The sequence below is a fragment of the Crinia signifera genome, chromosome 2 (assembly GCF_055691185.1).
Source record: "Crinia signifera chromosome 2, ASM5569118v1, whole genome shotgun sequence".
Lineage (NCBI taxonomy): Eukaryota > Metazoa > Chordata > Amphibia > Anura > Myobatrachidae > Crinia > Crinia signifera.
In genome coordinates, this window is record NC_139218.1 from 11934063 (window position 1) to 12006151 (window position 72089).

A 72089-nucleotide genomic window follows, 5' to 3' on the forward strand; every position below is an offset into this window, starting at 1 on the left:
CAAACACAAAGTGACATCACAAAGGTAATGCTATAAGTTGTATAAATCTGTCACAGTATAGTGTTTAGGCTCGGTTTAAAGGGGGTAAATGGGGCAGTTGCTATGGTCGCCTCACACTGCACCAAAAATTACCCATTCCACAGGGCAATTACCAACAACCATGCCAGGTACAACTACACCCAAAGTCATTGGGAGGTTCTGAACATCAGCTGCACATGCCAGCATGACATCACCAACCCTGGTAATTGCTATATCAGTGCCGGCAGCATCACTGTGCCTCGTGTAGGTCCCAACATACTTGGGGGGTCTATGTACTAAGCCTTGGAGAGAGATAAAGTGGACATGGATAAAGTACCAACCAATCAGATCCTAACATTCATTTTTCAAACACAAACTGTAACATGGCAGTTAGGAGCTGGTTGGCTGCCAGCTTATCTCTGTCCACTTTTATCTCCGTTCAAGACTTCAGGATCTATTGACTAAGCCTTGGAGAATGGTAAAGTGGACGGAGATAAAGTCAATCGGCTCCTAAATGTCATGCCCCGGACTATGTTTTAAAATGTAGTACTGTACACAGAACCCCTTGTCATCGTAGTTGATCCAATGGTCAATAATGTCATCACTATTTTTTACATTGTTGGTCTGCAAATGTCATTGAGTGTTGTCATTATCACAGCCAGACGCACCATCTCCGGCCATGAAGACCAGAGAACCAATGATCATTGACCCAGACCACAAGAGGATAAAGTACAGTAGAGGTAGGTAGACTCTGCCGCCAGACATTACCCTCATTTTCGGCACTGGATCACTGCGTAATTCCCCGCTCTCCTTGTGTTTACAAAATAGCTAAACAATTGTTTACGTGGCAGAATCCACTTCCTTTGTCTTTTGTGATTGGACTTTCATGTTATTTTACGCTTATTTTATTATGGATAATCCTAGCGCCTAAAGTAACGACCCATCAGCATGCCTCGCCTAGACTTCTGCCCATTTGTTTTTCTAGTGCAGCACACATTTGCTATCAGGCAACAGATGCCTTTCCCCATCCATGCGTCAACACAGCCCCTCTATCATACGTACATTGGGCAGCCTGCTGGGAGGATGCGAGTAATAAACCTATTCTGTTATTGAGACTAATTGATCATTTTCATTCATATTAGTTTGTCATCTCCAGAACAGAACCCTCGGAGGGCACACGCTGTACCTCTTCCTAGCCGCCAAACCCATTGTTACATTTGGAATATATTGTTTCCCTCTAATTTCGGAGTCTCTGAAATCAATCATCTTCAGCGTCATCATCGTCAATAACCGTGCGGACGGTAAGCGAGCAAATTGTCCAACTTTTTTTATTATATTTTTTTCCTCCTCCTTTTGAAGCTAATGATATTATTATTTTGTTCCATTTTCCGCCGAGCTTTCTTGTTCTAGTGTCATTTGGAACATGCGAGTTCTCCTGACATTAATAAAATGAGCTACTTTGCTTTGTTTTGATCCCCTGGGCATATATCTTAATAAATAATAAAACAGCGAGAATAGAGGCTTACTTGACACATACATTACAATGGAATTAATTATGTTATCTGCCGAAATACAATTTTCTGTCCTAGTAAAGACTCCAGATAGAAGACTAAAACCCTTATTCTCATGATTGAGCCGAAAGACACGCAAGTGTTTATATTCTGCTCCTGGGAGGAAGATAGGAAGTGGCCTTTTATATTTTGTCTGAGGAAGGATAGGAAGTAGGAATACACGGAATGATGGTTTACTTTAATGGTCAGGATCATCGGGAATTTGTAATAAAAGAACCTTGCCCTGTGCAAGCAATGCATTCGGGTCCCTATGCCCCATTCATGGGAAGAAATGAAAAACAAATATAGAATTACCCGTCCTGTGGTCCTGTGTCATCTCCCAGATGCTTCCATACAGTGAGTAACTTTCAGCACTCTGATTGGTGGACAGCTCCAGCTAATCAGCATGCTGACAGATATACACTGTCTGGCTGCAGGCTGCTCTGCTTGGGTGTCATTCATAATCAGAGCAGCTGGGCCATACTTGTTGACATTCTGGTCGGCCAGGATGGCACAGAGGGGGACGTGGTGCTGCAGGAGGGGGCGTGGCAGGGTTGGATGATGCAAAATAGGGGCAGGATGGAGGGCGGGAATGCCCAATTGCATCTCTGTGGCTCCACCACTACTACGTTATGCCAGGATTACTGGCATTAGGGTACAGGGTTATGATGATGGCAGATGTCCCTCAGAACAGTTAACCCACTGCTCAAAGGCCCCTAGGATCACGGGGACTAGCGGGGAAATGAATTTAGATGGCTCTGATCTAGAACACAGACAGTCCCAATTACATACATATAAAAGTATAATGAAGAATATGCTGCAACATGTATCACCGCGTACCAGCTATTGGCTGGTATGGAGGAGTGTGTATATGAACCCAAATGATGTGTCATATGCTGTCAGTGCGTGAGGTGAGAATTACAGCAGTCATTAATATCTGGAGGCTCTGGCATAATTAATATCACAAATATTGTGACATAAGGGTAAAATATTTTGCGAGTTATATAACAGATTATTCATCAGCGGACGCCCTGGATGTTATCTGGTAAGACACATCACCTATACAGTACGGTGTTAGCAATTATTCTATACAATTTAACCAGCACTTAACCCCCTGTAGTAACCCATCAGTTCATTATGACAGTTCATTTTTCTCTTCCTGGCTAGTCCTCCACCCCTACAACTGACAGCCAGGGGGCGCTAGACCAATGTTCATTGCCAAATATTTAGCTGCTCCTCCATTCTGGTCATTTGTTCTTTAGGAAATCTACTTCACTTGTCTCATATGTTACCCATATCAACCTATCAGATTCTTCCTATTATATTGTAGGATGCAATAGAGAAATGATAGACAGAGTCTTATTGGTTGCTACACGCAACATCACCTGTTTTCATTTGTAGAAGCGTTAGTAAATGTAGCCCTAGTTCTCGAACTACTAGACGACATATTAATCGATACGCACAATAACAACCATTGTTAACGATATTTTTTGCGCAAATCATCTAGTGTGTACGCACTATGGTCATGTGACGCCAGATGCTTTGCCCCAAGCAGGCATCGCCACGCCTGCGTTCTCACCGGGGAATGCCTGGTGTTTTTATGGGGCTGTCCTTAAACCGTTCGGCATTCCACTGCTGCCCACCCCCGACCCCCTCTTCCCAGAGCGAATGGCCTGGGGAGTGTGAAACTCGCAGAAGACATTTGCTCCTGGGGTTTGCGTATCCGCATATTAACGTTTTTTTTTAAGGGCGTGACCACTTCCCTCCCGTTGGTTATGCCCCTCCCAGGTGCTTTCAGCGGCCCTGGTTTTATTCAGAAATCACAAGCTTTCCAGTGACATATCACAATGCACGAAGACAACAGAAATAGCATGGACCCTTATTACAGCGACCTTAAGGGGTTTTCCGATTAACCCCATCTTCAAGCTTAGATTGTCGCTTAAGATGAAGAGGTAGTGTGTAAAGATTGAAGACGATTAGTTAAAGCGCTCAAGAGTTATCTTGGAACATCCATAGAGGCACACACACGCGCACACACACACATACAATACACACACATACACACACACACATACACACACACTAACATCATCCAATTATACTTCTGTAGATCCATGGGATAGATATGCATAGTTTCCATTTACCGTCATTTCTTGTCACTGCATCATTGTCCTACAGCTGTACGGAATCTCGATGCCAACTTTACTCAGTCGTTGGGTCACCCCATGTCCCCTTAGACTGCTCTGCGGGCACGCAGAGACAGCGGTGCCCTGCCCGCCACCTTCCGTGTCCTCCCGTTGCATGGGCAGACTGTAAATTCTTGGGTTCACAGAGCAGTTAGACTTGTCAGGGGAACATAGAGACTCTATATCAGGGCACTGAATGAAAGCGCTTCCACTGGCATCACCAGTCGTAAATTCCTATGTGCAAAGAATGATGCCATTGATTAGGCAACTTCACCCACCAACTATTCCTCTTAATGACCCCTTGTGTTTGATGCAGCCCCCTCTCCTTGCATTCACTATAAGACAATGCCTATAGCTTTCTGTAGGAGTCAATAGCACTTCCTGCGGCTCTGTGGCGCTGTGACTGTGTGACTGTTACAATGTGCTGTGCATGTCATGGGGGAGAACGCAGCAAATAATCAACTGGCAATCAAGGTACCAGCTCCCAGCCTAGTAGTCGAACCAGAGGTAACATGAGCCTATATCACATTGTCGGATGGACTCAGACCAGAAGGGGCATGCGTCAGGATCCCGATATAATGGGGGTCATTGATGGTGCATGTTACAGGCCCTATTAGAAAATGACAGCAGCTGATTGGTTGGAACATTATCTCTCTCCAAGGGGTGATAAATCTCCCCTTTAGTCAGTCATTTTGATTAAACCAACAGTTCTCAAGCCTAGATATACTTAAGACCTAGACTGTTAGTGTTCTTTGAGGAGTGAGGTGCAGATTTACTAAGCCTTGAAGAGAGACACAGTGAAGAGAGAGAGAGAGATAAAGTACCAACCAACAGTTGTTTTTCAAACAATGCCTGCAACATGACAGTTATGAGCTGATTGTTCGGTAATTTATCTCTCTCTGGGGCCAATGTACTGTATTAAGCCTGATGAAGAGAAAAAAGTGGAGATAAAGTAGAAGGTGATAACGCACCAGCCAATCAGCTATGTGTGAAAAATGACAGTTGGGAGTTGATTGGCTGCTGCGTTTTCACTTTCTATGTTATCGCCACTTTATCTCTTCACCAGGCTTAATACATTTGCCCCTTTGCGGCATCATCTGGAGTCAATGCATTTCCGTCACTGTGCACCACCATCGTGGCACCATCGACATACCATCAGATTGTGCGTGAGAGTGTGGCATGGACACTGAGTGGGACTCACGGGAGTGTGCATGTGTGCGGTTTGTACTGCACTGAGTGGATGTCTGTGATTACGGTCTCTCCACAGAAAAGGTTTCTTCAGTTCATTACGGGACAAGATAATAAAAAGAGAGAAAGTTTAGTGTTAAGTTTGAGTAATATTTGACTTGGCAGAGAACAGGGAACACGATGCTTTCCCTAACGATCTCTCCGCAATTAATAAAGGATGGATCCCAGGAGTACAGGAGCTCTGTCCCTGACTCGACCTAAGTTTGATGGAGAAAATGTTAGTTCACTTGGGAGTTGACATTTATCTTTTAAAGGAGAAAAAAAGCGACAGACGGGACCGACGACAGACAACAACTCAGCACCAGAGCGTCCTCATGTGTCCCCTGCTCCTGTAGCCTCAGTAATGTTATGTGTTCTGCTTATCCGAGGACCTTCCTGTAACTGATCATCATTTAAGGAACACTTTCCATGCAGCCAACACACTGCATGTCCCATGCTGGCTGGTGATAACACGTTATCCCCTAGCCGGTCTGTTCCCCCTGCACTGTGCACTCCGGGTTGGGATCATCTGGTCTGCAGCATGATGGCCGACAGTCATTAGGTCGACACCATTAGTCGACATGGGAAAAGGTTGAAATGGGTCTAGGTCGACATGGTTCTAGGTTGAAATGGTTCTAGGTCGAAAGGTCATTAGTCCGACAGGTCATTAGTTCGACAGTGTCTAGGTCGACAGTCAAAAGGTGGACATGTTTTTTTTTACTGTCAACACAGTCGACATGGACACAGTTAAAAGTGCGCCGCATCCCCTCGCATTGCTAGCTGCGCTCGCAATGCTTAGGGCACGGTGCCTCGCTACACTCGACACACTATTTTATTTCCCCACCATGCCCTAGTGGATGGTAGGGCATGAAATACCGCCTGTCGTCACATTTCGGCTAAAAAAACTGTGAAAATCCCCCATGTCGACCTTTTGACTGTCGACCTAGACACTGTCAAACTAATGACCTGCCGAACTAATGACCTTTTGACCTAGACCTGTCGCACTAGACCCATGTCGACCGTTTCCCCATGTTGACCTAATGGTGTCGACCTAATGACTGTCGGCCATCATGCTGTAGACCAAATGACCGCATTCCGTGCACTCTGCCCCCTCCGTTACCCCCAACTACAGTCATGACACCACAGACCCAACAATTTCAGAGGCCACATCTTAACTACTGTGTGATGCCACAGTAGGGAATACACTACGGCTAGTGTCCACCTCTCATGTGTCCCAAGACTGTGAATAAATCTAGATACAGGGTACGTAGCAATCTGTGGCAGGCTGGGACACACACGCACACACACACACACACACACACACACACACACACACTGCTGCTGTGACAGCCTGGAATCAGAATTACTTTGGAATACAGTATGTTATTTATTCCATCACAGACAATGTAGTAATTTGACATTAATTTCCCTCCATTGTATACTGTTTAATCTATAGCCTATTGTTTCAGTGAACGCTGGCTGCACAATATATGTAATTTGCTGTCTGGCTAAGAAGACATGTGCGATATCTATTCGTCACCACTGTCTGATGAAAACGCCATTTTCTTAGGCTTAACTGCATCGTACATTCTGATAGTAAAGTCAGATAACTCAATTAAATTCAGGGAGTTACAAATCAAACGGATGCCTATTGCATGGTATGAGGGCCCTATTCAGAACTGCATGCTCTGCTGCCAATTCACAGCGCGGGCGAGTATCGGATGACCGCGTATGCGCACGGTACGCGAGCTGTCCAAAGACAGCCAGCGAAGGCCTAACCTTTGCGTTTACCTGCTGGCTGGGTTCTGAACACTCGCATCCCAGCAATCAGGTTTGAATCGGGCCCACTGTAACTTAACTGGTGCACTAGAAGCAATTAAAAAAGTTGCTGTATCTTGTGAATTATCTAACGTTTTCCAATGGAAGAGCCACCGGTAGGTCCGACACGACGTCGATATTGCCGGCCTAGTGAAGGGCATCTTCCAAAAATCTTTGATAATCAACCATTAATCAAACCAAAACCCATCACCAAATGCTACAATGCTGTACCTATTTTAGTTGCAACTTAATTAAAAGACAATAATTATCTACTAGTAACTTTATATGGTGGCGGTTGGGTAACAAGAAATAACACTATACTGCAATCGAGTGTTGCTGGGACTTTGTGTAATACTGTATGTTGCACCTTCGAAATCATGAACCATTAAAACCCATTAATATCTCCTTAGTACATCATGTCATCTGTCTATGCCAAGTTGTTAAACAAACAGTTTGAGCCCCCGGTTCAGAGCACAGCGTGTGCGCATCTCAGTATAGTGCAGTCCTGGTTTACAAGCTCCACAACACATCTAAATGCAACCACTGGGGATCTTAGTCAGCAGAAGAAAATACATTTCTTTATAACCCGCGTACTGTCCTGCCAAGCCTCTCCGCAGCACCATTGCACTTCCAAAACTCGTCCTTGAGAAGAGACAGGACACGTGTTCGTGACACCGGTCAAGTAACTCCTTCTCCAATCTCTGCACCTTATTGTTGGGCATCAGGAGAAACCAAGGTGTTAATTATATTCATGTATTTAATGACTGTATGGTGCCCAGGGCTTATAGTTGTCCTTGAGAGGTGATGGAAACTAATTTCCCCTGCCATACCCCCCATCCTTTAGGCAGAGCCCAGATCAGTGCCAGGGCTTTTGTTGCCCCCAGCAATCTATAAAATTGTGCCCTAACTGCGGTATTTATAAAAGGACAGTGGTATCATAAGGAAAGGGGATGGACAGATAATAGTACCAATTGAAATGACAGCATGATGTACAAAAGCACAGTCCTATTCACATTGCACCACATGTAGTGCCTCTGAATCATATTAAACCACATAGTAGTGCCTCTTTTTCACATTATGACATACATTGGTGACCCTTATTCAGATTGTACTAATCCGTAGTGCCCCTTTATGTTACGCTACACAGTACTACTCTGTATACATGTATGCAACGCAGTTGTGTCCCTTATACACCATGGCCACAGTAGTAGTGCCCCTTACACATTATGACCATATATTAGTGCTGTTTATCCACCATGGCCACAGTAGTAGTGCCCCTTACACATTATGACCATATATTAGTGCCGCTTATACACCATGGCCACAGTAGTAGTGCCCCTTACCCATTATGACCATATATTAGTGCCGCTTATACACCATGGCCACAGTAGTAGTGCCCCTTACACATTATGACCATATATTAGTGCCGCTTATACACCATGGCCACAGTAGTAGTGCCCCTTACACATTATGACCATATATTAGTGCCGCTTATACACCATGGCCACAGTAGTAGTGCCCCTTACACATTATGACCATATATTAGTGCCGCTTATACACCATTTCCACAGTAGTAGTGCCCCTTACACATTATGACCATATATTAGTGCTGTTTATCCACCATGGCCACAGTAGTAGTGCCCCTTACACATTATGACCATATATTAGTGCCGCTTATACACCATGGCCACAGTAGTAGTGCCCCTTACCCATTATGACCATATATTAGTGCCGCTTATACACCATGGCCACAGTAGTAGTGCCCCTTACACATTATGACCATATATTAGTGCCGCTTATACACCATGGCCACAGTAGTAGTGCCCCTTACACATTATGACCATATATTAGTGCCGCTTATACACCATGGCCACAGTAGTAGTGCCCCTTACACATTATGACCATATATTAGTGCCGCTTATACACCATGGCCACAGTAGTAGTGCCCCTTACACATTATGACCATATATTAGTGCCGCTTATACACCATGGCCACAGTAGTAGTGCCCCTTACACATTATGACCATATATTAGTGCCGCTTATACACATAATGCTCACAGTAGAAGTGTCTTTCGGACACATAATGCTCACAGTAGTGTCCATCATACATATATATACATGTCAAAGAGACATTAACACAGAACAACTTCCAGTACCTGAAGTTGGGGTTTACAGGGACCTTACGAGTTGCTGGTGGAGACATGACCACAAGGTTTGAGGACCTCCCCACCTGTGGACATTTTACAGAACAAGTGGTTTATGATTTGAAGAACCCACAAATGTAATGTATCTTCCATGGTGGTGGTGGTGGTGGTGTGTTTTTCAGGACCCCATTATACTTACAGATGGAGCCCCTTTCATCTTTGCGAGGGCTGGCGATAGAATCTGCAGCCCCCGCCAGCCGCCAAGCCCTGCCATTCATAAGAAAGGGGGGCATGAGACGGGAAGGGTTTCCGCCGCCCAGCCACCTAGTGTCTGGGACACGTGTGGATGTGAGACACTCCCACATCCAAGTGTAATGGAGCCCCTCTCTGCCAGCGCTCGCCTGTGGTGACATTCTGGTGGGTGCTGGGATTGAGGGCCTTATTTTGGTTCATTCTTTCTGACAAAATCCTTCTTAGATGGGCAAAACCATGTGCACTGCGGGTGGGGCAGGTGTTACTTGTGCAGAGAGAATTAGATTTGGGTGGGGTTTTACTTCAAAGTGAGATCTATATTGCAGTGTAAAAATAAAGCAGTCAGTATTTTCCCTGCACAGAAACAAAATTACTCACCCAAATCTAATTCTCTCTGCACATGTTACATCTGCCCCCCTGCAGTGCACATGGTTTTGTCCATCTAAGAAGGATTTTGTCAGAAAGAATGAACCAAAATAAGGCCCTGAATGAGAGGGGCTCCATATGTATAACCTTGGATTAATTGTCCACTTCCCACATGGTGGAACCAACCAATATTTATGATCTTCTGACATCATCGGGCATCATTGCTTCCAAGATAAGCCGCAGTCGCAAGCAGTCTGCATTGTGCATTGGCCGCAGTGTTAAATGTAACAATACAACAACACCAGTAGATGCGACAGGGCAAATCTCACCTGTCTCCAAAAAAGGATGAAGGCCTTGTAATAACCCTTGGAGAGAGATAAAGTTAATGGAGATACAAAAGGCTGATGTACCAAGTCTTTGAAAGTGATTACACGGAGAGCAATGCATTAGCAGCCAATCAGCTCCCAGCTGCCATGTTTCAGTAGCTGACTGGTTGGTAGTTTATTGCTCTCCATTTATCACTCCCAAGGCTAAGCACATCTATTCCAATGTTCCATCCAATCAGCTCCTACAGGCTGGGCCTGAAAAAATACGTAAGGAGCTGATTGGCTGGCAGTTTATCTCTATCTACTCTCTCTCTCTATCTCTCCAAGGCTTAGTACATAGACACCTTAGTAGGAACCATGAAAAATAGTTTTGGTACTTGTATACTATCACGGCTCCCATGGTATGCCATCGCAAGCCATATGTAGTGGCATGCGATGGCATGCGATGCAATTTTTCCGGGTTTTTTATGCATTTGTTGTAAAAATCGCATGCCATTGCATCGCATGCCATGCGATGCCATGCTATGCGATGGCATGCGATTTTGATCACAAATGCATCCAAATTAGTAGCAAACATGTTAAATGCACCCCAAATGTATATTTTCACACTGTACCACCCCCACTATCAACGTCAACCCGAAGCGTGGCGAGCGCAGCGAGCCCGCGAGGGGCGGCGGTACGCGTCCTCCGACCTTTTCATACCCCCACTATCCACGTCGGCGTGGAGTAGAAAATAGAAAGTGTGGCGAGCGCAGCGAGCCACCGAGCCCGAAGCGTGGCGAGCACAGCGAGCCCCATGAGGGGACGCGGATACATTCACAGGTATCCGTGTCCCCTCGCGGGATTCACAGCTATATGTGTCCCCTCGCGGCGATCGCTGCGCTCGCCACGCTTCGGGATCGGTGGCTCGCTGCGCTCGCCACACTTTCTATTCTCATCTCCATGCCGACGTGGATAGTGGGGGTATGAAAAGGTCGTAGGACGCGAACCGCCGCCCCTCGCGGGCTCGCTGCTCTCGCCACGCTTCGGGTTCACGTTCATAGTGGGGGTGGTACAGTAACAAATGCCCTTTGACATGTGTTAAAATCATTGACATGTGATTTTAACACATGTCAATGATTTCTGGGAAAAATGCCATCGCACTTGTGCGAATGTGCGTATTTGCGCACCTTTGGCGAGTATCACAACCCACCGAGGCGTCCGCACGGGCAGGGGAGCGGCTGCAGGGGAACGGCCAGCATTTTATTGAGGACACCATGAAAATGGTGGCCGTTCCCCTGGGAAGGCAGGCGGGTCGACGCCTGCATGGGGAGGGAGGATGACATCACATTATGTCAGCACCGCCCCCTTTTCCCAGATAGCGGCTGTAAGTTAGTTTAGACTGACTTTTGTTACCGAAGCCAGGAGGCATCCTGCTAGCGGCCACATGTGAGGGGGGGGGGGGGGGTGTTAGTGAACACACCCCCTCGCATGCTACCAAGGTGATTCGTTTGGTGTGGGGGGGGGGTAGTTCATCAGGGTGGTGGGCTATGAATACCCATTCGCTGGGCGATGAGAGCGCGCTCCTTAGCGAGGGGTCTGAATCAGGCCCTTAATATCTCTCCAAGCTTTGATACATCTTCCCCTTAAAGTCAAAATAACCATTTGTCTTATTATTTTTGCAGGAGGAGGTTTGTCCGCTGCTTCGTTGCACACCAGTAATATATATAAATGATATAATGGTGGACGCAGTGGTCCGGTGAGGCCGTGTTATGTGCCGGAATGTCCCCCTGTTTGTGGAGTCTGCTTAGGATGCAGCACAGGATCCTACTCATGTTCCACCCCAAAGCTGGATCATAACAACAGCGGCAGCAGCAGCAGAAGCGTAGGAAAGGCAGAAAAACAACAGCAAACAGCTTTCATTTCAAGTAGAGCACAGTGACACCCAAAGTGCAAGAAGGGAACAGCCAGAAGTGTCGCTTTGTAACTTCACAGCGATGGAGTCTGCCAAAACCACCCTGGGAACACTGTTGTGTAACAGTGTATCACACCGGCGCCCGTGTAGCGTTCCATAAACATTGCATGCAGGTGGAGTAGACCTTATTGCGAAACTCTACCCATTTCACAGCATGGCATAACAGGTTGCAACAAGATACCCCTATTATTTAACCTGTGATAGCAATCTACACTGGTGAACCACGGCGGGTAGTTTGGCGACAAAGGCTGCAATCAAGGCTGCTCCTGCGGTACAACCAAAACAGATTAAAGCAGTCCGACTGTACAATCCCCACATAATATTCTGGCCCTATAGAAATACATTCTAATAATGATTTTACTAATAGGACAAATTGTGTTAAAATGTTTGCCAACTTTTTAACTGTTAATAAAATATAATGTGGCACTACAGGGTGCTGGGCAGATAATGGGCAGAAGTGGAGAATAATGGGGGGGGGGGGCAGGCTCAGCCACAATGCATCACCCCTGGTCCCACTATTTACCGTGGCACGTGGCAGATTTCACAAGCACCCCAGAACCTGTTCTGTTACAGTAAGTGATCCTTCCTCAGTGCACAGTGACAGGTAGAGCCTCATATCCACCTGCACATTTCACCTATACATGTGCTGAGCCTGGCCAGCTTTTATCCTGATCAATTCCCCGTGTGATGCAGAGCTTTGTTGATAGAAGGAGAACGGAACAGCCATTTATCAAGCCACGGTGAAGCCCCCGTAATCAATAAACGTCAGCAGTAAAATACTTGTATTTGGTAATAACTGATGTTTAAAGAGCAGAGATCTCTCTGTCCGTCCAGCACAGTGTGAAAGACACGCAGAGCCAGGAGACAAGTCCTGTCTGACTCCACGTGACCTACAGTATCCTCACAAGCACATCAATATGTGACTTATGCTCTGCTAAGTATGCAATCCGAATAATCCTGCTTATAAGAGTGCTGTGATATACACCAGAGACACACAGATTGCCCAATGAGGCAAATGTACTATACAGAGCAGCCAGCATTTCATAGACCACAGAGCACCCCGATGTATGAAAGCATGAGACCCCAATATGACCGGGTACCAGTCTTCACTGCAAACCGCACACATGGCATAATTTTTTAAATTGATTAAAACCCTTCTAGTTGCCATGGGTCTGATCATTGACACTTAGTAAGTCTTACAAAATACAACAAATAATCAATTCTGTTTCATTTGGGCGATACCAGCCTATGGGTGCCACTTAGTAGACCAAGGGGCTTATACAAAATTAGGGTACCCTGGTAAATAAGGAAAACTGTTACATAACACGCCAGAATAATCGTCACCGTCACCGTTCATTCATGCCCAGATAAATGCCAACATCCCCTGCAAACAGTCTTACAGGCTTTGCCCATTAACTGTGTAAAAACTGTGAAGTGAGAGAGGCAGTGAAAGACCCTGGCAGCGGTCTGCAGTACCCCCCCCCCTGTGTAATCTCCTTAGCACAATCCCAACATTAGCATAACTGGGGGAGAACACATCAAACTCATCCCCTTGTACAGAGGCTTAGCAGCTGGGTGCCAGGAATCTGGGGGGGTGGGGGGGGGGATGCCATCTGCAAGGGGTACACATGTCACATACATGCACTGAGCATCTGCAGGAGAGGTGAGCAAGGACAGGTACCTTGTAAGAAGAGCAGGCACAGGAAAAATCCCAGCATCCAGATACTGTGAAGAAGGAAGCTTTTCATGGCTCAGCCTTGGAATTCCTCTTCTGTGGGCTGTTTGATCACTGGGTTTAATGTCTCCTCTCCTGTTCAAACAGCAGATGTGTTACACAATTTTTCCTCCAGCAGTCAATTTCTTCTGCTCTTCTCATGCACAAGAGCTTGCAAAATCCAAGTCTGGTGGGGATTGGGGGGGTTGGCATGCACCCCTGCGCTGATGCAATGGTCCTCAGCGATGCTGTGTCCTGACTCAGTGCTCAGAGTATCGGTTACAGAGTAGTATCAGGAAGGATGCTCCAAGCGAAAGCTGGCTGGATAAGAAATGCACAGTCTATCTGTAGCTCTCTCCCTGCAGCTCCAACTGAATGTGAAGCCAGTCAGACAGGCTGAGGCTTATACAATGCTGCTAGGTGATGAGGTTCCAAAACGGTCCTGATGCTGCCACCTAGCGACAGAAAGATCTTCCCAGATCCAGGCATCAGTCATCCCCATGGATGGATCACAGGGACATTGCACTGCGGCTGCAGAAGTGCATGCAGTCTGGGCTGCAGTTAATTATGCACCAGCGTCGTTACTGATGTGGCAGCAAAAAGGATGATTAAAGGCAGGGAAGTAGACTGTTGTATTTATTATTCCATCTGTTAATTTAGATAAATGACAGTTTAAAAAAAAAAAAACTATTAAATAAAATGCATAAAAATAATAGTTCATTACAGCATTTGGTATACGGAGAGTTAACGGTATTTCGAAATACAGGTCTTGGACTATTAAATACTGAAAGTTTAATAATTCAGCAGATGTTATTATTACCTTCTTTTTATTAGGCATTGCGCGCGTTACAAGTAAAATATAAATGGGTAACATGATAACCAAAACAGAAAACAGCATAAACACAAAGCACAATGGTACAAAATGTAAAAACACAGATAAGGCGTGACAAGTACAGAGAGACCGGTAGGGCTGGGACTAGAGTCAACGGGCAAAAGTGAGTTACTGGGAAGGGTCAAGAGCTGTCCAAGATACTGTACCTTAGGACGTCAGTCCTTTAGGACGTTAGGGGTCTAGTGTCTAAAGGGTCCAGTTATAAAGGGTCAGATTTAAATTAATAGCAGCGTTATACCGGCATTAAACCGAAGGAAACCAGAAGGCAAACCGACATTACTTCTGTAGGACTGCATTATAACCACAAACCACAGAAACATCATGTGGCCTCAACTCACCTTTGCCATGAGATCACCTGGACCATGCGCACCACCCCTATGGCTGAGAACACCAGGATTGCCCCCAGGACTACCCCTCATGGTGAGCATGGAGCTGTGAGGGGGAAGCATCAGGGCCAGCCAATGTAGCAACACTTCCCCCATACTCTTATGTGCTCCCCACTTTCTCATAACCACCTGTACTGCTCTCATGAGACCAGGACATTGATGACTCTATGAAAATGATTTCTAATATGTCCTTGTTGTTAGGTGTGGTCATGTCCCCCCCCCCCCCCCCCTGCAGCACACTTCTACCCCACCATGTGCTATTCCTGTATTGTGTACCTCAGCAGATTGCACACCCTACCAGCGCTGACCTATGCACTGCACCCAGATGGTTGCCTCAGATGGTATCTCCGCGGGCAGGATGTGGGTCACGTGGATGTTTCTGTGCAGGGTTTATCACACTACCACACAAGTATTTGCTTTCCAGTATATGCAATGGGTCCTTGTATGGCTCATCACCCACAGTGTAACCTTCGTAGTGTGCCCACCACGGCTGCCTCATCTGGTGCACTTGTGGATGGGATGCAAAATACATGGACCTGAGTATCCACTGAAATCACCCATTTCGGGTAATTTCTTTTAGGGGTAATCTATTCCACCCAGGGTAATCCTACACAGAGCGCCTAAAATGGCTGCCGCACCTTGTACCTTGTCAGGGTGGAGTACACAACCCATGGAAGAAAAAATTTCTTTACTCTCTTCCTGGAGAGGTGGTGTCGGCAGAGACACTGAATACGTTCAAAATAAGGTTGGACAATCACTTATTGGTTAATAACATCCATGGGTACAAATAAATATAATCTGTCTTTACAAGTCTGCTTTCAATAACAACCTAGGTTGAACTAGATGGATTCAAGTCTTTTTTCAGCCTTACCTATCCTCTGTATTATGTGCATTGTTATAATGTCTGTAATGCGCCTTGAGTCCTGTTGGTGAAAGTGCGCTATATAAATGAAACTTACTTAACTTGCTTACCCATCTCATGGGTGAGCAGATAGGGCTGGTGTCACCGAGGGGAGAGGAAGACAAAATACATGATGCCCAGGTGGTAAGGAAAGTGTCCCCTTTAAACAAGAAGGAGGAGGGATCTGCCCAACATAACTTACATTCTAAAGGAGGTGGGTCAACAATTGGAGACTGAACTGAGAAGAAGATAGGTGGAGGGGGGGTAGGTAGCAGTGGGATAGGATCTAAAGGGCAACATAGATCCAAGCGAAGCATCCATAATGGGTGCAGGCTGTGTTTGGCCCACACAGACCCACACAGCACACCCTGCACCCATGTTTTATTACTTACCTCTCTGGAGTCCTGCCTTGCCACTGAAAGATCACCTACCATTTTGCCAGGGATTTCTGCATTTGCAATAGAGATTGGTCATGGGGGCCGCCATGTTCCCGAAGACATGGAGGGCACATGACTGGTGAGATGTTCCCAGACATGTTTGCATGTACACTTGACTTAGAGTGGTGGCGACCTCTGCAGAGCCTTCACACAGACCTCCACCCCTGATTCCAAGGATCAGTCCTGATAGATATTATGCTTTTTACACCATCTATATATAAAACTCTGGCCATCAGTTCAGGTAATTAAACTAATATTTTTCTCTTTTCAATACTGTGTAGGACTAGGAAAAAGAGGAACCGAGGTTTTACATCAGGACAGCCCCAGGAAAGTGAACATGGTAATGACCAGAGGCCAGGTGAAGGCCGGATCTACAATTAGGCAGCTTTAGGCAGCTGTCTAGGGGCTACAGAATGTGGGGGGGCTTCCTTGACCATCCCAAAATTAACCTGAATGCCAACGACAGGTGGTGAACTTCTAAGACGCCCCCTCCACGCTTTCATCTGAGGTTCTGGTAAGTTGGTGTGTGTGTGGGGGGGGGGGGGCTACAGAATGTGGGGGGGGGGGGGGGGGCTTTCTTGACCATCACAAAATTACCCTGAATGCCAACGACAGGAGGTGAACTTCTAAGACGCCCCCTCCACGCTTTCACCTGAGGTTCTGGGAAGTTGGTATTGGTGTGTGTGTGTGGGGGGGGGGGGGGGGAGAGGAGCAGTGAGCTGAAGTTTTACTTGGGGTGCTGCACCGGCCTTGGGCAAGGTACAGAATTTCTGTAGACAAAAAGTGGGGAGGGTGTATGGAAGTGGTGCTGATGTCAGAGGGGGGAGGGTGTATGGAAGAGTACAGGTCACAAGTAAAGGTGCCCATACACTTATCCGATTTGTACCAATTTCACCTGATCCCAGCAGTTCCGGCAAAAAAATCAGCTCAAATCGGATTTGATTAGCATCCCATCGCATGCGATTTATCCTATGTAAAAAAAATGGCAGATCAAGTGCCAACTCGTTAGTGAGCTCTCCCGGGGAGCTGCCGGGGGAACCCAGGGGAAATTGGGTCCGACATTGGACTAGCGTATATCCACTTTAAGATTAGATGCTTAAAGATATAGGAGGAAATTTGCTAAGCATTTTACGACCGTAACTACCTGTCGTATTCGGATTTTTGCAAAAATACAAGTTAATTCCCCATCGAAAGAATACGCCTTGACTTTTACATTACTCCAATGTAATTTTGAAATTTAGTATGAAGTCGTATTTCAAAATACGAACGTATACGTAGGTGTATTCTAGTACAAGTTGTAAAAAAATACGACCAAAAAATACACCTTTATTTGCAGGTGTATGTCACTTAATCACTTTTAACATGTGTATATTAGGTGTATTCTAGTACAAGTTGTAGAAAAAGACATAAAAATTATACAACCGCATACAACATCGAAAAATACGAATCTGAAAAATATGACACCTTTGTAAATTATGCTCCGGAATACGAATGTGTAAAGGACATACGCCACCGATAACAGTCGTATTCAGTCGAATACAAAATACGAATATGACCGAGACATTGGAGGTTATTCTGATCGGTGCGGACTTTTCCGAATTCTTTCGGATGGCGTTTTTTAGCCGTCTGCGCATGCGTGGAGATTGCTACGCGCATGTGCCACGCATGGTCTCCGTACTTGTTCTCACTAATCCCGTACAGAAATGTGCACCGCATACATTCGGGCAATAGGGGTGTGTTATGGGCGTCATGCGGAATGACACAGGGGCGTAGTTTCAAAGTGGGCTAAACTGGGCGGAAACATGGGCGGACACGGGGGAGTACACATATTTTGGTAGGCGTGCATTCGGACAGCACGCCGAATGCACGCGAACAAAAAGGGAAGAAATGTGCGGTGTCCAAAAGGTTACTCTTGCTTTGCGGACACCACTCGGTCATGCGCTATGCAATCGGAACGCCTAATCAGGACGGACGCACCTCAACCAATGTCACCTGAACCCAATACACTCACATACTTTACCCATTACTTGTTAATTACATCCTTCTCACTGCTACAATTGGAAGCATTGCAGATTAAAGGGAACATTACATGCTGCACTTGTCACACACTTTTACACTGCAAATAATGCACACAACTTAATAATAATAATAATAATAATAATAATAATAATAATAATAATACTAATACACATGCCACTTCTGCATGTATCAATTAATACAGACATTTGTGGGGCCAAAATAAAATTTATTACACAAACTTTGGCAAAAATTTCAAATACATAACAAAACAAATGGTACCATACCAGGACAAAAATGACATAATATAGAATAAATAGCCACAGCAGAATCATTGGGAACACATCAGGTGGCTTCACAACAAAAGTACAGCACCAACACTTCAAGTACAGCACACAGTAATGGTAGCCGAAACAGGGCAACAGGGGAACCAAACATGACATTTGAACCGCGGGCAAAAGTGGTGACCCTGGGCACGGATTTGGACACAGGATGCTGACACACACAGCTCAATGGAAGATTTGGGAAGACATAACGGAGGAGATTAATGGGGACACAAGTTCATTTGCGAGCACGTTTGCCCCTGGCAGGCTCCTTGCCACGTGCAGCAGCTCTTCTGACTCGTCCACGGCCAGAGTCCGATGGTGGCTCATGTGGAGCACATGCTGGTGAGGGGGTGGATCTTCTTCCCCCTCTGGCAGCAGGGAGTGATGACGTTGGTAATGCACCCGAAGCGGGTGACATTAGGGCCCTATTGCTGTTAATTAGCTCCACCATAAGTTCATTATGGCGGAGGAGGAGGTCGTTTTGCCGCAGGGCTTGATCAGCCAGCACCTGCAGGCTACCAGCAATAGCTTGGTGGCTGCCAGCCATAGCTTGCTGGCTGGCACTCATAGCCTGCAGGCTCTCAGCAATACTCTGCTGGCTGGTGGTCAAACCCTGCAGCACCTCCTCGGCCCTACGCACCCGCTCGAATGCCGACTCTCCCTGCTGCACAATACTATCCAGCACACGGCCCCACATGGACAATTCAGCCGCGGACAATCCCGGCGGCTGCTGCACGGGCCTGCTACTGGGGCCAGGTGGCACAGACTCCACAACCTCCTCAAGAGATTCTTGACCAAGCGGTGGCGATGCTGTTGAACAAGAAAATTCAAATTACCACACATTCCTTGAAAAATTTAAAACATCTACTTATGGCCTGGCAAATAATTACCTTCAAGAGTAGAAGCCATCACTTCCGCTGGGGACTCGCTGTCTATAGTGCTCACCCCCCGGACCTCCTCCACTGCAATACAGCACTGGGCCATCTCTTCCAGGGGGGTGAGCTCCAGCTTGGATGGCATGGGGCCAGCCCCAGAGGTCTGGCTGTGTTGCCACCGCTCGGTCAATTTCTTCTTGAGGTTGCCTTTGAAGTCGTGCCACCTGCAATCAAAGTGTACATATTAATACATGTAACTCCTCATGTTTGCTGTAGCACCCATTGCAATCTGAAACATAATACAACATGTGCCTACTGACAACAAACTTACATTATATTCATTTTTCATACCAACCCTTAGAAGATACAAAAACAGTCACCCTCCAATAACTATCAATTCAATGTCATGGCCAACATGTCTGTGCCTCCAAGCAACGTGAACACCCATTGGCCAACTAGATCTAATATTGAATGTAAACATTACTGGACTTGTACTACTCTAATGTAACACACATGTACTTGCCTCTTCTTAACATGCTCCGCCTGACGAACTTGTGGAGCCACTGCATTAATCTCCGCCGTTATCTCCTCCCAGATCTTCCATCTCCTTGTGTGTGTCAACTTCACCGCTGGACACTCAATTAAATCACGTGCCCGGGTCACCAGGATGTCAAGCTCCCGCGGTTCATATGCCATGTTTCGTGTTGTTGGTTCCCGTGTTGCCCCACTGCGGCCACGGGCACTGGCACGGGCACTGCCACGGCCACCGGTTGCTGTACCTGAAGTGCTGGGCTGGCTACTCTGTTGGGAAGCCACCTGCTGTGTTCCCAATGATTCTGCTGAGGATGGCCCAGCTGCTGATTGGCCTGATGTTGAGGGGCCAGCTGGGTCCTCTGGGTTCAGGGGGACATAGGTGGTGTTGGCCTCCATGCGGGACAACAGATTCTGCACCACCTGGTCTTCCTCTGACTCTGAGCCTGGCATGTTTGCAACAAGTGTTTGCCTTTCTAGGACAACTTTAAATACTATTTCTGTAATTGGCGTTAATCAGCTGCAACCTGCGTTCCGTACGGCCGCGTTCCGTACGCCAGCGTCAACCGTGCGGCGCATACGGGACGCCCCTTGGTGTTGAAAAATATTTCCCAAAAACCTGGCAAACTCAGTAAGTCTGATTTATTTGCTAAATGCAGATTCCAACACCAATGACCAAATACAACTGAGGTCAGACATGCAATGTATATTTGAATGTACTTCTGTACTGTGCACTTGTTTGCTATGTAGTACAACTGACACTACCCATTCCATATGTCAATCCAGTCCACCACTTAGCCACAAGTAATCAGTGGTAGCATCCAAATCACATGTGAATGCACTCCACATTCAGGTTAGATGCTAGCTACTTTTCATTCCACCTCTGTAGTAGGGGCCAGTAGAAGGTAAGTGTACACATGGCTGCATGGGCTAATTTTGGGAAAAGGTCAGCCTTCATTATAAATTAGCTGTTTAGTACCTTGTGGAGTTAGGTGTAAGTGTCTAGAGATGCACACTATTTCACCTGTTGCTTATACCCATGTTTGGTGAATGTTATAGATTAGATATAATATGTTTCCATCATATTTTACACTGTTTAGGATGGGTGTGCGATGCAATGGGTTAGCCGTCTGTTCGGGCGCATACACGCTGTTAGTGTAAAAATGAACAATAAAGTTAATACCAAATATCACTCTGATCAACCAATGACAGCACATGATTGTTTGATTTGTGCCACTCCTAAAATGGCGGCTTATGGCAGAGCAGCACACTTTTCTGCAGCCGAGCTGAGGGCACTGGTCTCCGTTATGGAGACCAGGCTGGGGCATGCTGGCCCGTTCATTACAAATAGGCAGAAACGTTCTGCCTATGCGGTGGCCCACCGGCGTATATACGCCCGCACCCATGTGCGGCGGACCATCGCTCAGCTTGAGCGGCGGTGGTCCGACCTCCGGCGCAGGGAGCCATAGAGGCTTCAAAGCATAAGGGCCAGCATTGCTAGATGTGAGTATTTCAACAGTAAATGTGGATTTGTACATGATTGCTTACCTGACATTATTTAATCCACTAAGGTCAGCAGCCTGATCATGAGTTAAACATGCCATACAATATATGAGTGCTACTTCCTGATATTGACACCCTGTAATGGTCATAAAATATGTTATTGGGGAGGATTAATGCTTGTGATGCTTACAATGGCCCAAATGTCACAGCATACCTGCCATGTTACAGGCTGTGTTTTGTAAAGGCCACTGAGGAGCTGTTTGCATGTACAAGTATCAGTACCTCTTACCTTTGCATTTATAGGTTGATAAGGCTTAATACAAATTACCACTAATTGGCACTTTTTTGATTTTTCCCAAACACAGCACGTGCACGAGCAAGGCAGGCCCGGGAGGAGGCAGAGGCAGGCCAGGCACAGGAGGAGGCGGAGCCAGCGATGGCCGAGGAGGAAGAGATTGAGGAAGGGGTGGCCGAGGAAAGTGAAGGAGTGGAGGAGGCTGAGTGGCCAGTGGAGGCAGAGGTGGCAGCCGAGGAGGAGGTCGTGGTGGCCGAGGAGGAGGTCGTGGCGGCCGAGGAGGCCCAGGAAGAGGGGGAGGATGAGGAGGCCTGTGTGGTGGAGCAGGCGGCCGAAAGTGGTATGTATACATAAAGATTCGATCTTCCTTTTGTCATCCACTATTTGATATGTAGCACTGGTGAATCAAATGTGTTTGAAAATACTATAAAGGCAAACAACAAATTGGGTAGCAACAGACACACTTTGGGGTTAGATAGGGTGTCCAAACCATCCCTTTCATCCTGGACACATATTAATGACACAGGTTGTGCGGATGGCTTTCAGGTCGAATTTAAGTGCCACTGAACCTGTGTAGTTAATCTGTATCCTGGAAGAAAGTGATGACTTGCTCATGTAAGGGTTACATGTCCCTGCTGCAAGCATACAATGTGTAGGCTCATATAGGTGAGTAGAGTTTACTGGTGAATGATCTTTGTAAACTAGATTCCGTATGGCATCAATGGAGTATGGCCAGGCGTGGCTTAGACTGGAGTAACAAGTGGTGAGTGCCCCTGGGCCCTCCTCTAGCTAACCACCCCCTGCGGTCTGCATGTATGTTTTTCACCATAATTGTGTGTGTATTTGGTGTTAGTAATGCTTTTGAGCATGGGAGTGGGTTAGTGCTGCAGCTTACCCTAACTGGCATTCTGACAATGATTTCTGGAGCAGACCATCAGCAGGCAAGCCATGCTTGATTGCACAAATGTACTGAGCATTCCTGAGAGTTGTGTAACTCCCCTGCCAGGCTCCATCATATAACAGACACTGAACTTTGTTTGCCGATTTGTGATTGGTGCAGCGCGTGGCATGCTTCTCAGAGCTTAGTCATGGGTGGGTTTGGATTGAGAAGGAGCAATATGACTGTGAGGTGTTCTACAGAGTAAAGGGTAGAGGGCCAAAATCAGGCTTTCCATGTAGTATGTATGCATGTATGTATAGGTGTATGTCTCATATATATAGGTAGATATGTGTGTATATATATCTAGTTATATATATATATATATATATATATATATATATATATATATATATATATATACACACACACACCTCTCAGAATGCATGTTTAAAATGTAGGTTTGACTATGTTAAATGTATGCAGGAATATCATTAGTCATTTTTCATTTTGAATTTCCTCCACAGATGAGCCTGCCCAAGCAGAGGAGGGTCGCCGTGGGGCCCTCGTAAGACTGCGAGGCCTGATGCGCCTCATGCTCGAGGAAATGGACCGCCTAATAGATGCGGAGGATTAAATTATTGTTTTGTTGGCATTTGTTTAATAATAAATCATTATTTAAAGTTCAAAGTTGTCAGTGTTTTTTTCATAAAGTATATGTGTAAGTTGTTTAAAATGTTTAAAATAAGCAAAATGTACATAGTGTATATAGATGTATGTTAGGGTCACATGCTGTAAGGGTTAATGTGTGTCATGAATGTAGTAGGAATGTGGGTCAGTATAGATGAGCATTTAATTGATTGAAATTGCTAACAATCCCTTTTTCAGGAGGTTGCCTAATAGCCTAAGTGGGTCATGTGATCGCTGTGTGTACTCAGTACAAAAGTGTTGGATTGTGCGTAAATACTCCGCATCGGGGCGTACGGACAGCTTTCCGTACGTTCTGACGCGGTAAGACCGTGCTTGTGCGGGAAGACCGTGCAAGAATCTGTACGTTTCCCCCGCACACGCACGGTTTGTATGTCGTCCGTACACACGCCCTGTTCTTAAAGAGTGAGTCCGTCCGAATGCGGAGGACACGTGGGCGTTTCTACGGACGATGCCCGCACGCTGCCGCACAGCGATGCGTGCGGCCCGCACCGTAAGAATTCGGGAATATCCGCAACGATCAGAATAAGGCCCATTGTCGTATTCATAGTAAATTTCCCCCATAGGCTGCTGGTGTCTGCAGATGTACAGGAAATGGGGTACAGAAAAATGGCATCAGGTGCTCTACCATCATGGAGCATCTGATTGGCTCCTAATATATTCTGCAGCAGGACAACGACCCCAAACATATGTCCAATGTCATTAAAACTATCTTCAGTGTAAAGAAGAACAAGTAGTCCTGGAAGTGATGATTTGGCCCCTACAGAGCCCTGATCTCAGCATCAGCGGTGTAACTATAGCACCGCAGCCCCCGCCACCGCGGGGGGGGGGGCGCTGTGCATGTGGGGGCGCCGGGGGCTGCGGTGCTATAGTTACACCCCCCCCCCCCCCAATCCCCCGCAGACTTACCTATCTCGCTGGTCCTGGCGGCTCCGTTCTTCTGCTGAGGACCACCACAAAATGGCCGCCCCCATATAGCACACAGTTCTCCGAAACTTTCTGCTGCTCAGCATCATCGAGTCTGTCTGGAATTACATTAAGAAACAGAACGATTTGAGCAAGCTGCATCCTCAGAAGACCTGGATCAGTTCTCTGAGATGTTTGGAACAATTTTTCTCTCGAGTTCCTTCAAAAACTGTGTATAAATGTGCCTAGAACTGATGCTGAAGGCAAATGGTGGTCACACCAATTATTGATTTGATTTAGATGCATTCTGTTAACCGATAAAAAAGAAAACTATTAAGACTTCTATTTTTGACAGCATTTTTACTTTGCAGCATTTTTACTTATTGATGATTTTGTGGACCCGTGTTATTGGCACGTTAAAAAAAAAAAAAACCTTTTCGTTGGGTCTGAGAATGAAGTAAATGACAGATGTTATCAGCAAAAGCAGCCAAGGGCATTTAAATGTCACACTCTTGTTACTCTTCTCAAACTTTGTTCTGTGTTTGTAAAATGTGTCGCATGAGGTATAAGTAAATTCTTTTTGGGTCTCTTTTACAATTAGCGCCATTTCCGGATGACGTTATGTTGATGGGGCACCTATCATAGAGGAGAAATGGCTGTGAAGACTCACCTCTTCCTACTACTGACGTTCTGCTGATCCAGTTCCAGCCAGGTTCTTTCCCTGGGTTACAAGGATGGTGGGCCCCCAGGGTTTTGGGCAGTACCACAATGCCCATTCCCTGGTAGCAGAGATAACAGATATGGGCTACCTCGCTGGTAACCTCGTGGGACTAGACTGAGCTCCACTAGGAAGAAAAAACACTTATCCTTGGGAGGACTGGAGATATAAACTTAGTTTGTGCATTTCCTTGTTGACCATAGGTTTCTACAAAAATACCTCTGCAATGATATTGGTCATATTAAGTGGTCTGATCACGCCCCAGTCCATGGACCTGGCGCTTCAATAAACATAATGATCCTCACCTTACAGATGACTTGCAATACAGAATCTGAAAATAGTTCTTGGTATAATCGCCATGATATGTCCCTGGTGGTGGTCTGGGAGGCACACAAGTGCGTTCACAGAAGTAAATGTATACAACCCTGCAGGGGCTGGCTGGCAACTTTTAGCCTGGGGGGCAAGTCCAGAGCACTGGCCCATAAGTAAAAGCGCATCATTAAAATGGAGGTTTTTCGTTAAAAATATAACGACACCACAGGCTTCTCCCCCTGTATAAAAACAGGACACCACAGGCTGCTCTCCCTGTATAATAACAGGACACCACAGACTGCTGCCCTGTATAATATCAGGACACCGCAGGCTGCTACCCGCACAAGGATCAGGGAAAGCCAGGCACTGGCAAACACAAACTCACAGTAGCCGGCGGAGGGCTTTTGCACACACCACTCCACCCCCCTGCCATGCTTACAGCTTGCTGCGGATGCTTCCAGGTTAACTGAGATTTTGCGCAAGTGCAGAAGCTCCGATTGTGGCAGCCGAGGTTTTGTATGCATCAGCCTGGCTTGGTAGGAGAATGTCCACTGAGAGGGGTGCGGGACACGGCACACTGAAAATTTGCCAGACTTCCCGTTATCGCAATTCGCCCCTGCCACAGGGCTGCTCACCTGCATAAAAAAAGAAGAGGAGGACACCGCTGGCTGCTCTCCTGCATAAATAAAGAACCGGACACCACAGGCTGCTGCCTTGCATAAATAAACAGGACAGCACGGGCTGCTCCCTTGCATAAATAAAGAACTGGACACCACAGGCTGCTCTCCTCCATAAATAAAGAACAGGACACCACAGGCTGCTCCCCTGCATAAATAAAGAACAGAACACCACAGGCTGCTCCCCTGCATAAATAAAGAACAGAACACCACAGGCTGCTCCCCTGCATAAATAAAGAACAGGACACCACAGGCTGCTCCCTTGTGTAAAAAATAGGACACCACAGGCTGTTCTCTTGCATAAAGAACAGGACATCACAGGCTGCTCACTTGCATTAAAAACAGGACACCACAGGCTGTTTCCCCTGTATAATAATCATGCCAATTGCCATGACACCACAGGCTGCTCCCCCTGTATAATAATAAAGCCATGACAACACAGGCCACTCTCCCTGTATAATAAAAGTAATGCCATGACACCACAGGCTGCTCCCCCAGTATAATAATAATGCCATGACACCACAGGCTGCTCCCCCTGTATAATAATTTATTATACAGGGAGTGCAACCTGTGGTGTCATGGCATTATTATTATTATTATTATTATTATTATTATACAGGGGGAGCAGCCTGTGGTGTCATGGCATTTTTATTATACAGGGGGAGCAGCCTGTGGTGTCATGGCATTATTGACACCACAGGCTGCTCCCCCTGCATAATAACAGGAGGACACAACAGGCTGCTCCCACTTAACACATTAAAAAGAGGACACTAGGAAACAGCAGCATTTTTTAATATATATATGTAAGTTTAATCCTCACCTGCTGCTGCGGCGGCTCCCAGTTTCTGCGTTTCAGTGTTTGCTGCTTCCAAGTTCCTGCAGGCACAGTCTCCGGCTCCCCGTCCACTCCTCCTCCGCCTGCCTGCTGGCTGCTGCTGCTCCAGACGCATGGGTGGGTGGGCGGCGTCATCGTCATGCGCCCACACCCAGCGTCTGTCACCCACGGCGCATCAAAGGGAACAGGCCGCCGGGACCTCCTCCACGAGGAGGTCCGGCGGCCATGTTCCTGTAGCCGCGGTCATGTTTTTTTCAAAGCCTACAGGAACATGGCCGCCGACAGTGTGGAGGAGGTGGCCGCGGCCCGCAGCACTCCTGATAGAGCGGCCTGGGGGGCACATGGCACCCTGCCCCCCGACCCAGCCCGCCCCTGCAACCCTGCTTTTTACCCAGGTATGCAGACATGGGTTGACCTGTTCACACTGCAAAAAAAACCATGTTAAAAGGCAAATTAGTGGGTAGAACTGCTTCACCCGAGTATTTGCCTTAGCAGTGAGAGTGGGGTCCGGCTCTGCAGTCCCCAGCATTACAATGCCATGTTGTTCACACCGGCAGCGTGAACACGGCATAAAAAGGGAGTTCTATTTCACAATCAAAATCGACTTATTTATTTAGCACCTTCTAGCAGATAAAAGATAGTATTTGATTGGTTGCCCATAGCAACATCCCATCTGAAAAAAAAACCTCATCTTAGTAAATTTTTCCCTTATATGTCACACTGACATATATATTCTGTAACTGATAGATAGCTCTCCCCTCCCCCAAGGCACTTACCTGATTAATGAAGAGGTGGAGTAGGCAGGAAGCATGGTCTTTTGCTGTCTGGATTATCTTCATCCCTGTCCTCTCTGCATCTCCTCCCTGGGGGTGCATCAAACTTTACTCAACAGCTCCTCTTCCAAGCACAGAGCACACTCCACCATTAAGCCCCGCCCCCTTTTCCTCTCTCCTAGTGCTTCTATGAAGAAACTTTCGCACCAGATTGGTGGATGGCGGCCATCTTTTTGTAGCCTCTATGGGGGCAGCCATTTTTTTTTACTAGCTCTGGCATTTTAGCATAGAGATGGGCAAAACGGGTCACTAACCAGAGCTGGGATCCAGCAGATCAGTCCGGATCTTTTACACAGAACATCGGGTAATTTGATAATATCGAAGCATAATTTGTTTTACAATAATTTTTTGCCATTTTTTTTGCCTTTTTTTTTTTTAAACAGTGAGCTGAACAAATAAGAACATACATGACTGAGTAAAACACTGATCCATGGCTGGGTTCTGAATCACCATCAATGGCAAACATCGATGGCATCTGCACCAATGGCAGTGGCGTAACTATAAATTTTGCTCCCCTAAGCCAAAAAAGTTGTGGCGCCCCCCACTAACTATATATATATATATATATATATATATATATATATATATATATATATATATATATATATATATATAGATAGATATATATAGATATATATAGATATATATACACATACATACATATACACATACATACATACATATACATACACACACACAGGGATCCAGAAAAAAATACAGTGGGGGCACTACAATAAATAAATGGGGGGGGGGGGGCAGTTTCGTGCAGGTTATTAGAAAAGTGTGTATGGTCTAATAAAACAGGTTGGGGACTCCAAGGAAATACTGTTCCCAGGAGCCACAAATTCATTTTCATCATTCCGGGTGCATGGGATACAGTTCTAGCTGGGGACAGATGGGTATATGCTGGGCAGAGAGAGGGAGACAGATGTGGGAAGAGGGGAGATAGATGCTGAGGAGTGCGCATGGGGCAGTTGCTGGGTAGAGAGAGGGTGGTACAGATGTTGGGCAGGAAGAGGGGGACAGGTGATGGGCAGGGAGGTGGTACAGATGCTGGACAGAGAGAGGGGGAGAGATGCTGGGGATGGAGGTGGACAGACATTGGACAGAGAGAGAGGAAGACAGGTGCTGGGAAGAGGGTGGGGGGATGAATGGTGGGCAGAGAGAGGGGGTGGTTTGCAGGGAGTGGGGGGAGGGATGGTTGACAGGGAGAGGGGGAACGGATGGTGGGCAGAGAGAGGAGATGGATGGTGGGCAGACAGAGGCCGGATGGTGGACAGGGAGAAGGGGTACGGATGGTTGGCAGGGAGAGGAGGGGGGGCAGATGCTGGGCAGGCATAGGGGGGAGAGAGGATATCCAGTGAGTCGGCGGGCAGATACTGGGCAGGTAGAGTGGGAACAGATATTGGGCAGGGAGTGGGGTAGGCACTGGGATGGAACGCAGGACTGGGGGGCGGGCATAGACGGACTACCTCATACATACATACATACATACATACACTGCCTCCCTGATACATACAGTACATCCATACACTGCCTACCTCATAGATACATACATACATACATACACTGCCTCCCTGATACATACAGTACATCCATACACTGCCTACCTCATACATACATACATACATACATACATACATACATACATACACTGCCTCCCTGATACATACAGTACATCCATACACTGCCTACCTCATACATACATACATACATACATACATACATACACTGCCTCCCTGATACATACAGATACATACAGTACATACATACACTGCATCCCTCATACATACATACATACATACATACATAACCTACCTCATGCATGCATGCATACATACATACATACACTGACTTCCTTATGCATACATACACTGCCTCCCTCATACATACATACATACATACATACATACATACACTGACTTCCTTATGCATACATAAATACATACACTGCCTTCCCTCATACATACATACATACATACATACATACAAACAACCATCCATACACTACCTACCTCATGCATGCATACATACATACATACATACATACACTGACTTCCTTATGCATACATACATACATACATACATACATACATACATACATACATACACTGCCTCCCTCATACATACATACATACATACATACATACATACATACATACATACACTGACTTCCTAATGCATACATACATACACTGCGTCCCTCATACATACATACATACATACATACATACATACATACAACCATCCATACACTACCTACCTCATGCATGCATACATACATACATACATACACACACACACACACACACACACACACTGCCTCCCTCATACATACATACATACATACAACCATCCATACACTACCTACCTCATGCATGCATACATACATACATACATACACACACTGCCTCCCTCATACATACATACATACATACATACATACATACATACATACATACACTGCCTCCCTCATACATACATACATACATACATACATACATACACTGCACCCTCATGCATACATACATCCATATGTCCCCAAAATGACATCCATACATATATCCCAAGATATTATTAATATTGTAACATACCACTGGCGCTGGGTGGAGGGCCTGCCAGCAGCAGCACTAGGGAGACCAGCAGCAGGTGTTTGCAGGGGCCAGCTTAATTGTCCCCTGGGAGAGAAGAGGCAGCAGCTCCGGCTCCAGGAATCCATGCTTGTTCTCAGCACAGCAGTGACTGGAGGGAGGAGGCGGGGCTCAGAACTGCAGCGTGGAAACTGAAAGTAAAGTGACTTCCTCTGCTGCTGCTGCTGCCCTCCTATGTAAGCCCCGGCTCCTGAGTCCCGTCCAGCAGCAGCTGCTGCTTTCATCCCAGCCGGCGCTGCTGCCTGTCACACGCTGTGACACACTAGTTAGTATGCCGGGCGCCCACCGCAGGCGGCTCCCCCAAGCAGCTGCGGGGGCTGCCTTTATTGTAGCTACGCCCCTGACCAATGGCCATCCCTAGCAGCAGCAGCCTTGTTATTCTTTCTTTCACTTGCAGTCACAGCACTGTACTCAGTCTCCAGAGGTAGTACATCTCAGCTGCCATAGGTGGCAGTGCTGAGCTCAGGCAAATGCATTGTAATGAAAAACTAAACTGAAAGACAAATAACAACGGTTCACCATTTTGGGTTTGGCGGCTCCCTCAGTCTTTTATGGGATCCGTCCGTCCAAAAGACCCGCTTCGTTCGCGAACGACCCTTCTCTAGTTTAGCAGCTACAGGTGCAGAACCAGCCTCTGCCTAGCTACAGGCTGCAGCCGCGACTGTGAGTGGGGGGTCCTGGCCTGGAGGGGGCGGATGTACTATGGATACAGCCTGTAGCAGGAGAAAAAAAAATTGTGTCTGCAACATTGCCATCCGGCCCTAGAAGTACACTTGGGACAGGATGAGGCCAGACCTGGTTAACATGTTGGAGAAAATACAATAGAGTGGACCTTAGACATACCCTCAACATTTGAAGGGCCAAAATCGGTACACATTTAAGAAGGGGCGAGGCCATGGGTAAAGTGGGTGTGGCCTTGGATAAAGTGGGTGTGGTTACGTCCCCAGGCACCCTGAACCCCCGTCTCAGCACCTGATGCAACTCATGTCACATGGTGGCTTAGTGGGCTGCTGGCATATTAAATCAGCATATATTTAATTTTTTTTTTTTTTTTTTAAAGTATATTAAATATAAATATACTGATTTAATTAGCCAGCAGCCCACTTATAAAAAACTAAACCAGTCAGACACTGTGCAGGAAAGGTGGAAATATGGCTGGATTATCTGTGACAGACTCACAGAGACTCTGGAGGATGACGATCTCTGGTGACTCTCAGGAGCCGTTGCACTGCAGCTTGTCTTGAACAGCGGGGCTGAGCTCCGGGTCACCAGGGTTATTCTGCACTCCTACTCAGATCCCCCCTCATGCGCGCCCCGGCTGGCGGCCACCGCGTATCTGCCAGTCTGCCTCACATATTTCGCGCCAATGTCTGCGCATGCGCAGACAGTGAGGCAGGGCAGTACACTTGTCTCTCCGTCCCCTGAGCGCACAGACTATGCGCAGGGTGCGGCGCTGGTGCGGCAGTGACGTCATGACGTCATGCAATGCCCGCCGGCGCCGCAAGGGACACTTGGGAACAGGAGGGGAGAGCTGCCGCCGGGCACCGCACAGACTGCAGAACTGACACTTGAAAAAAACGGTACATTCGGTACAAAATGATTTTGCCGGTACAGACTGTTAAAAAACGGTACTGTCCCGGCAAAATCAGTACAGTTGGAGGGTATGCCTTACATAACTTATCAATACACAGCGGCAATAACCTGAGCCCTCATCTGATAGCTACACATGACAGGGAGGCGCATACGTTCCCCACTACTACCAAGATTAGGCTAGCCCACAGGGGTACAGCAGAGAGCCCCAATACCCAAGGACCCAACCCTTTATTGTCAGGTTCCAGACTGTTGCACACATATTATGCATTCTTGGAGCTGGATGAGTAGACAGGAACCAGGAATACAGGAACCACGTGTGGGACACAGGAACCAGATTTGGAACGTCACAATCAGAGAATTGATAGCACAAGGATACATGCAGAAGTAAGGTTTGGGAGCCTCTGCCCTGGCCTGTTCTCAGAGACCCCATTTTATAGAGAGGAGATTCAAATCTTGCACCAAACAGGATGCATGACCCTATGAGAGCCAAGGACACCTGTACAACTACTGAGGGGGAAGCTGGCCAGAGGGACTACAGCCATGGGACTCCCTGTCCAATGACAACCCCGCAGACCAGCACTGCTGAACCCTGGCAGACTCGGTGATATGACTGACATAACTGTGTGACATAACTGACTGACATAACTGTGTGACATAACTGTGTGACATAACTGATTGACATAACTGACTGACATAACTGTGTGACATAACTGTGACATAACTGACTGACATAACTGTGTGACATAACTGATTGATTGATTTACAAAGCTGACTAACTGATATGGCTGGCTGACTTACATGATTGAATGACTGACACGAATGACTGACTGACATGAATGAATGATTGACATAACTAAATGACTGACACGAATGAATGACATGACGGAATGACTGACATGTATGACTGACATGATGGAATGACTGACACAAATGACTGACATGAATGACTGACATGGCTGACTGAAGGGTCATTTTCTACAAATTAAAATAGATTGTATCATTTTCTAGGATCCAATAGAGAAATATTAGACAGAATCTGATTGCTTGCTGTGGACAACACCTCTTTTTTCGTTTAGAAGGTTTAATAAATTTACCCCTAAGGAGGTTATTCTGGTTGGTGCGTAAATTTACGAATTCTGTCGGAGCGGACCGCACGCCACACTGTGCGGACATCGTACGAAGAAACGCCCACCGGTCCTCCGCATTCGGACGGACTCACTCTTTAAGAAGAGGGCGTGTTTACGGACGACATCCAAACCTTGCGTGTGCGGTGGACACACACATATTCTGCATGGTCTTACAGCATCTGAACGGTCTTACAGCGTCAGAACAGACGGGAACCTGCCCGTACGCACCGATGCGGTGTATTTCCGCAAAACATACTACTATCATCGGAACTCATACATCACACACATGACATACTTATGCAATTAGGCTACCTCACTAAAAAGAGATTGTTTTTAATGGTCATCTATTATTTTTCGAATTGATCATTAAACACATTACTACCACTTTAGATTAACTCTTACATCATGCAAAGTTCCAAACATTCTTTCTTGCCCCTTTACGCCCATGTGTTATCTATGCATGTATCATAAATTATTCTACAAATGCAAACACACACATACACACCAACACACTATCTACATCTTTACATTACCCTTCACCCAGCCGTGCTTTCAGCATATATTTGTGTGTTTAGTAATGGTCCATTTAGGCTGCAATGGTTCCAATTGAAGCAATGAAAAGAGTGTAATTAATGAGTAATGACTAGAGGAGTGGATTGTATTGTGTTCAGCTGACAGTGGTTCAGGTGCGGCCGTACTAATTGGGCGATCCGAATGCCTAGCGCATGACCGAGTGGTGTCCGCAAAGTGAAACTTGCTTCTGAAGACTGCATATTTCCTGGCTGTTGGTTCGTTTGCAGTCGGTGTTCTGTCCGAATGCACGCCTACCAGAATTAGTGCACTCCCTCGTGTACGCCCAGTTTAGCCCACTTTGAAACTACGCCCCTGTGTAGTTCCGAATGACGCCCATATTACGCCCATATTTCACGAGAAAATGCGGTGCACATTTCTGTACGTATTAGTGAGAACGAGTACGGAGACCGTGCGTGGCACATGCGCATAGCGTTGCCCACGCATGCGCAGACGGCTAAAAAACGCTAACCGAAAGAATTCGGAAATTAACGCATCGACCAGAATAAGGCCCTAAGTGACATGTTTGAATGATTGACATGGCTGACTGACTAACTGACATGACTGAATGATTGACAAAGCTGACTGACTAACATGACTGATTGGCTGACATAGATGACTGACAGACCTGACTGAATGATTGACGTGGCTGAATAACTTACATGATTAAATGACAAACACGATTGACTGACATGACTGAATATCTGACATGACTGAAGAACTGATATGGCTAACACGGCAACAGAGTGCAGTCTTTTTCTTTAGTGCTTACACATATTGGGGGTGATTCTAGGTAACTGATAAGAAAGGTGTTTCCCCACAGGTGATGGCAATCATACATTACCAGGAAAGCCCAGGAGCAGAGCATTTTCTCCCTGAAGGAGAGGCTCAGGTGCTTTGTAAAATTCTACTACCAACTATAATCTCCCTGAAACTAGTTTTCAAAAGTAGGCAAGTGTGATTTTTAGTGGCAATGTGATTTCTGTATGTGTTGCCCATTTTTCTCTAGTTCTGCGCACGAATAGTAACATTATTGTTGATGTACGTGAGCGCTGACACTTATACTATTTTGGGTCTCGCTGCTAATGTGACTAGTGATCCCGCAGAGCTGCTGTGTGATGCTGCAGACACTGGTTTAAGGTTGGTCCCTGGAATGTGCTTAACACTGGATTTTATTCTATTAAGTCTGAATTCCAGCCAGCCAGTGAGTGAAGCCGGACTGTGTGGGATTTGTCCTACTATACAGAGAATAGTACACAATGCTTTTGCAAAGTCTGGAATTGGGGATCGGTAGAAGAAACGGCATCAGATATTGGAAAAAAGCCTTTAATGAGCAGAATAGATAAGGGTATGACTTATCACAGAATATAACCCATGCGTACCTCCCAACTGTCCTGCTTTCCGTGGGAACGTCCTGTTTTTTGGCGAAGGTTCCCATATCCCGTCTGAGGCTGGCAGCGTCCTGCAGCCGGGGAAGGGGGAGGGGGGGTGTTGGTGCTTGGGGCAGTTGGGAGTCCCCCCTGTCACCCGTAAATAGATGCTAAACGCATGCATGGAGCGTGACCACACCCCCTTCCTGCTAGGCCATACCCCCAAAATTTCACAAGCGTCCCTCCTAGGACATCCTCCTCAAAGTTAGGAGGCATGCTCAAAGGCATAAACGGCTGAGTCTTTCAGTCAAGTCCTGATTAAAGGTTCTAGGTGCCCTGGGCTAATGCACATGTATCTCCCTGTGTAATGCTGTGAAACACACATGTATGGGCGCTCAGGGACTTGCCAGTCATACTGCCCATGTGCATGTAATGCTGTAAAACACACGTGTATGGGCGCTCGTGGACTCACCAGTCATACTGCCCATGTGCATGCAATGCTGCTATACACACATGTATGGGCACTCAGGGACTCGCCAGTCATACTGCCCATGTGCATGTAATGCTGTAAAACACACGTGTATGGGCGCTCAGGGACTCACCAGTCATACTGCCCATGTGCATGTAATGCTGCTATACACACGTGTATGGGTGCTCAGGGACTCACCAGTCATACTGCCCATGTGCATGTAATGCTGCTATACACACGTGTATGGGTGCTCAGGGACTCACCAGTCATACTGCCCATGTGCATGTAATGCTGCTATACACACGTGTATGGGCGCTCAGGGACTCACCAGTCATACTGCCCATGTGCATGCAATGCTGTTATACACACGTGTATGGGCGCTCAGGGACTCGCCAGTCATACTGCCCATGTGCATGTAATGCTGTAAAACACACGTGTATGGGCGCTCAGGGACTCACCAGTCATACTGCCCATGTGCATGTAATGCTGCTATACACACGTGTATGGGTGCTCAGGGACTCACCAGTCATACTGCCCATGTGCATGTAATACTGTTATACACACGTGTATGGGCGTTTAGGGACTCGCCAGTCATACTGCCCATGTACATGTAATGCTGCTATACACACGTGTATGGGTGCTCAGGGACTCACCAGTCATACTGCCCATGTACATGTAATGCTGCTATACACACGTGTATGGGTGCTCAGGGACCCACCAGTCATACTGCCCATGTAATGCTGCTATACACACGTGTATGGGCGCTCAGGGACTCGCCAGTCATACTGCCCATGTAATGCTGCTATACACACGTGTATGGGCGCTCAGGGACTTGCCAGCCATACTGCCCACGTGAATGTAATGAAGGGTATACACACGTGTATGGGTGCTCAGGGAATCGCCAGTCATACTGCCCATGTGCATGTAATGCTGCTATACGCATGTGTATGGGCGCTCAGGGACTCGCCAGTCATACTGCCCATGTGCATGTAATGCTGCTATACACACGTGTATGGGCGCTCAGGGACTCACCAGTCATACTGCCCATGTGCATGTAATGCTGTTATACACACGTGTATGGGCGCTCAGGGACTCACCAGTCACACTGCCCATGTGCATGTAATGCTGCTATACACACGTGTATGGGCGCTCAGGGACTCACCAGTCACACTGCCCATGTGCATGTAATGCTGCTATACACACGTGTATGGGCGCTCAGGGACTCGACAGCCATACTGCCCACGTGAATATAATGAAGGGTATACACACGTGTATGGGCGCTCAGGGACTCGCCAGTCATACTGCCCATGTGCATGTAATGAAGGGTATACAACTGGCATGTAGGATCTAATGTTTGTGGCATGTGATGGAGACTTTGGCTTTAGGCTGCACGGCTGGCGCTGTAGCACAATGTACATAATGTCATGGTTCCATCAGTAAGTTACATTGGCACAGCCCATCTGGCGGGCACCTTAAGAGTCATTATTGTGTCAGTGTGTTATGTTTAGATAAGCTAGTGTAAGGTTGTGTTAAGGTACAAACACAATAAATGTGTAGATGCCTTATAGTATAAACACAATGCAGCCAAGTCAATTAACTGAAGGTAATTCTTGCCCCCAACAAGAGCAGTCGCTGTGAGCGGCGCTGGCATTCCTATCGGATATTTTAAGGCTCTTTCACAGCAATGTTGGCACTCAAAGGGTCAACACATAAACTGATAACTGAAATGTTTGCAGCTTACATGCGGTTCCATATTCTGAAGGCAATCATTGATTAATGGATCACCTGTTTGGGGACCATTTAAAACTATATGAGGGTATTCAATAAGTTTCTGGATTGTCCAGAGTAGTCTATGCAAGGTTGCATGCACTCCAACCACTTGGTGAAGCAGCTGGATCAGTCTGAAGGAGGTAAGTCTTCTACATGCTGGACGAAGGTCTCCACTTTAGCTTCTGGTGACTCTAAATGAATCTCATATATCTTGGGTTTGTTTTGTGCGAACATGAAGAAGTTGCACGGGCCAGGTCTTGACTGTACGGTGGATTACCAAACTCCTGGATGTGTTCATGGACCAGAAAATCCTTGGCCTATCACGACTTGTGGGCATGTGCATTGTCATGATGGAGAAGGGCACCGCAAGTGTGAGTTCTTGACAGGCACCTGGAAATGGCTTGTTTCATTTCCAGCAGGCATTGGTTGGCGTACCAGTATCCAGCGATGGTGTACTACTGCACGAGTGTACCCGTCTTGGCCACAAAAGCAGCCACCTTCTGTTTGGACACTCATGTTGGAACTTTTGTGGTGGTAGACCTGCAATTGAGGTCCACTGGTCCAACTGTTGCTTGATCTCAGGACTGAAACTGTAGATTCAGGATACATCTCCGCTGATGATCTTCCAGACAGAGTTTGAGTGACCGTCATAAAATCTGGTCAGTATGTTGCTCCACCAAGTCACATGAGCCTTCTTTTGCTCTTGGGTCAGTCGAAGGGACATCCAGTGTGCAGAAACCTTGCTCAGTGAAGAAAGGGAACTTGTTAACATCCTGGGTGTTCAATGTTGTTAAGGGTCCTAATTCAACTTGGTTTGTAGTTTTATGAATCCTGCAAGCTGCAGGGCAGGGGCACACAGGATGGGTCCAGGGCTGGTGCCACTACTAGGCAGACTTAGGTATTTGCCTATTGGCACTGGCCACTGGAGGGTGGTACCAAGATGGAAAAACGCAGGAGGAGTAGGACATTCCTGCACCCCTAGGGAAGTACAGCAGTGGCCACGTGTAGCACCCACTCCCCCATCCCATGTGGCGGCCAGTGGTAACACCCCCCATGTAGAGTAGCGGCAGCCGCACCTACACACTCCCCCATGGAGCAGGTCAACGGTGCCACCGAGCCATGTGCCCACAAACTTTTGGAGGCACAATGCTCTTGTGTGAGTGCTTTGTTTGACGACATTAAACTACAAGGGGTTTTAGTGTTGTCCCTTTAATAATGTTCTTATAGTTTCCCCTTTAAGGTATTGTAGTCAGAGTAATTTGAACAGCCGACCGTAATTAAATGCGGAGGAGTTTCCTGGCTACCTGTGTTGTCCACTGTATAATGTCTCCTTTGTGTGCATTGTGTCCGCTGTAATTTCCCTCCTCAGCATAGTACAACTATTGTAATAGTCGTCTTCAAACACAAAACCAGCAACATTGTTGTGAGTTGTGAAAACTGCTATTTACTGTCATTCACTTCCATTTTTCCAGTGTATTGTTAAGGTTCTCGATGAGCACAAAGGTATCGGCGAGGGGGACGTGTGACATGTGTGATCCCTGGGCTCATGTACGGCATACTTGCACTGTCATGTCTGTGGCGCAGGATTGAGCCCCGACCAATTAACGACGTCTGTAAACATTTCACAATAAAATCTTCAAGGTTAAATATCTTGGGGCGGAATAAAAGACTGAGAGATGCTTTCAGCGAAATACTAGTCGACAACGTGCCTTTGTCAGATTCCTCATCTACCGCCATAGTAACCGCATCGTCTTACTACACGGAACGCAGGTTTGTTTATGGACAAAACTGATCAATTGAGGCATTTCTACTGAATAATTCTGAAAGTAAGGAATATATTACAATGTAGCTTACTGTAGCTACTGTATACATTGGGTTGGTAGGAGGTCAACAGTAAAGCCCTGTGCACGGAATCGGTACATCTATCAGAATGAACTTAGGTCTACAGTCATTAGGTCGACCCCACTAGGTCGACTGGCAGGAAGGTCGACCTGATTTAAGGACGACATGGGCCAAGGTCGACATGACTTAAGGTCGAATTTGCATGAAGGTCGACATGAGGAAGGTCGACTGGTCATAAGGTCGACATGGGTTTTTCACTGTTTTTTTATCAGAATGTCGACACAGTCGACACGGGCACAGTTGGCAATGAGAATCGGACCCTCGCATCGCTCGCTTTGCGCGCAATGCTTCGGGCACGGTGGCTCGCTTCGCTCGCCACAGCTTTAATAACCTCCTCCACGCCCTAGTGGATGGTAGGGCATGAAATACCGCCTGTCGGCACATGTCGGCGCAAAAAAACAGTGAAAAACCCCATGTCGACCTTATGACTAGTCGACCCTTCCTCATGTCGACCTTTATGCAAATTCGACCTTAAGTCATGTCGACCTTGGCCCATGTCGACCTTAAGTCAGGTCGACCTTCCTGCCAGTCGACCTAGTGGGGTCGACCTAATGACTGTAGACCTAAGTTCATTCTAATAGATGACCGCTTCCCCTGTGCACACGGGACGATTTTAGCCTATATCGCCAGGGATACGGTTGCTGAGCGACCATATCTCCATGTTTACGGGGCAACGGTTGCTGATCGCAGCAGCATGCTTCTGCGCCCAACGGCTTACTCCTGCAGTTACTCCATTTTCATCAGCGACACTAGGTGGGGTGGTAATACCTGTACTTATATTTGGATAGTAGCAATGTCACTCATATCACATGACTTAGGGGGTTATTCCAGTCAGGTGCGAGTTATGTTTTCATAAAACTCAGACATTTGCATGACATACCCTCCAACATGACCCATTCCATTATTTACAAAATGCTCTGTTCCTGGACTTCCCTGCCAGTGACAGTTACAGAGGTTGGACTCCAGCACAATTCAAAATTCAAAGAGGGGGGGTCACATCAACTGTCAGTGAGTCCAGGACAGTGATGTTTGGAGTGGCAGTAGGTGTGGCTCCCTTTTTTTTGAATATTGGACAGTAGTTCAGACCCATCTCTGTAACTGGCACTGGCAGGGAAGTCCAGGAACAGAGCATTTTGTACCTAATGGAATGGGCCATGTTGAAGGGTATGGCATGACTGTCGCTGCTGAGGATTCTTCAATACAATTACAAATGTCTGGGGGGGGGGGGGGGGGGGGCGCTGTCCCAATGGAGGGTCTTTAGAGCATATGAAAATATGGTAAAAACCCAGATAACAGGGTTTTTACCACATTTCTGTTTTAGGTATCCCACCCCAAATCTGAATTTTTTTTTTTCACTTTTTTTTTGTAGCAAATTTGTCCAGATCACATTTCCCATCCTGCATATGGGAAATGCAATCTGCTCGTTAAAAAAAAAAGTTAATTGAGGGGTTTTGAACAGTTTCTCATGAAAACTGCTCCAAATGCCCTTTAGTATACAGGGGAATTTGCCGGGGCGCGCGTAGCCTGTTTGACAGGTAGAGGGTGTTCCAACAGGCCCACAAAAATGGTGGATGCGCCCATAGAAACATTGGTACACATCCTCTTGCATTGGAGTACAGGGATTCGGGCAGCGAGATGGGTGTACGATCGGCAGGCGGCGTTTATCAGCTGTGTATGATTTGGGGGGGGGGGGGGGGTTTCACGGGCTCGTTATCTCAGTTTCAAGCAAAAGTTGACTTTTATTATGTTCCGCATTTCCCATTCCCAGACCCATCAATATGTCATTATTTGTAGATAACTTTCTGCTTCCACATAAGTGGCTAAATTATAGCTGAGAACATGTAGAAATAGTTATCCTGGAACATGAGGTTAAATCTGACAAGCAGGAGAGGCGCCTCGTTGTACCTCTCCTTAAATGGTCCTTCATACAGTCATTATGGCGGCATGGCGACAGTCAGAAAGGTATTGGCGTTAGCAGCTGCAGTTCAAGACTTTCATACATTATTCAGATTTTGTGGATAGCTGCAAATTTGCGGCCCTTCCGATGATCAATTGAATGCGTATGTACACGGATCATAGCGAGCATGCGCAGGGCCTTTCAGCGATAACATCCAGCATTGTTTTTTCACTGGGCGCACGCAAGTTGTCTGACAAGCGGCCGGCGTTTGGGGTGACAGCCGGCTATAATATGGGAGTGTCAGGGAAAATGCAGGTGTTTCTGTGGAGCGCCTGTGATGTCGGCTCCAGGCCCAATTGGCCTGTTGGATTCGCAGACGCCATGTAAGTCCCGGGCTGCGCACAGACTGCACACACTACAGTTAATGGTGAGTAATTGCAGCTATTTGCCAATCAGCGTAATTTCTGCAATCTATTCGCAGGCTGGCTAAGGGGGGTTTCACTCTGGTGGGTCATGATGGTTTCTTTAGGGTCCCAGCAGGTCGCTATGTGGAACATAAAAATGGGTGAATGTATTTTGATGTATGCAGTGTTGCACTGGGGCTTTTCAGTGTGTGGGGCGTGCATTCATGACATAAGGGCGTGGTCATTGCTCCTGGGGGTGTGGCAGGAGTCAGGGGGCCTTCCAGGTGAGGCTACAGAGGGGAGGCAGCAGCACTGTTAACAATTCAAATAGGGGAGCCCCACCCACTGCCAGTGAGTCCATTTGGAATGGCAGTTGGTGGAACCGGGTGTGGCTCCTCTATTTGAATTTTGAAATTCAAAAAGCAGCCTTCTGTTTGTGAGACCGCCACAAATGGGCAGATGGAGGGGGGTGGAACAGTGGGGGGCAGGGCAGATGAGTACAGAGCTGGAAGTCGATATTGACAAAAGGTCAACATGCACTAAATTGACAAAAGGTTGATGCAAGCAAAAGGCCTTTAATATGTTTTTTTTTTGCATGAGGATCACACTGTTCACCAGGCAATATCTTTTATAGGGGAACTTCATTTAAAAGAGGGGGACTCTCCTTGGAAACGAGAGTGCTCCCATTATTTCAGAAGCGGGGGATTATTAGATAGACAGTCAAAGGGTCTACCCCAAAAAGGCGACATGCAATAGATTGACAGGGTCAAAAGGTTGACATAGGAAAGCTTGGCACGGCAAAGGTCAAAATGTAGACATTACATTTTTCCCTTCTTTTTTTTGTGTCAATGTCGACAACTGTGGACTCCCAATAAGTGTAACACCTCCTATGGCTGGCATCCCTCACCGTGCATCAGGCTTGGTTATATGGATGGCGAAGAACAAAGCAGCAATCCTGAAAAACACCCTCCTTTCTAACACCCCCCTTTCTAACACCCCCCTTTCTAACACCCCCCTTTCTAACACCCTCCTTTCTAACAACCTCCTTTCTAACACCCTCCTTTATAACACCCCCCTTTATAACACCCCCCTTTCTAACACCCTCCTTTATAACACCCCCCTTTATAACACCCCCCTTTATAACACCCCCCTTTCTAACGCCCTCCTTTCTAACGCCCTCCTTTCTAACACCCTCCTTTCTAACACCCTCCTTTCTAACACCCTCCTTTATAACACCCTCCTTTATAACACCCTCTTTTCTAACACCCTCCTTTATTATGCCCTCCTTTCTAACACCCTCCTTTCTAACGCCCTCCTTTCTAACGCCCTCCTTTCTAACACCCCCCTTTCTAACACCCTCCTTTATAACACCCTCCTTTATAACACCCCATTTTTAACACCCCCTTTCTAACACCCTCCTTTCTAACACCCCCTTTATATCGCCCTCCTTTATAACACCCCCCTTTATAACGCCATCCTTTCTAACGCCCTCCTTTATCACGCCCTCCTTTATAACGCCCTCCTTTATAACACCCTCCTTTATAACACCCTCTTTTCTAACACACTCCTTTATTATGCCCTCCTTTCTAACGCCCTCCTTTCTAACACCCTCCTTTCTAACACCCTCCTTTATAACACCCCCCTTTATAACACCCTCCTTTATAACGCCATCCTTTCTAACGCCCTCCTTTCTAACACCCTCCTTTATAACACCCCCCTTTATAACACCCTCCTTTATAACACCCCCCTTTATAACACCCTCCTTTATAACACCCCCTTTATAACACCCCCTTTATAACACCCCGCTTTATAACACCCCCTTTCTAACACCCTCCTTTCTAACACCCCCTTTATAGCGCCCTCCTTTATATCGCCCTCCTTTATATCGCCCTCCTTTATAACGCCCTCCTTTATAACACCCTCCTTTATAACGCCCTACTTTATAACACCCCCCTTTATAAAATCTGTCTCATTCCTGGCTCCTTTATATTGCCCTCCTTTATAACGCCCTCCTTTATATCGCCCTCCTTTATATCGCCCTCCTTTATAACACCCTCCTTTATAACGCCCCCCTTTATAACGCCCTCCTTTATAACGCCCCCTTTATAACGCCCCCCTTTATAACACCCCCTTTATAACACCCTCCTTTATAACGCCCTCCTTTATATCGCCCTCCTTTATATCGCCCTCCTTTATAACGCCCTCCTTTATAACTCCCTCCTTTATAACACCCTCCTTTATAACGCCCCCCTTTATAACGCCATGCTTTCTAACGCCCTCCTTTGTCACGTCCTCCTTTATAACGCCTTCCTTTATAACGCCCCCTTTATAACGCCCCCCTTTATAACACCCCCTTTATAACACCCGCCTTTATATCGCCCTCCTTTATAACGCCCTCCTTTATAACGCCCTCCTTTATATCGCCCTCCTTTCTAACACCCTCCTTTCTAACACCCTCCTTTCTAACACCCTCCCTTATAACGCCCTCCTTTATAACGCCCTCCTTTATAATGCCCTCCTTTATAACACCCTGCTTTCTAACGCCCTCCTTTATAACACCCTCCTTTATAACACCCTCCTTTCTAACGCCCTCCTTTATAACTCCCCCCTTTATAATGCCCTCCTTTACAACACCCTCCTTTATAACTCCCCCCTTTATAACACCCTCCTTTATAACTCCCCCCTTTATAACTCCCTCCTTTATAACACCCTCCTTTCTAACACCCCCCTTTATAACACCCTCCTTTATATCGCCCTCCTTTATAACGCCCTCCTTTATAACACCCCCCTTTCTAACAACCTCCTTTCTAACACCCCCCTTTATAACACCCTGCTTTATAACACCCCCCTTTCTAACACCCTCCTTTCTAACACCCCCCTTTATAACACCCTCCTTTATAAAATCTGTCTCATTCCTGGCTCCTTTGTTAATGATAAGACACAATGATACGCTGCTATTATATATATTCCAGCCGCTGTTACTCTGCTGATAATTGTAGAATAAAAGAAAAACATATATTACAGGGAATAATGTAGCTGCTAATGCGTAATAAAAAGGGTATTATAAGCCGCTGTGGAATTGTCTGACCTTCTAATAAGCCGATGTTTTATAATACCGTGTATATTATTCCTATGCTAGTGCGCGTTCTATAGGTCTGTGTGCATCGCTGTGGTGCACAGGATCCGGATTGTACAGTAAGCCGACATTGTCCATGTCAACACTAAATAAGTCACTATCATACGGTCGACATGTGGAAGTTCGACATGGACAAATGGTCGACACAAACAAGTGTCGAAAGGTTGACACATGAACAGGTTGACATAATTATTTAATGTTTTCCTAATTTTCGCGGGACTGTTTCATATTTTACCATACACATGGATTGGGAACGGTAGTGTTCCACGAGATGGACCGAAGCATGTTGAGCGAAGTGGACACTAATAAACAGTGAAATACTCATGTCTATCTTTTCCTTGTGTCAACCAGGTGCATGTCGACCTATTAGAATTAAACTAGACACAGTCAACCTAATTTTTTTTTTTATTACCAGTTATTTATATAACGCACACATATTCTGCAGCGCTTTAAAGAGAATATGTGAACATAGAACATCAATCTATATTCTCTACCACATGTACATACACACACACACATTCTAGGGTTAATTTGTTAGGAGCCAATTAGCCTACCAGTATATTTTTGGATTGTCGGAGGAAACCGGAGTACCCGGAGGAAACCCACGCAAGCACGGGGTGAATATACAAACTCCATGGTGGGAATTGAATACAGTGCTGTGCTATATTACAGTGCTGTAATATAACCATTACACCATCCGTACTGCCCCGTATATATAACACATGGTGGGGATAGAACCCATGACCTCAGTGCTGTTAGGCAGTAATATAGGCAGTGCTGTGAGGCAGTAATGCTAACCATTACACCATTCGTACTGCCCCGTATATATAACACATGGTGGGGATAGAACCCATGACCTCAGTGCTGTGAGGCAGTAATACTAACCATTACACCGTCCGTACTGCCCTGCACACATACTCCGCACAGTTATAGCCAGGATGGGGATAGAACCCAGGACCTCAGTGCTGTGAGGCAGTAATGTAACCATTACACCATCCGTAATGCCCTGCACACATACTCTGCACAGTTACAGCCTTGGTGGGGATAGAACCCATGACCTCAGCGCTGTGAGGCAGTAATGCTAACCATTACACCATCCGTACTGCCCTGCACACATACTCCGCACAGTTAGAGCCATGGTGGGAATAGAACCCATGACCTCAGCGCTGTGAGGCAGTAATGCTAACCATTACACCATCCATACTGCCCCGTATATATAACACATGGTGGGGATAGAACCCATGACCTCAGTGCTTTGAGGCAGTAATGTAACCATTACACCATCCGTACTGCCCTGTATATATAACACATGGTGGGGATAGAACCGATGACCTCAGCGCTGTGTGGCAGTAATGTAACCATTACACCATCTGTACTGCCCCGTATATATAACACATGGTGGGGATAGAACCCATGACCTCGGCACTGTGAGGCAGTAATGCTAACCATTACACCGTCCATACTGCCCCGTATATATAACACATGGTGGGGATAGAACCGATGACCTCAGCGCTGTGTGGCAGTAATGTAACCATTACACCATCTGTACTGCCCCGTATATATAACACATGGTGGGGATAGAACCCATGACCTCGGCACTGTGAGGCAGTAATGCTAACCACTACACCGTCCGTACTGCCCCGTATATATAACACATGGTGGGAATAGAACCCATGACCTCAGTGCTGTGAGGCAGTAATGCTAACCATTACACCATCCGTACTGCCCCGTATATATAACACATGGTGGGAATAGAACCCATGACCTCAGTGCTGTGAGGCAGTAATGCTAACCATTACACCGTCCGTACTGCCCCGTATATATAACACATGGTGGGGATAGAACCCATGACCTCAGTGCTGTGAGGCAGTAATGCTAACCATTACACCGTCCGTACTGCCCTGTATATATAACACATGGTGGGGATAGAACCCATGACCTCAGTGCTGTGAGGCAGTAATGCTAACCATTACACCGTCCGTACTGCCCAGTATATATAACACATGGTGGGGATAGAACCCATGACCTCAGTGCTGTGTGGCAGTAATGCTAACCATTACACCATCCGTACTGCCCATGGTCTCACCCAGGAGCACTTACTGTGCGGCTATACTGACCAGCCACACTGTACAGGCTGATTAGATAACGGAATGTGGGAAATAGAACTATCCCGCTGCATTGGGTGAGATGCCCATTTCCGGAGGTCTAATTAAGTACTTGTAACTAGCAGAAGTGAGAGAACACATTCGGAGATCAGGTTTTCGGGCTAATACATCTGTGTACTTGGTCTAAGCTCAGTCCCTGAACGACCCATGTTTATTACTGAAAGCCTTGTTTTGCTAACTGAAGTGCCGAGAAATAATTTGGTAATTTCCTCCCTAATGAAACAGGAAATTATTTTAGAGCGGAGAGTGATATCTGCTTGCTGTAATATTGGGCACAAAGCTTCTCCATTTGTGCCGCCAACTCCGACTATCTGCGCACTTTGTTGCTGCAAAAAAAAAAAAGAAAGAAAGAAAGAAAGAGGGCATAATGAATTAATAAGAAAAGATCAAATCACGGTAACAGATCACATCACGGACCCTGACATCTGCGGGGGAAATTGCAGCCACAATTTTTAAATAAAAAACATTCTTTAAATTCTGGGACCAGAAGGAAATGACAAAGGCGAGAGCAGCGCGCGGCGTGTAAGAATTATGTAGCGGTTAGATTTATAACACCAGGTAGTGATTAGATGGGCGAACTGATTCATTCATTCTGGATTTCGGCATATTTCCTGCAATTCATTATTCCCGGATGAGTTTCAGCATCAGTCCAGATTTGACCAAACGGTGCAGAATAATTTACGCGTATTGGCGAATCAGACCAATCGCAGAGCATGGCGTGTACATAAGCCAATCAGCGAGTGTCAACAAGTGTCACATTTTTGTGACTCATAGTGGAGACTTTGGACAGTACAGAGTAACCATGCTACTGGGTTCCTGAGCAGGGGTGTGAGTTCATACCAGGTGCTCAGAGGTGAAATAGAAAGTGGTGCCCCCCAGTGGCTCCTGCTTGCACATGTGCTGACGTCCCAGCGACTTGCCAATGGCACAACTGGGAGAATCAAGATTAATTACTGGAGCTGATTTTGGGGATAAGGAATCTTTATTTTCTTGTGAGATAGATAAAATTGTGAGAGATAAAGTACCAGCCAATCAGCTACTGCCTTACATGTTACAAGCTGTGTTTGAAAATGATATTAAGGAGCCGATTGATTGGTATATTATCTCTCACAAATGTATCACTCTCCAAGCTAAGACAATACCCCTAAAAGATTTTTTTCTGCCACTCAGGGGGGCTGCAAAGGAGGTTTGTAAGCCAGCTGTGACTTTAGCAACTCTTTGTGAAATGGGTGGAGAGAGCTCTGCCCTACGGTCGTTAACCCCTTTGACAGTTGGAGCCCAGTGGTCACTGCTGCCAATGTCTCTAGGGGTTACGTCACTGATGAGGCATTGCCACCTTCAGCCATGTGCCATATCTACAATAGGCCTCAAGAGGTACGCCCCTGCCCCCAAGTACTAAGTCTCAAAAGAACTCTAGGTGAGTCTGTCTGCTTCTGTCAGATATACAATATACAGTATATGTATATATATAATTTGTTTTTATTTATTCATCTATTTATTTATTTAGTTATTGTTATAACCAGTGTCCAAATATGTGTAGGATATTTATTTTTTCTTATCGTACAAATACACCCATATACCCCTGGCCCTTTCTACACCCATATACCCCTGGCCCTTTCTACACCCATATACCCCTGGCCCTTTCTTCTACATTCAGTCTTGGAACAACTCAAATCTCTATTTATACTGTTGCTTTATAGACTTTCAAATACCGCGAGTCTGTGTTTTGTTTCGCAATGCGCTATTTTAGTTATTAACCATACAGGCGTGGAACTAGAAATACAAACAGTGCGCAGCGGCTCCATTACCGAATCATCCGGGATATTTCTGAAACACACTGACGGCCTCAAATACCTTTTTTTCTCGCTGTGCTAATCAATAGGCAATCTTTCCACGCTCTCCTATTAAAGAACTGTGAAGTCACTATATCCAATTTCCTTGCACTGGCCGTGGGTTTTAGCAGTGACAGGTGCTTTCATTTAAATGCTGCGTCAACAAGCCGAAAAATGTGTTTTGTCACCGGAGAGTGGTCCAAAGTCCGATATTATACCCGCATCCAGCACGGCGCGCAGCTCTGTCCTATGTGTACGGGCAGAGCAAAGGAATGACGATAGAAAAAGGGGAACGTTTTGTCCATGTTTTGCCCCCGCCCGCAATGTTGGGCGAGAGCACCTGGCGAACAGTCTGTGCAGAAATACGCCAAATATTGGTCCCCATGTGAACGTACGGTCTGTGCGAACGGACCAGAATAACCCCCATAGTGTGCTGAGTGGAATCCGCTATACTAATTAGGGGTCGACATTCCCAGGTGTCGAAAGTGACACAAAGAACTTGAAAAACTCATGTCATCTTATGTCAACCTTTTGCTTGTGTCGATGTTTTGTCTGTTGTCTTTGTGCATGTTGACCTTTTAGCGCAAACCTAATGACTGTCCACATAGACATGGGGTTCTCAAACTCGGTCCTCAGGACCCCACACAGTTCACGTTTTCCAGGTAACCCGGCAAGTGCGCTCATTACTCACTGACACATTTTATAAGACCCACAGGTGATTCACTTGTGATTCTATGAGGAGACCTACAAAACATGCACCGTGTGGGGTCCCGAGGACCGAGTTTGAGAATCTGTGACCTAGACACTGTCAATCAACTCTTTGTATCTTACCCCTAACATAGGCAAATCTAGAAATAAGCTAATGGGTGGTCCCAGACTATATACAATGGATTTGCGCACGGTGAAGCCAGGCACGCAAAAAGGGGTGTGGCCTCCTTGGAGGGGCATGGCCTAACATGGGCAAGTCACTCCCCCACTTTTTCACCACTGTGAACAGGGGGGACAGATTACCACATTGTTTTTTTTTTTTTTTATTAAGGCAGGGCAGGGCACTGGGCAGGGCAGGGCAAACTGAGGAGGGAGACTGAGGTGCAAATTACACTGATACACGCACTTCCACAACAAATGAAACAATAATATAAAAAATAGTGCAATAATGTTTTCACTCTTTTTGGGGGGTTGGGAGGGCAACAGTCCGATTCAGAGGCTGACTAGCTCACCCTAACTTCTAACCTGAGTTTCCGAGGTTGTAGTTGAAGGTGGCTGAAGACTGCAGCGTGTTGCCGATCAGCGGCTCTCACTCCGCAAAGGACCCATATGCTTGTGCATATGTAATGAGCGGGACCAGTGTGCAATGAATACTTAATGTGCCTCTCCCGGCCCACTGCTGGCGAATGTGTGAAAAAAAAATATATATATATATTCATGAGCTGAAAGCACATGAATCCAAATAGCATGCCCCTTCACAGAATAAAATTACTTATTTTTTTACACCAAAAAAAAAACAACTTTTTAAAAGATCACATTCCAGTTCACCTTAAAAAGATGTTGAATGCAAAACGGTGAATCATGGCGAAAATCATGGTGAAAGCAGTTCTCCATCCTAGCATTGAATACACTCTCGGCGAATCCCAGTGAAAACCCCATTGAAATACACAAGCGAATTTCAGCGAGCATGAAACGGAGAACTGGCCGGCATTCACTGGTCGCTTTCGGCACACAGTGAACATTGAATAGGGGGAATCAAATTGTCAGTGAAAAAAAATCACCACAAGGAGTGAAAACTGCCCGATTCGCCGTAAAAAACCTGGTCAATCGGGAGCATTGAATACTGGCCTAAGTGTACCGCGTCCCCTCGCATTGCTCACATGGTGAATGTCCTCATTGGGTGACCTGTTGCTTCAAATCCACCTACAGTATACCCAGCACTAACTGCCAGGCTATGAGCTGGCTGCATAAAGTGACAATTTTCTGCCTAAAGTGAGGGACTGCAGCTTTCTATCATGGTCAATTTCCCCGGAGTCATGAATCTTCTTCTGCAGATAAAGTCAGAGCGATACTAAATCTTTCCCCAGAACCTTTGAGTTGCAGCCCAGATGAGGTGACGCCTGCGATTTATTGTGTGTTTATGTTGCTTATGAAAGGTGCGAGTTTATCTGGGAACAGAGTTTCTTGCAATTTATCACGATACCGGCTACTAGTGCGTGACGGCTTCTCCAAAATATTTGTTTTGGATTTAATTGACAGGTAAAAAGCGAATGTTTTGAGCACTGGGCCGAAGAAATAAAACGTCAAATATTAATGATGACGTCTTTGTGTGCAGCGGACGTGCTGGAAATTCGAAAGACGACCAATGCAGGCACCTACGATCCGACGCTGCGCCTGGAAACAAGGACCATGAATCTAATGTGTGACCAACGGACATCTGGGCAACACTCCAGTGAAGTCACCCTGCCTGAGCCAAGACAGAAATGGGGCAAACACATCCACGTTTGCTGGAACGCTCTGTGGAACGCTCAAATGGCAGCAGCTAAAAGCTATATCTCCATCTAGAGATACATTTTATTAACTGAGAAATGAATCCTTTGACTTAGAAAAGTACGAGAGTGGTTCAACAATAATGCACTCACTGTTTTGATTTGGACTTCCAATTTGGACCAACAGCAGCAAAACCGTCTTCATCCGGACCAGACCTTGGGATCGATCAAGGAGAAAAATCATCCACCATTCTCCACACTGGGGACAGCCACTTCCCGCCAGTGAGTTTCATCTGCCATTGGGAGTGTTGAAACTGTGCCTTTGGAATATCCACCTACAACCCTATGTACCCCTCAATATAAGGCCACAATATTAACGTGACTGATTATTATATTTTATGTTATATATCAACTGAGTGCTTTTCCAATAAGAGAGTATGATATTCCATCATCATTATTTCAATAATTGTTGTCAGTTAATACAACAATATCAATATTAGTAATATATTATCTTTAAAACTGTGTACTTATTAAATACTAATATTTTAACTATCATCGACCCTTTCCTCAAAAAACAGCACTGTGTATCTTTTGTTGTGTCCACCTTCTCCATAGATGTTCACCGGTCGGAGCGCAGAAGCCGCTTAACATCTCGGCCACCATACACCACCTGGAGGTGCTGGCCATGCAGAGGTAGGGTTAGCACAGTGCGGCCTTTAACCTACAGGACTCTTATATTCCCACAATGTAATACATATTAATCATCTTTTTTCCACAGGTGACAATTCATTATTATTATTTTTACCTTATTCAATTTTTTTATTTTTTCAATTATATTTTATTATTATTAATTTTTCATCATTTTCATCACCTTTTCCTTGTAGTGCCAATTTATATTCATAATATTTGCACTTACTTTAATTGAGCTGCTCACATACATGGAGCGCAGTACAATATATTCATATTATTCCCGACATCTTCTCACTTTATAAAGGACATCCCTCGTTCCACCCAACTCATCCTGCATAAACATATATCCATACTTTATAAAGCACATCACTCACTCCCTAACTAACTCTTCCTGCACCGGCAAATCTTCTCTGTACTTTAAAAAGGATATCCCTCACTCCACCTACTCTTCCTGTACCAACACACCTCCTTACTTTATCAATAACATCCCTCACTCCACCCAACTCAGCCTGCACCAGAACATCTTCTCAGTACTTTATAAAGGACGTCCCTCACTCCACCCACCTCATCCTGCAGCAGCACATCTTCTCAGTACTTTATAAAGGGCATCCCTCACTCCACCCACCTCATCCTGCAGCAGCACATCTTCTCAGTACTTTATAAAGGACATCCCTTACTCCACCCACCTCATCCTGCACTGACACATCTCTGTACTTTATAAAGGACATTACTCACTCCACCCAAATCACCATGCACCACACATCGTCATAGTTTATAAAGGACATCCCTCACTCTCCCAACTCTTCCTGCACCGGCACATCTTCTCTGTACTTTATAATGCATATCCCTTACTCCACCCAACTAAGTCTAGACCCACACATCTCCGTATTTTATAAAGGACATCCCTCAAGCCACCCTACTCATCCTGCACCTTCACATCTCTGAACTTTATAAAGGACATCCCTCACTCGACCCAACCCATCCTGCACTGGCACATCTTCTACTTACTTATAGGATTAAAAAGGGTTGAGTTTACCTGAAGGGTAAAAAAAAGGGGCAGACTAGATGGGCCAAATGGTTCTTATCTGCAGTCAAATTCTATGTTTCTATGTTTCTATGTTACTTTATATACTGTAGGACGTCCCTCACTCCAGCCAACTCAGCCTTCACTGGCACATCTTCTCATTACTTTATAAAGGACATTCCTCACTCCACACACCTCAGCCTGCACCGACACATCTCCAGACTGTACTTTATAAAGGGCATCCCTCATTTCGCCCACCTCAGCCTGCAGTGGCACATCTCCATACTTTATAAAAGACATCCCTCACTCCACACACCTCAGCCTGCATGACTCATTGCCATACTTTATAAAGGACATCCCTCACTCCACACACCTCAGCCTGCACCAGCACATCTTCTTGGTACTTTATAAATCATATCCCTTACTCCACCCAACTCATCTTGCCCCAACACTCCCATGTACTTTATAAAGGACATCCCATACTCCACCCAACTCATCCTACACCGACACATCTCTGTACTTTATAAAGGACATTCCTCACTCCACCCAACTCGTCATGCACTGACACATCTCTATACTTTATAAAAGGACATTCCTCACTTCACCCAACTCATTCTGCACTGACACATCTCTGTACTTTATAAAGGACATAGATCACTCCACCCAATTCACCGTGCACCAACACATCTCCGTACTTTATAAAGGACATCCCTCACTACACCCACCTCAGCCTGCACCAGCACATCTTCTCTGTACTTTATAAAGGATATCCCATACTCCACCCAACTAATTCTGCACCGACACATCTCTGTACTTTATGAAGGACATCCCTCTTGCCACCCTACTCATCCTGCACCGACACATCTCCGTACTTTATGAAGGACATCCCTCTTGCCACCCTACTCATCCTGCACCGACACATCTCTGAACTTTATAAAGGACATCCCACCATCCACCCAACTCAGCATGCACCAACACGTCTCCATGCTTTATAAAGGACATCCCTCACTTCACCCACCTCATCCTGCACCGACACATCCCTCTACTTTATAAAGGACATCAATCACTCCATCCAACTCACCGTGCACCAACACATCTCCATGCTTTATAAAGGACATCGATTACTTTACCCACCTCAGCTTGTCCCGGCACATCTCTGTACTTTATATAGGACAACCTTCACTCCACCAATTCTTACTGCACCAATACATCTCTGAACTTTATAAAGGAAATCCCTCACTCCCCCAAAATGTCCTGCATCAACACATATTAGTACTTTATTAAGGACATCCCTCACTCCACCCAATTCATCCTTGCACAACACACCTCCTTACTTTATAAAGGACATCCATCACTGCACTCAAATCATCCTGCACTGAAACATCTCCATACTATATAAATAACCTCCCTCACTCCACCTCGCCTGCACCAACACATCTTCTCTGTACTTTACATAGGACATCCCTCACTCCACTCACCTCAGCCTGCACCTGCACATCTTCCCTGTACTTTACATAGGACATCCCTCACTCCACCCAACTCAGCCTGCAGCGGCACATCTCCCTACCTTATAAAATACATCCCTCACTCCACCCACCTCAGCCTGCACCGGCACATCTCCTTACTTTATAAATTACATCCCTCACTCCACACAAACCATCTTGCACTGGCACATCATCTACATACTTTATAACAGACATCCCTCGCTCCACCCAACTCATCCGGCACTGGCACATCTTCTCCTCACTTTATAAAGGACATCCCTTGTTTCACCCAACTCATCCGGCACTGGCACATCTTCTCCTCACTTTATAAAGGACATCACTCACTCCACTCAACTCATCCTACACCGTACTGCTTCTCCTCATTTTATAAAGCACATTCCTCACACCACCCAACTCATCCTGCACCGGCACATCTTCTCCTCAATTTATAAAGGACATCCCTCACTCCACCCAACTCATCCTGCTCCGGCACATCTTCTCCATTTCTTTATAAATGAAATCACTCACTCCACTTACCTCATCCTACACCGGTACTGCTTCTCCTCATTTTATAAAGCACATCCCTCACTCCACTCAACTCATCCTACACCGGCACATCTTCTCCTCACTTTATAAAGGACATCCCTCTTTCCACCCAACTCATCCTACACCGGCAAATCTTCTCCTCACTTTATAAAGGACTTCCCTCGCTTCGCCCAACTCATCCTGCTCATGCACATCTTCTCCATTTCTTAATAAAGGAAATCACTCACTCCACTCACTTCATCCTACACCGGCACATCTTCTCCTCACTTTATAAAGGACATCCCTCACTCCACCCAACTCATCCTGCATCGGCACATCTTCTCCTCACTATATAAAGGACATCCTTCACTCCACCGAACTCATCCTACTCCGGCACATCTTCTCCTCACTTTATAAAGGACATCCCTCACTCCACCCAACTCATCCTGCACCGGCACATCTTCTCCTCACTTTATAAAGGACATCCTTCACTCCACCCAACTCATCCTGCTCCGGCACATCTTCTCCATTTCTTTATAAATGAAATCACTCACTCCACTTACCTCATCCTACACCGGCACATCACATCTTCTCCTCAATTTATAAAGGACATCCCTCACTCCACCCAACTCATCCTGCACCGGCACATCTTCTCACTTTATAAAGGACATCCCTTGTTCCACCCAACTCATCCGGCACCGGCACATCTTCTCCTCACTTTAAAAGGACATCCCTCACTCCACCCAACTCATCCTGCACCGGCAAATCTTCTCCTCACTTTATAAAGGACATCCCTCACTCCACCCAACTCATCCTGCTCCGGCACATCTTCTCCTCACTTTATAAAGGACATCCTTCACTCCTCCCAACTCGTCCTGCTCTGGCACATCTTCTCCATTTCTTTATAAATTAAATCACTCACTCCACTTACCTCATCCTACACTGGCACATCACATCTTCTCCTCAATTTATAAAGGACATCCCTCACTCCACCCAACTCATCCTGCACCGGCACATCTTCTCCTCACTTTATAAAGGACATCCCTTGTTCCACCCAACTCATCCAGCACTGGCACATCTTCTCCTCACTTTATAAAGGACATCCCTTGTTCCACCCAACTCATCCGGCACTGGCACATCTTCTCCTCACTTTATAAAGGACTTCCCTCGCTCCACTCAACTCATCCTGCACCGGCACATCTTCTCACTTTATAAAGGACATCCCTCACTCCACCCACCTTAAACTTCCACTCCACCACAAACCTTCCAACTCTGTTCCGCCCCGGATAATAATCTAGGCCCACTTTTGTAGACTGGAGGCACCAGGTCGGATTTGTACCATGCCTCATTCGTTTCATGTGTAGTATACGTCCTTTTGTAATATAGTTCTGTCTCTTTTTTCCCCCTTTCAAGCAATCCCACAAACACAGTCCTCACACGGCTCACTGCAGCCATTTTCCTTTGCTCAGTCTAATTACCCTCCAATCACGAAGGTGACATACACAGAGCGAGGGCAGCGGCGTAATGGGAAAACTTCAGACAAGCCAAAGAACCGCGGTTTAATGTGTTTCTTTTTCTTCAAGATCACATTAGGCTCTGCAATATAGTGAGAGCCTACATTAACACTCCTGTGATTACATTTAGTGTGTCATTATCATCAACAGGTAATAGTAGACCACACAGTGGCAGTGATTCTGTTTTCATCTTGGTTTAATTCAAGCAGCGCCGATAAACGCTGGGCTTGTTTCATGCACCTGCAGGAGAATCCTTCTCCGGGATAATAATGGATACAAAGCTTTAAGGGCCTTACATCTCTCGCCCTCTCTCTCTGGATTCTACACATCGTTTTCTCCTTTTCTCTGAGGATCTAAAAATGCTCATGAATTTACTTTCAAAACCCGGGGAGAACAGTACATCTTTGTCCGGAAAAGCGACATTCTCAATAAAAGCAGCTCTCGTTATATCCGCAGTATATCAATTTAACAACCTTTCAAACTTTTCCGTTGCGGTTTTTTTTTTCCTTCGCTAAGTATATATAGTTTTTATTTCTGTTACCTAAATTCTACTGAACTTTTATTTTTCTTTGTATGTTGTAACTGACTGCATTACCCAATATAGGTTTCTTTGCTAAACATGGCGCGTGTGTTCTGTTTCCAAGCTACAATATGCACTTGGCTGTCTGCGCAAATCTGAGTAGCTCCAAGGCTTCCACTCATAAGCGACAGGAAGTGGTCATCAATGACATCATAGACCCTCCTCAAACACGCCTGAGCATGCTAAGGTTTTTTTTGACACACCAAGAAAGCATTTGGCTACAACCACGAAGGCCGGTTTTCCGTCAGTCAAGCTCCAGCCACATTGTGTGCGTCCAGAGTGCCCCCATGCATTTGCCATTATCATGAGGTTTCAGACAATTGGACACAGTTTAAAATAAAATAGATCTGTGTGTGTGGTGGTTCTATTTGAAATGGTGATTTTTCGATTGATTCTACAATTTGACTGTTAGTAAGTCTCATATTTGCTAACATCAATGTTTCTTAGTGTCCTATTTCAGTTGAGTTTTGGTCAATTTTACAGAGTTTTTTGGTCGATTTTGCCTATTTTTGCATTTATTAGGTCTCCAACATGCAAAATCGTCCAAAAATCTGCTATAAACTGGTGGAAAACACTAAATCGACCTCTAACTATACCTCATCACCACTGCAAATCCTTTATTTCTTAGCAATAGCAACCTGTATCCCATTGGCTTTGCCTTCAAAAATTAATTCAAAAAAATTAAAATATTCCTTAATGGCACAATCTGTGGCAATCAGGAATCTTATTTTTTGGGGACATGCCCTTTACCTTCCCCCTACCCATCTACCAAAAAGAGAAACACCTACAAGCAACTTAAGCCCCGTACAGACTAGGTCACCTGCACCACGGTAGATATTGTAAATGAAACCGGCCGCGGTGGACAATTTGAGCATACACTCTGAACGATTTCAGTAAACCACATCGTTCAATGACATAAACGAGACCCACTGAACATTAAGGCAGTTCACCACATAGTCAAAATTGACCCGTGTGTTCACCCGATGGGGGCAGGGGGGTGATGGGGTTTGTTGTGCGGACCTCGTTAATTATATTGAGTGTACACACTAGAGGTTGCTGTGTATGGGGCTTTACATTGTGTTCATTTAGGAAACATTGACAGAGAAATAAACTTTAATTACACTGAAAAGCATATTGTCCATTCTTATCTATATTATATACTGGGGGGGGGGAGGGACGACCCGGCAAGGAAACATGGACTAAGTGATAGGGAGGCAGGGCTGGGGGGGGGCACAGGTCAGGGAAGTAGGGTTAGAGGAGCACAGGGCAAGGAAGGCAGGGCTAGGGGACACAGGACAAGGAAGGCAGAGCTAGAGGGCACAGGGCAAGGAAGGCAGGGCTAGGGGCACAGGGCAGGGAATGCAGGGCTAGGGGTCACAGGGCAGGGAAGGCAGCACTAGGGGGCACAGGGCAGGGAATGCAGGGCTAGGGGGCACAGGGCAGGGAAGGCAGGGCTAGGGGGCACAGGGTAAGGAAGGCAGGGCTAAGGGGGCACGGGACAGGGAAGGCAGGGCTAAGGGGGCACAGAACAGGAAAGGCAGTGGTAGGGGGGAACAGGGCAGGGAAGGCAGGGCTAGGGGGGCACAGGGCAAGGAAGTCAGGGCTAGGGGGCACAGGGCAGGGAAGGCAGGGCTAAGGGCACAGGGCAGGGAAGGCAGGGCTAGGGGGCACAGGACAGGTAAGGCAGGGCTCGGGGGCACAGGGCAAGGAAGGCAGGGCTAGGGGGCACAGGGCAAGGAAGGCAGGGCTAGGGGGCACAGGGCAGGGAACGCAGGGCTAAGGGGGCACAGGGCAGGGAACGCAGGGCTAGGGGGGCACAGGGCAAGGAAGGCAGGGCTAGGGGCACAGGGCAGGGAAGGCAGGGCTAGGGGGCACAGGGCAGGGAAGGCAGGGCTAGGGGGCACAGGGCAGGGAATGCAGGGCTAGGGGGCACAGGGCAGGGAAGGCAGGGCTAGGGGGCACAGGGCAAGGAAGGCAGGGCTAAGGGGGCACGGGACAGGGAAGGCAGGGCTAAGGGGGCACAGAACAGGAAAGGCAGTGGTAGGGGGGAACAGGGCAGGAAAGGCAGGGCTAGGGGGGCACAGGGCAAGGAAGGCAGGGCTAGGGGGCACAGGGCAGGGAAGGCAGGGCTAAGGGCACAGGGCAGGGAAGGCAGGGCTAGGGGGCACAGGACAGGTAAGGCAGGGCTAGGGGGCACAGGGCAAGGAAGGCAGGGCTAGGGGGCACAGGGCAGGGAACGCAGGGCTAAGGGGGCACAGGGCAGGGAACGCAGGGCTAGGGGGGCACAGGGCAAGGAAGGCACGGCTAGGGGCCACAGGGCAGGGAAGGCAGGGCTAGGGGCACAGGGCAGGGCTAGGGGGCACAGGACAGGTAAGGCAGGGCTAGGGGGCACAGGGCAGGGAACGGCAGATGTAAGGCTTAATACATCTGACCCTATGTGCTAAGCCTTGGAGATAGATAACGTGTACGTAGATAAAGTATCAGCAAACTGTCACCTAACTGTCATTTTTCAATCACCGCCTGTAACATTGCAGTTAGGTGCTGATTGGCTGGTACTGTACATCTCTCCACTTTCTCTCTCCAAGCATTGGTGCAGCTCTCCCTGTGCCCCTGAAGCGCAACATCGATGCTGATCAAGCTTCAGTAAATCGATTCAAATCATTTGAAACCGACCTACAAACCTACATTCAGCCCCAGGACTCCTGTGTTAATTCACAAGGGTGGAACCGAGTTTTACAATCCAGAATATCAACCGAAAAGCGACAAGAGCTCAAATTTGCCTTTACCGTGAAATTGGATTAAAATCAAACGTCTATAACTGGTGACAATGATGATGAAGTAATATGAGGATTAGTAATGCATGAATCTCTATATATGTAAATGATCCCAGTGGGTTCCCTTCCTGTAGGCCCAGATGTGACAGATTTAATACATTCTCATACAAATGTAATCAAATATAAAATGTATAACAGGAACATGTCTGCTAAATATCAGTGCTACCTGGTCCATGCCTCCTAACTATCCTGATTTTCATGGGACAGTCACAATTTGTGGTCCCATGCCCCACCTGTGGGCAGCAGCTTCTTGTGGCGGGGTCGGGTAACCCCCCTGTTACTCGAAGCGGTGGACAGGCGCTCTGCAGGTATGCACCTAGATGCTGACACAGTGCTGGCCACACCCCCATAATGATATCAGTGGGAGGCGTGGCTCACAGGAGCATCTTTCCCCCACGGGAGCATTCACAGTTATATTGGTATTATGTAATTTGGAATATACCGTACAGTACACAGATAGCACTGGCATCTATCTCCTCTCTGGGAGAACCCAGAGAGGAGACTGTCAGCTTTACTTCAGGGGGTAGGGATTGAGCTAGAGATGCCCATCGAACATCGATGTTTCAATATCATTGATGGTCTATGCCTGATGTAGAACCATCAAGATGGTAGGTGACCATCAATAGTATCCCCAGACTGAACCCGAATCAAGGTATTTGACCGACAGAGAGGTGTGATGCAGGTCTGGGGCATGTTGGAGGCTTACCCGCCTTTGCAGGGGGTCAGGAGAGGATCATGATTTTCAGAAGCCTTCCAGACATTGCCTCTCTTGGATTAATAGATTGTTTTTTGGGTACTTGTTTCCTAGCACGGCGCCCACTATGCAAATAGCTTAGCGTGCTATTCTGCGTAGTGAAATCGATGCGATGTCCATGTTAACTGCACAGGAGTGCTTATACAATAAAATATCCCATAGGATCGCATGGCAGGAAATGCGATGCAATATTTCATTGTACAAGCACCCATGCCATGAGATGTGGTGCTATGTGTTGTGATGTGTGGATAGTATGTGATGTGTGCTTACAGTTGTAAGCACCTGCACCTACGCCATTGTTTAGCGTCAACCCCAGTATCCACGCCACCCCGAAGCGTGGCGAGTGGCGGCAGAATGCGTCCTCCGACCTTTTCATACCCCCATTATCCACGTTGGGGTGGAGTTGATTTTAGATAGTGATAGTGAGGGGACTCGGTGGCTCGCTGCGCTCACCACACTATCTAAAATCAACTTCACGCCGATGTGGAAAGTGGGGGAATGAAAAAGTCAGAGGACGCGTTCCGCCGCCGCTCGCCACGCTTCCGGATGCCGTGGATAGTGGTGGTGTTTTATTAACACATTCACCCCTGCAAAATCATGCAACTGACACAGTAATGACGACATGTGTTGACTAAGAAGTATAATTTACTGAAAAAACGAATAAACCATAAAATAACAGGAAGTACAAACAATCGAATTAAAACAGGAAAGATTAATTAATAGCATGTAATCAAGATCAAATAATTTAATTGTCTTTCGGTAGCAGTGTCAGGGCGTGGAGGATACGTTCAAAAAGGTCATCCCCACCCAAAGTTTTCCGCCACACGAATTCTTCCAAATATGATTGCAACATGTGCCTCGCGGTGCCCCGATGACGTTTATTGCGCCATTTACATGCGCCCCACATCCTTTCAATGTTCTGCGTATGTACCCCCGTTGATGGGTCAATGAAATTGTATTTGTGGTTCACCTGGGCGTGCTCGTATCCGGCCAATCGCAGCTGGTCTGTGCTGTACGCCTTCCAACAGTCTGTATATATTGTAGATCCAGGCTCTACGTTGTCCATTAAAGCCGACATTAATGTGCTGGCATCGCGGGTGGCCACCTTTGTCAGGAAACACTGCCCTGTTTCCCTGCAGATTCCCCCGAATACCCACTGCTGGGGTAACATCCGGCCTACATTGCTTTTCCTCCTGACAAATAAGGTCTTGTCCACCTCTACTATGCGGTCTGGCCCACCAATACGGCACTGCAGCTGCGCCATTAGATCCATCAGGCAGGCCTCCCGTATCCACTTATTGTACAGTACTGCAGTGTTCTTGGACATATCAAGCTGCTGCTGGCAGTACTCTACCGAGGTCATCTCCTGCGCCCAGGAGTAGATAAACCTCACCAATGTCAGGAAGGGTAAGTGACACCCGGGGAAAAAGTGTGCCGCTCTAGGGCTTGCCTTTACCCGACAAACCTTCACATGGCACCGCCGCATACCTTCCTTAAGACTCAGACGCATACTGTGTCCATTGGCGCAATTCGCCGCTACCGGCAAAAGATGATTGCGCTGGAAGAATTCATTTGCCTCCGTCTGCTGCAATGTAAATAAATTCTGCGCAGCAGCCATTTCAGTCGAAATAAGCAAATCACCAAGAATCAATCATTAGCTGTCAAATGCACTTCCACTCCTCTCACAAAATCACCTCAGAGTGATTTTTGTGAGGATGTGACAGGGGGCGGGATTACCAGTGAGCGGGAACGGGAGTGACTGAAATCGTATCATATCGCATCGCACGCATCATATGACACTATATTGCGGCATGCGATGCAATTTCACTACGTTCGCGTACGTTGAAAATGTGGGCACCGTGCTAGGAAACAAGTACCATTTTTTGTAACCAGCTTTAATATGCAGATAACTTCCATTGTATTCTAGTAAATATACAATTACAGGGATTGTAGTCCTCAAATATTTAGCTAGACTGTGTAACGCGTTACTTTTGCAGACTTGTACTTGCTTATCGCCAAAGTATTCCTGAAATAGATTTGTGGAACGTCGGCAGCTTAGGGGTCTGTTTTCCTGATTTAAGTGACTGCAGCCTGGATCCCCAGCAGCCTCGTCACTAGTGATACCAGAAAACTGGAGGCTGCATCAGCGGGAGGAAGTCGCGCCTCTCTTCCTCGCTTGTCGTCAGGTCTATTCCTAGCCAAGCGAGCAGTTAGGAGCTCGCAGCCCTTCATGTATAGAAGGCATTTAACGGAATCTGCTCACTGGTCTTTTTATACATCTTCAGGGACTTGCTAATTAATTTCTTTGCCTCATTTCGTTTCAGCATTAGATTAATCAGATCATATTCTCGGGGAAAATATATGTCTACAGTGACTGCCAATGTGCGAGTGTTAGAGAAGCACACCACAACGTATATATTTATATACTGCACTCACTATATACATAGAAGCAATGATCTGTGCTTACTGGTATATGACAATGTGTGGGTAGCACTGTGGCGCAGTGGTTAGCATTGCTTTCTCACAATACGGCCAAGTCAATCGATTGAAGGTTAGTTAAATATTGCACCCCAAAAAAAGAACAGTCGGCATTTTGAATTAATATTTTGAGGATCTCACGCAGCTTCGCTGGCACTCAAAGGGTTAATAACAAGGTTTGCTTGGCAATTTTCACACCTATGATGTCAAATTTCCTCGGCAGTCAAATGGTTAACTACGGATTAAAGTTATCTTTGTTAGATTAGTAGCAAATACACTGTAGATGTTATATTGCTGTTTTTATATATATGCTGGAGATCAGTGCTCTTTATTGGGACAAAGGGCCTAATTCATTCCCAATCGCACGGCCGCAAATTCGCAGTGACCAGTGTTCAGTTAAGGCTCCACCCCGCTAGAGTGAAATCCTGCCTTGCAAGTTCTGGGCTGGAGCTGAGGTCACACACCCTCCCCTAATACGTATTTTCCTGGACACTCCCAGCATTTGCTAGGTATGCCTGCGTTTTTCGGTACTTGTTTCCTATCTGGGCGCCCAGGTTTTCTACGTACGGCACCGTACTGAAATCGGATCGCATCGCATCGTACACATACACGATATTGAACGATGCGATGCGATGCGATCCGATTTCCCATAGGAAACAATGTGAAATGGTTCAATTTAGCCAAATTATAATAGGAACAATAGTAAATGGGCCAAAAACACCCCTGAACATTGAAATGTCCCCCCAAAAGTAGTTGACGCCACCCCGCCATCAACGTGAACCCGAAGCGTGGCGAGCGCAGCGAGCCCGCGAGGGGCGGCGGTACGCGTCCTCCGACCTTTTCATGCCCTACTATCCACTAGGGCGTGGAGTGAGAATAGAATAGTGTGGCGAGCGCAGCGAGCCACCGAGCCCGAAGCGTGGCGAGCGCAGCGAGCCCCGCGAGGGGACGCGGATACCTTCACAGTTATACGCGTCCCCTCGCGGGCTTCCCAGGTGTCCATGGCGACGCGGACACTTGGGAAGCCCGCGAAGGGACGCGTTTACCTGTGAAGGTATTCGCGTCCCCTCGCGGGGCTCGCTGCGCTCGCCACGCTTCGGGCTCGGTGGCTCGCTGCGCTCGCCACACTATTCTATTCTCACTCCACGCCCTAGTGGATAGTAGGGCATGAAAAGGTCGAAGGACGCGTACCGCCGCCCCTCGCGGGCTCGCTGCGCTCGCCACGCTTCGGGTTCACGTTGATGGCGGGGTGGCGTCAACTACTTTTGGGGGGACATTCCACTGCTCTGTGGGTTTTTTGGGGGTTTCTGGCCCATTTACCATTCTTCCCTATGCTGATAAGGGTAAATTGATCCATTTAACATTGTTTCCTATGGGAAATCGGATCGCATCGCATCGCATCGTTCAATATCGTGTATGTGTACGATGCGATGCGATCAGATAGCATGGTGCGCAATTAACTTAGTGGGCGCCCAGATAGGAAACAAGTACCCGTTTTTCTTAGCACTCCCACTAAACGGACGGTTACCGCCCCCACACGCCTACTTCCTGTCTGTCACTTGACAGAAAAAGCAGCAGGATTTAATCACACGATGGCCTTGCGCATGCGTACTGCACACCGTATGCATCTACAGTGTATCGATAATCGCCCACCGTGCTAATTCTCTGCAGTGCCAATAGGTCTGAATCGGGCTCATAGACATTTCTTGATGCTCCAAAATCCATGAACACCCCCTTTTGATGGGGTGTGGATTATTAAATAGACAGAGTCTAGATAGACAGTCAATAGGTCAAAGGACGATATGCAATTGGTTGACAGGGTCAAAAGGTCAACAGAGTCAAAATATTGACATTGGAAATTTCGACAGGATCAAAATTCTCGACATGAAAAGTTAGACATGATATTTCCACTTTTTTTTGTCGGCGCTTTATTATATTCTCCCTTGATGCCGACATGGATGGTAAAGTAAGAACAGGTCATAATTTTTTTTTTGTCAAATTTGTCATGTGTCTACCTTTTAAATGTCGACATTTTGACCCTATCAACATTTTGACCTTTTGACCCTGTTGACCTTTTGCATGTCGACCTTTCAGGGTAGACCACAGGTTCTCAAACTCGGTCCTCAGGACCCCGCACAATGCATGTTTTCCAGGTCTCCTCATAGAATCGCAAGGGAAATAATTAGCTCCACCTGTACCTGCCGGGTGACCTGGAAAACGGGAACTGTGTGGGGGTCCTGAGGACCGAGTTTGAGAACTCGTGGGGTAGACAAATTTACTGTCTATCTAGACACTGTTGTACATCTGTCAACCGGATCCATTGTTGGTGTCTGTAGGTCTCCTTAGTCCAACCACAACACCAATGAATCTCTTTACATTTATTGTTCTCTTTAAGGGGTGTTTATTTTTTGGATATAATATATGGAAACTTGATATGAGCTTCATTAAAAGATTTTCCACCACTTGGCACCTAACAGCAATGAATATAAATTAAAATAATCTATTACTTATAATACCCAAACTTCCTCTGCAGCCTGCAGAAGGAAGAGAAAAGCACAAAGGGACACAAAAATATTTATTAAATGCCTCAGACCTACAGTAATACACCTATTTCTCCTGTAAGAAAACCAGGAAAGGGCTGACTATCGCTTGGTTCTAGACCTCAGAGGTATAATAATGTTGTTTCACCTACAGTACTTCCGCTAATGTTCTGCTTTCTAAACGTTTTGCTGCCTTTTATTTCACTTATTTCATTTTTCTGTATCTCTATTAATCCTTAAAAATATTTTCTATTCTCTTTACTTTGCAAGGTTCTGCAGTACACCTGGACAAAGCTTATTCTGGGGGTAGTCTATATCGCCACCGCTGCATGTTTGTTTTTCAATATATTAATATTACTTTAACCTTGTTAACACTGAAACAGATCTGTGATGATCGCGTTCCGGGGCCGATTTACGCCCGTTCAATCGGGGCCGATTCTGCCCCGTTTCCGAAGGTGTTGTTTTCTTACACATCCCCACGCATGCTTGTATTGTGGCATGTATAGTGGTGGGGCCGGGAGTTTGGCAGGGTGGTGGGCTGCTCTGACTTTTTTAGGATAAGTGTCTAAAGAAAGACGTAGGGAGAACAAAAGGGTTTTTGGGGCACACTTTAAGTAATAAATGAGTAAAAAGAATGTGAGGAAATGGGTGAAGTAAAATCTAACCTTTATTTCTTCATATTTAAAATACATGCACACGTCATTTTTAATGCAAATGACAGAATTTTATGCAAAAATGCAAGTGAGATAACGCATCAAATATTCGGCATAGTAATTAATCAACTAGAATAAATATACAACACCAATGTTCTAAAATGGTTGTTACACAACGTTAATCTAGCAGGCAAAAATGATTGCAGGGAATTTACCAGTCACAAACAATTTATAAGCAAGAAAAAGTAATGACATGAGTATCAAATGTACCACTAAAGATGATTTGTTTAATTGAATCTTGCTATGGACCCTCAATTACTATCATACAATATATTATCCCATATATGTTATATCGGTCACAGGTTAGGTTATTTTCATAGTATAACAGAGTTTATAGGTGAGAGAGGGGAATGCTTTTTCATATGCATTCGCTACTTCTGCTGTCTGGATGTTAATACAGCACTGGATATTCCCTGGTGGTTTCCCAAGAGGTACTGATCCAGCCAGTCACTGCTTAGCTGCTGAGTTCGGATGGGATCAGGAGGCACAGCAATGTATGGCAGTATATATCGACAGATGAGAGAGCCTCGAAATGTTACTAGGAGCCAGATGTCACTTCTGCTTTTCACCTGGTGTCACCCAGGTAAATGAGAGAGTGAACGAGTCCAGATGATAGATGGTGATCAGGGTGGAATGGGCAGGAGAAGAGAGAATAGTGCACAGATAAACTGAATATATATATATGTGCCCACTGCTAGAGTATTCTTAGTATTCTTAGTTTGTAACTATCTGGAAGATACTGTGCACCGTAGTACATACAGGGGTGAGTGGGGTCTTTATGATTGATAGATTGGTGTATGTGCGCAATGATTACAGAATCAATAGCGGCATCATACAAGACCAGGTGTGTCACTGGTTTTAAATAAATAGAAACAGATGCAACGAAAATATGTACATTTGTCACAATATTACATCAGAACATTGTTTCTCAAAAATAGACCAAAGAAACCACCACTTGTATAAAACAGACAATAGGATTCAGTATAGGTAGAGAGAGTTGTATTAATGAGTCTAAGGCCCTTATTCTGGTTGGTGCGGTCAGAGCCGCACACGGGGCTCCGACCGCACAAACCAAGGGCCGCCCACCGGACGGATCGCCACGGCCGTCCGTACACGGACGGCTGGCGATCCGCACAAAAATGGTGGAGGCTACGCCTCCACCATGGTGGGAGCTGCCCCCTGCCTTCGATGGTCGACGACCATCGAAGGCAGGCCCGCACGCCGCGGCAGCTCCCGCAAGCTCAGACCACACGGACAATCGTCCGTGTGGGAGCTTGTAAGGGGGCTGAAAGCTGACATCCGGCGACGTCAGCTTTCCGCCCCCATGTCATGGTAATGAGGGCGTCATGCCCTCATTACCATGCATACGCCCCGCGTTTTCATGGGAACGCCCATGAAACGCGGGGCGTACACATAGGGAAATGAGGGGCTGAAGCCCCTCACGCCCCTATACGCCCCCTTTGCGGCGGACGAAATCCGTCTGCGGCGAAGGGGGCTGCACATGCGCAGAATGACCTCTGCGCATGTGCAGACAAAAAACATCGGCGGTACGGCCGCACGCGGGCCGTACCGCACGATTCTGAATAAGGGCCTAAGTGAGGCCAGTTTAGATGATAGCAATAAATGGCAATAAATGGCAACAAATTAGAGCGCCTGTGAGTGGATAAATAAATCTCAAGAGGTATGAGGTTTATGCCTATATAATGTGTATAAGGCGCAGGACAGTTGCTGCTAACGTACAGGAGGAATTCCCTGTATGTACAGAAACAGACTCAAAAAGACAATATTAAATTAACCTGTAAGAAAAGTGGATGTGTGAACAGCGCTAGAACGTAGCGCCGGCACTGAGTGCTGACGGCTGCTCGTTAAGGGTCAGCCTGCCAGGTAAGGTGCGAGCGTGAGGTTAAATGCTAGCATTTGTGGCGGCGGGGTCCCGTAACAGACACAGAGTTTGTCCGTGATATGTGTACCCTCATGAGGATTTGATACCTGTGTATGTAGCGGCGGGGTCCCGTCGCAGACACAAAGTCGGAGCTGTTTGACCGCACTTGCCGGAGGGATAATGGAGGAGTGGTCCGTGTGGCTGGGAAGCCCTGACGTCAGAAGACACGTGTTTCGCCGCGATTGGGCTTAATCACATTGACATGCTCTGACTTGTTGGCAGGACTGCGAGTTTCGCAGCCTAGCGAACAGGTCTGAATCAGGCCCTCGGTGTTCAGTTAAACTAAGCTGAATTTTGTGGCTATTCGACACGTCTTAGACGAGGGATTCCCAAACCATTTTGATCTATTATTATAGGACCCCAGCAAGTTTCCCCAGAATGGACACCACACATGTGGTGCCTGCACAGGCACAGCAGCGTTGCTGAGGTGCAAAAAAGAAGTGAAGCGAACGATAATGCGATAACCTAATTTCTCACACAATTGCAGACAAGTTACTGTTAGAGTCTCTGCCTGATTGTGTGTTTTTATATTATAATAAACATATTCATACAAATGTAAAAGCTTATATCTGCTGTGAAGGAGGTGGTGGGGGGCAGTAAGAGGCAGATGGTGGCAGTGGGGAAGTGGATGAGGCAGTGTCTGGCAGTTTGATGCAGAGGGTGGCTAGGAAGAGGGTGACCGAGAGTGACTAGAGAGAGACAGTAGGTGATAGGGGTGGCAGAGGGTGACATTTGGAAAGAGGTTGATGCTTTGGCTACATGAGAGGCAGTGGGTGACTAAGGAGAGGCAGAGGGAGGTATTGGATGATAGGGACGTAGACACCTTTGATAGATCTGTGAGCTGCAGCGAAACGCGTTAGAGCCCTTGATCGCTCTCAGGACTTTATTTGGGATGTGTTAACCCTGTGGACCATCCTTCCATCTTACTGGCGGATTGCGCAGTGTGGACTCCTCCAGAGGCAATTCTCATCCAGCCCTTAATCGAGAGGACGCAAGTTCAACTGTCGCCCCCAGCCCGCACATCTGGTCCATTCCCCCATCCATTTCTAACGGTGGACTGCACAGTATGGATCCCTCCAGCGGCAATTCAAAACTGAGCCCTAAGTGAGAGGACGTAAACTCAACAGACGTTCACCTGATCCATTCACCTCCAGCAGCGGCTGGAAGCCCCGCACAACTAGTGAGAATAACTGTGTATTGGGGGACTGGAGTCGAGCATTGAAAGAGTCCCTGTGATATCGGTAAAGTGCACTTACCTTTTGACTCATTCTCCACTTGGGTTACTAACCTAATTTATCCCACCCATTCCTGGAAGAGCGATCTCAATTTTAAAATTATTTCCTCTTGTGTTTTTTTTCATGATTATTATCTTTTTATGTTATGTGTAATATGTGTATTTATCATGTGTATCAGTAAAGATTGAATGTTAGTTGGGTGCCCACTAAGCTATTTGCTTAGTTTTACGCGTCCGCTCGCCACGCTTCAGGCTCGGTGGCTCACTGCGCTCGCCACACTATATAAAATCAACTCCATGCTGACATGGATAGTGGGGGTATGAGCGTACTAACTATAGTGGGCGCCCAACTTACATTAAAGTACAGATTGAATATATAAAATTTTATTCAACACTTGCCAATACTATATTTTTATTTGTATAAATGTTAAGTGCTGCTCCTCACATGGCTATTAGCGTGATTGTGCCTCTAGTAGACAACTTGGCCTGACCAGTGCACAGTTGTATGGAGGAACCCAATAGGCTATGACGGTATCTAAAAGGATCCCTTTTCTCAGGCGTAGTCCTTAGGAGGGAGCATGGATCTGGGAACTGTCGCCAACTGAGTATGCTTCTGCTACCTGCATGCAAGTTCCCAAAATCTGACATAGGAAAACATGGTTTGCATGGGGCGTGGCAGTTATCCCAAATGTTCCTGTCAGTTCCATAGACCCCGCACCCCACACACCACCCCTCGGCTGCCCACAACAGAGTACAAGTGGGCAGTACAAGGGTACCCAATGATGTGATTCGATACAATGAGTGCTTGTAGGGACTCGTGGTAGGGATAACCATCGCATTGCGATGTTTCTTAACCATTGATGATTTCGTTTTGATGGCAGCGTTCTGATATTTGCCACCATTGCATGGTAAGCATTTGATGGTGATTCGATGGTCTTGTTATTGGTTTTACAATGAAGGTTATCCTGAATCCTATAATTGTTGTGTAAATGTAAAAAAAAAAACTTTTTCTTCACAACTTTGTTCGGGATGCAGTCAAAAACCCGATGGTCAAAATCCCGACGGTCAAAATACTGACATTTAAAAACCCAACATGGTCAAAATCCCGACAAGGTCAAAATACCGGAATGGGTTTTTTCACTGTTTTTTGACCCAACATGTGCAGACTGGCAGTATTTCATGCCCTATCATCCACTAGGGCGTGGTGGGAGAATAAAACAGTTTGCCAAGCGCAGCAAGGCACGGTGCCCATGCGAGGGGCTGTGGTTGACTTCCAACTGTGGTTGACTTCCAACTGTGTCCATGTCGACTGTGACAAAAAACAGTGAAAATACCCTGAAAGTCATGTTGACTTTTTCACCTGTCTACATTCTATATGTCGGTATTTTGACCTTGCCGGGATTTTAAATGTCGGTATTTTGACCTTGTCGGTATTTTGACACTGTCGCGATTTTCACCTTGTCAGGATTTTAAATGTCGTATTTTGACCATGTCGGGATTTTGACCGTCGGGATTTCATACCGAATCCCTTTGTTCTTTGTTAAAAAACAAGATATACAGTACTATTTATTATCACGCGTAATCAAATCTGCAGAGTATATGATACACAGATGTTTATTAGGTGATGGCAGCTGTCCTCCAATCGGCATCCGGCTCAATTCTAGCCAAATGATTTGTCACCTTTTCTGACATTCAGGTGTAATTACAGAGGCTGGCCAGTAGAGGTCCGAACTAATTATTAACTTAAACTTTGCTTAGCAGCCCAAATGATAGTGGGTACAGAATAGGGCACACTGGCCTGGATTTAAACACATACTATATATTTGGGACTTAAAACCATTTTAAAAGAAAGCTAAGGTCATATTAATGTACCCTATAATTATATGCAATTTTATTATAGTATGACATTATGGGGAATTATTGGAGAGACAAAGTACCTGCCAATCAGAGCCTAACTGCCATGTTACAGGCTGTTCTTTTTTTTTAAATGGCAGTTGGAAGCTGATTATTTGGTACATTCACTTTATAATTCTCCTAGGCTTACCCTATATATATTATTATAAATTATAGATGTTACATTATATGGGAATATATGTGTGCTATACAAAGAACTGTTAATAATAATAATAATAATAATAATAATAATAATAATAATAATAATAATAACAACTAATAATAATAATAATAATAATAATAATAATAATAATTATATCCTATCCATGAAATAGGTTGCATTGTAGATGACTGCAGCAGGCAGGAGATATTCTTAGCGTCTGGTTTAGATCCAGCAGCCCAGCACAGCGGAGGCAGTTCCGGTGATCAGCGGGATGAAGTCCCAGTGGTGTAATACAGACGTCCGTCCCACCGCTGTCACTGATAGGACGCACAATGGAGGCCTTATCAGCAGGAGCCCGGTGCTCCATGGCTTTCAGATTGATTGTTTTAAGTTGACACTCCTGGACAATGGAGTTGCGTTCGGATACATCTTTCTCGGAGAGATTGTGAATAGACCCTGTCATCTCAGCACACAATACCCTGAAATCAATGCCAATGCCTCCTTCACATAGTCAGAGCCATCACAAAGGACGTGGAGGTGTCAGTGGATGTTTCCATTTTGTGTATGAAACCATATGGGTGGAAATGAGGGAGAGACAGACAGCGGTGCGGTATTCAGGCTGGAGTGACACCTGGGTGTCATCCCGTTCCCTCTCTCTATCTCCGACAGTGGGAGGAAATAAACACGGGATTTAAAGTGATAATGCTTATTGGATGGCTGAGTAGATTTACCTGCAAACAGGTGAGACTGCTCTGGTGTGTTTCCAGTTGTGTT

General features: G+C 46.3%; 1 protein-coding gene across 1 annotated transcript; it reads left to right on the plus strand.

The window, feature by feature from the left end:
• The first annotated feature begins 20448 nt into the window (after window positions 1-20448).
• LOC146058662 (uncharacterized) lies at window positions 20449-23247 on the plus strand. The gene is made up of 3 exons (XM_083170930.1): window positions 20449-20551; window positions 21789-22058; window positions 23123-23247. Exons 2-3 carry the CDS (start codon window positions 21860-21862, stop codon window positions 23230-23232), a joined length of 309 nt encoding a protein of 102 aa, XP_083027056.1. The 5' UTR covers window positions 20449-20551; window positions 21789-21859; the 3' UTR covers window positions 23233-23247.
• The last annotated feature ends 48842 nt before the right edge of the window (window positions 23248-72089 follow it).

What these genes read in the sequence shown, in the direction of transcription:
- LOC146058662 (XM_083170930.1), top strand. Translation starts at nt 21,860, where the DNA reads ATGGCCGAGGAGGAAGAGATTGAGGAAGGGGTGGCCGAGGAAAGTGAA. An exon ending in GGAGCAGGCGGCCGAAAGTG is followed by an intron (nt 22,059 to 23,122) that starts GTATGTATACAT and finishes TTTCCTCCACAG; the next exon opens with ATGAGCCTGCCCAAGCAGAG.